Raw genomic sequence first — 72,089 nt, 5'->3', positions numbered from 1 at the left:
TGACCTGTGCCTGTCCCAACACCTAGAGCTAGTCTCTCACTGGTTCCCCCTCTTCCCGTTCATCCTCAGGACAAATTGCAACCTGTACGGAACAGGAGGTTAAAGGTGCTGATTCTCGAAGGAGGGAGATTGCTAGTAAAGCGGCTGTAATGGCCAACCCGAGCACAAGGAGATGAGAAAAGAGGTGCGTTTTAGAAACCTTTCCCGATCACACGGTGTACCATCTTCTGGGTTTCTCATGCATGTTTTCGATGTAGGAAGATGCCCTTGAACCTGGAGATTTTGGACCCATGGGATGGATACCACGCAGTATTACTTTAAAGGGTCTGCGTTTGCTCACCCAACCTCACCAAACCTCTCAGCCCCAAGAGTGTCCACCCTTATGTCTCAATCAGCTGTGGGTCTAGAGATGGTCAATCCAGGTGGCATCACAGCCCCTGAACGAATTTTGTAAGAATTTCTCTCTCTTTCACTGTCTTTGTTTCACGGGTTTTTAAAAGTAATTGATTTTTATAATGGGGTTTAGCTGCTTTTCACTGCTGTGTTTATGCCGCTTTACACCCACTTGACTCACTTACAGAGGGATATCAATACATTGGTTTTAAGATTCTTCCTAGTCCGATATATTCTTGGGCGGTGAACAGGGGGTGTTGAGTCCAGTTCACTGAGCAAGGAGTAGGTCTTGTCTATTACATATTGGGTTTATGGAACGGTATCTGAGCTAATTTGAAACCCTTGTTTTATGCATCACCCACCTCACCTTTCCCGTTAAGCAGCCATAGTGTGTCTTCTAAACGTGTGACGCTGTTCTGTTTTGTAATTCAGTTCAAGTGTAGCGGTTTTTACATTCCCTCTCTAAGTGATATCTTATGATAAGTGTCTTTTTCTGTGTGACTTATTTCACTTAGAATCGTCGTACCTAAATCCTCTCATCATGCTGCTACTAGCCTTATGACGTTAATTTCATGGCTGAGTGATATGCCATTGTACATAAGGACCACAACTTCCTTATCCATTTTTCTCTTTCCTGGGATATTTAAGGTGTAACGAAGTGGAGGTTCTTGTCAACAGAGCAGCCCTAAACTTTGGGGTGCCTGTGTCTTGCTGATTTTTAGTTTTCCCAATTTCTACGCCCATGAGTGGAAGTGCCTTATGCTCTCTATGCTGAGTTTTTTAGATGTTTCAGGAAACACCGTACACTTCTCCAGAGTGGCTGTTGGCAATTTACATCCCGCCCATCAGCGTAGTAAGGCTCCCGTTTCTCCATGGCCTGTCCTGCATTTCTGGTTTTGACACTTTATTCAGCATGGCCCTTTTGACCGATGGGAAGCGAGACTTCTTTGTAGCGCTGATTTGCCTTTCCAGGTTGCTTGCTTGGCCAAAAAGGGCGTATGCGTTTTTTCCTGAATATATTCAGGAAAAAACGCATACGCCCTTTTTGGCCAAGGGCATCGTTGTCGAGGTTTTGCCGCTTTTCCTGTGCTTTAAAGGCGATTCGACTCTACCTCCTGAAATCTGTTTCCTGCAATTCTGTCTTGCTTTCAAATCCTCCTCGTTGCCTTCCCTCAATATATTTGTGGACGAGAGTTATCATTTCTAACTCTGCAGGTTTGTGAATTGCAGTGCCCCTGAGCTCGATTTTTCAACTCGCTTTTTTGGGAGCTGGCCGCAAAAGCGCAGGATTGCTTCAGGCCCTGTTCTGCTTCCGGGCGGCAGGCTGAGCCTGTGGTTAATTCTTCTTCCTGATGGGAAAATAGAGTGACCTGTGCCTGTCCCAACACCTAGAGCTAGTCTCTCACTGGTTCCCCCTCTTCCCGTTCATCCTCAGGACAAATTGCAACCTGTACGGAACAGGAGGTTAAAGGTGCTGATTCTCCAAGGAGGGAGATTGCTAGTAAAGCGGCTGTAATGGCCAACCCGAGCACAAGGAGATGAGAAAAGAGGTGCGTTTTAGAAACCTTTCCCGATCACACGGTGTACCATCTTCTGGGTTTCTCATGCATGTTTTCGATGTAGGAAGATGCCCTTGAACCTGGAGATTTTGGACCCATGGGATGGATACCACGCAGTATTACTTTAAAGGGTCTGCGTTTGCTCACCCAACCTCACCAAACCTCTCAGCCCCAAGAGTGTCCACCCTTATGTCTCAATCAGCTGTGGGTCTAGAGATGGTCAATCCAGGTGGCATCACAGCCCCTGAACGAATTTTGTAAGAATTTCTCTCTCTTTCACTGTCTTTGTTTCACGGGTTTTTAAAAGTAATTGATTTTTATAATGGGGTTTAGCTGCTTTTCACTGCTGTGTTTATGCCGCTTTACACCCACTTGACTCACTTACAGAGGGATATCAATACATTGGTTTTAAGATTCTTCCTAGTCAGATATATTCTTGGGCGGTGAACAGGGGGTGTTGAGTCCAGTTCACTGAGCAAGGAGTAGGTCTTGTCTATTACATATTGGGTTTATGGAACGGTATCTGAGCTAATTTGAAACCCTTGTTTTATGCATCACCCACCTCACCTTTCCCGTTAAGCAGCCATAGTGTGTCTTCTAAACGTGTGACGCTGTTCTGTTTTGTAATTCAGTTCAAGTGTAGCGGTTTTTACATTCCCTCTCTAAGTGATATCTTATGATAAGTGTCTTTTTCTGTGTGACTTATTTCACTTAGAATCGTCGTACCTAAATCCTCTCATCATGCTGCTACTAGCCTTATGACGTTAATTTCATGGCTGAGTGATATGCCATTGTACATAAGGACCACAACTTCCTTATCCATTTTTCTCTTTCCTGGGATATTGAAGGTGTAACGAAGTGGAGGTTCTTGTCAACAGAGCAGCCCTAAACTTTGGGGTGCCTGTGTCTTGCTGATTTTTAGTTTTCCCAATTTCTACGCCCATGAGTGGAAGTGCCCTATGCTCTCTAAGCTGAGTTTTTTAGATGTTTCAGGACACACCGTACACTTCTCCAGAGTGGCTGTTGGCAATTTACATCCCGCCCATCATCGTAGCAAGGCTCCCGTTTCTCCATGGCCTGTCCTGCATTTCTGGTTTTGACACTTTATTCAGCATGGCCCTTTTGACCGATGGGAAGCGAGACTTCTTGGTAGCGCTGATTTGCCTTTCCAGGTTGCTTGCTTGGCCAAAAAGGGCGTATGCGTTTTTTCCTGAATATATTCAGGAAAAAACGCATACGCCCTTTTTGGCCAAGGGCATCGTTGTCGAGGTTTTGCCGCTTTTCCTGTGCTTTAAAGTCGATTCGACTCTACCTCCTGAAATCTGTTTCCTGCAATTCTGCCTTGCTTTCAAATCCTCCTCGTTGCCTTCCCTCAATATATTTGTGGACGAGAGTTATCATTTCTAACTCTGCAGGTTTGTGAATTGCAGTGCCCCTGAGCTCGATTTTTCAACTCGCTTTTTTGGGAGCTGGCCGCAAAAGCGCAGGATTGCTTCAGGCCCTGTTCTGCTTCCGGGCGGCAGGCTGAGCCTGTGGTTAATTCTTCTTCCTGATGGGAAAATAGAGTGACCTGTGCCTGTCCCAACACCTAGAGCTAGTCTCTCACTGGTTCCCCCTCTTCCCGTTCATCCTCAGGACAAATTGCAACCTGTACGGAACAGGAGGTTAAAGGTGCTGATTCTCGAAGGAGGGAGATTGCTAGTAAAGCGGCTGTAATGGCCAACCCGAGCACAAGGAGATGAGAAAAGAGGTGCGTTTTAGAAACCTTTCCCGATCACACGGTGTACCATCTTCTGGGTTTCTCATGCATGTTTTCGATGTAGGAAGATGCCCTTGAACCTGGAGATTTTGGACCCATGGGATGGATACCACGCAGTATTACTTTAAAGGGTCTGCGTTTGCTCACCCAACCTCACCAAACCCCTCAGCCCCAAGAGTGTCCACCCTTATGTCTCAATCAGCTGTGGGTCTAGAGATGGTCAATCCAGGTGGCATCACAGCCCCTGAACGAATTTTGTAAGAATTTCTCTCTCTTTCACTGTCTTTGTTTCACGGGTTTTTAAAAGTAATTGATTTTTATAATGGGGTTTAGCTGCTTTTCACTGCTGTGTTTATGCCGCTTTACACCCACTTGACTCACTTACAGAGGGATATCAATACATTGGTTTTAAGATTCTTCCTAGTCAGATATATTCTTGGGCGGTGAACAGGGGGTGTTGAGTCCAGTTCACTGAGCAAGGAGTAGGTCTTGTCTATTACATATTGGGTTTATGGAACGGTATCTGAGCTAATTTGAAACCCTTGTTTTATGCATCACCCACCTCACCTTTCCCGTTAAGCAGCCATAGTGTGTCTTCTAAACGTGTGACGCTGTTCTGTTTTGTAATTCAGTTCAAGTGTAGCGGTTTTTACATTCCCTCTCTAAGTGATATCTTATGATAAGTGTCTTTTTCTGTGTGACTTATTTCACTTAGAATCGTCGTACCTAAATCCTCTCATCATGCTGCTACTAGCCTTATGACGTTAATTTCATGGCTGAGTGATATGCCATTGTACATAAGGACCACAACTTCCTTATCCATTTTTCTCTTTCCTGGGATATTGAAGGTGTAACGAAGTGGAGGTTCTTGTCAACAGAGCAGCCCTAAACTTTGGGGTGCCTGTGTCTTGCTGATTTTTAGTTTTCCCAATTTCTACGCCCATGAGTGGAAGTGCCCTATGCTCTCTAAGCTGAGTTTTTTAGATGTTTCAGGACACACCGTACACTTCTCCAGAGTGGCTGTTGGCAATTTACATCCCGCCCATCAGCGTAGCAAAGCTCCCGTTTCTCCATGGCCTGTCCTGCATTTCTGGTTTTGACACTTTATTCAGCATGGCCCTTTTGACCGATGGGAAGCGAGACTTCTTTGTAGCGCTGATTTGCCTTTCCAGGTTGCTTGCTTGGCCAAAAAGGGCGTATGCGTTTTTTCCTGAATATATTCAGGAAAAAACGCATACGCCCTTTTTGGCCAAGGGCATCGTTGTCGAGGTTTTGCCGCTTTTCCTGTGCTTTAAAGGCGATTCGACTCTACCTCCTGAAATCTGTTTCCTGCAATTCTGCCTTGCTTTCAAATCCTCCTCGTTGCCTTCCCTCAATATATTTGTGGACGAGAGTTATCATTTATAACTCTGCAGGTCTGTGAATTGCAGTGCCCCTGAGCTCGATTTTTCAACTCGCTTTTTTGGGAGCTGGCCGCAAAAGCGCAGGATTGCTTCAGGCCCTGTTCTGCTTCCGGGTGGCAGGCTGAGCCTGTGGTTAATTCTTCTTCCTGATGGGAAAATAGAGTGACCTGTGCCTGTCCCAACACCTAGAGCTAGTCTCTCACTGGTTCCCCCTCTTCCCGTTCATCCTCAGGACAAATTGCAACCTGTACGGAACAGGAGGTTAAAGGTGCTGATTCTCCAAGGAGGAAGATTGCTAGTAAAGCGGCTGTAATGGCCAACCCGAGCACAAGGAGATGAGAAAAGAGGTGCGTTTTAGAAACCTTTCCCGATCACACGGTGTACCATCTTCTGGGTTTCTCATGCATGTTTTCGATGTAGGAAGATGCCCTTGAACCTGGAGATTTTGGACCCATGGGATGGATACCACGCAGTATTACTTTAAAGGGTCTGCGTTTGCTCACCCAACCTCACCAAACCTCTCAGCCCCAAGAGTGTCCACCCTTATGTCTCAATCAGCTGTGGGTCTAGAGATGGTCAATCCAGGTGGCATCACAGCCCCTGAACGAATTTTGTAAGAATTTCTCTCTCTTTCACTGTCTTTGTTTCACGGGTTTTTAAAAGTAATTGATTTTTATAATGGGGTTTAGCTGCTTTTCACTGCTGTGTTTATGCCGCTTTACACCCACTTGACTCACTTACAGAGGGATATCAATACATTGGTTTTAAGATTCTTCCTAGTCAGATATATTCTTGGGCGGTGAACAGGGGGTGTTGAGTCCAGTTCACTGAGCAAGGAGTAGGTCTTGTCTATTACATATTGGGTTTATGGAACGGTATCTGAGCTAATTTGAAACCCTTGTTTTATGCATCACCCACCTCACCTTTCCCGTTAAGCAGCCATAGTGTGTCTTCTAAACGTGTGACGCTGTTCTGTTTTGTAATTCAGTTCAAGTGTAGCGGTTTTTACATTCCCTCTCTAAGTGATATCTTATGATAAGTGTCTTTTTCTGTGTGACTTATTTCACTTAGAATCGTCGTACCTAAATCCTCTCATCATGCTGCTACTAGCCTTATGACGTTAATTTCATGGCTGAGTGATATGCCATTGTACATAAGGACCACAACTTCCTTATCCATTTTTCTCTTTCCTGGGATATTTAAGGTGTAACGAAGTGGAGGTTCTTGTCAACAGAGCAGCCCTAAACTTTGGGGTGCCTGTGTCTTGCTGATTTTTAGTTTTCCCAATTTATACGCCCATGAGTGGAAGTGCCTTATGCTCTCTATGCTGAGTTTTTTAGATGTTTCAGGAAACACCGTACACTTCTCCAGAGTGGCTGTTGGCAATTTACATCCCGCCCATCAGCGTAGTAAGGCTCCCGTTTCTCCATGGCCTGTCCTGCATTTCTGGTTTTGACACTTTATTCAGCATGGCCCTTTTGACCGATGGGAAGCGAGACTTCTTTGTAGCGCTGATTTGCCTTTCCAGGTTGCTTGCTTGGCCAAAAAGGGCGTATGCGTTTTTTCCTGAATATATTCAGGAAAAAACGCATACGCCCTTTTTGGCCAAGGGCATCGTTGTCGAGGTTTTGCCGCTTTTCCTGTGCTTTAAAGGCGATTCGACTCTACCTCCTGAAATCTGTTTCCTGCAATTCTGCCTTGCTTTCAAATCCTCCTCGTTGCCTTCCCTCAATATATTTGTGGACGAGATTTATCATTTCTAACTCTGCAGGTTTGTGAATTGCAGTGCCCCTGAGCTCGATTTTTCAACTCGCTTTTTTGGGAGCTGGCCGCAAAAGCGCAGGATTGCTTCAGGCCCTGTTCTGCTTCCGGGCGGCAGGCTGAGCCTGTGGTTAATTCTTCTTCCTGATGGGAAAATAGAGTGACCTGTGCCTGTCCCAACACCTAGAGCTAGTCTCTCACTGGTTCCCCCTCTTCCCGTTCATCCTCAGGACAAATTGCAACCTGTACGGAACAGGAGGTTAAAGGTGCTGATTCTCGAAGGAGGGAGATTGCTAGTAAAGCGGCTGTAATGGCCAACCCGAGCACAAGGAGATGAGAAAAGAGGTGCGTTTTAGAAACCTTTCCCGATCACACGGTGTACCATCTTCTTGGTTTCTCATGCATGTTTTCGATGTAGGAAGATGCCCTTGAACCTGGAGATTTTGGACCCATGGGATGGATACCACGCAGTATTACTTTAAAGGGTCTGCGTTTGCTCACCCAACCTCACCAAACTCCTCAGCCCCAAGAGTGTCCACCCTTATGTCTCAATCAGCTGTGGGTCTAGAGATGGTCAATCCAGGTGGCATCACAGCCCCTGAACGAATTTTGTAAGAATTTCTCTCTCTTTCACTGTCTTTGTTTCACGGGTTTTTAAAAGTAATTGATTTTTATAATGGGGTTTAGCTGCTTTTCACTGCTGTGTTTATGCCGCTTTAAACCCACTTGACTCACTTACAGAGGGATATCAATACATTGGTTTTAAGATTCTTACTAGTCAGATATATTCTTGGGCGGTGAACAGGGGGTGTTGAGTCCAGTTCACTGAGCAAGGAGTAGGTCTTGTCTATTACATATTGGGTTTATGGAACGGTATCTGAGCTAATTTGAAACCCTTGTTTTATGCATCACCCACCTCACCTTTCCCGTTAAGCAGCCATAGTGTGTCTTCTAAACGTGTGACGCTGTTCTGTTTTGTAATTCAGTTCAAGTGTAGCGGTTTTTACATTCCCTCTCTAAGTGATATCTTATGATAAGTGTCTTTTTCTGTGTGACTTATTTCACTTAGAATCGTCGTACCTAAATCCTCTCATCATGCTGCTACTAGCCTTATGACGTTAATTTCATGGCTGAGTGATATGCCATTGTACATAAGGACCACAACTTCCTTATCCATTTTTCTCTTTCCTGGGATATTTAAGGTGTAACGAAGTGGAGGTTCTTGTCAACAGAGCAGCCCTAAACTTTGGGGTGCCTGTGTCTTGCTGATTTTTAGTTTTCCCAATTTCTACGCCCATGAGTGGAAGTGCCCTATGCTCTCTAAGCTGAGTTTTTTAGATGTTTCAGGACACACCGTACACTTCTCCAGAGTGGCTGTTGGCAATTTACATCCCGCCCATCATCGTAGCAAGGCTCCCGTTTCTCCATGGCCTGTCCTGCATTTCTGGTTTTGACACTTTATTCAGCATGGCCCTTTTGACCGATGGGAAGCGAGACTTCTTTGTAGCGCTGATTTGCCTTTCCAGGTTGCTTGCTTGGCCAAAAAGGGCGTATGCGTTTTTTCCTGAATATATTCAGGAAAAAACGCATACGCCCTTTTTGGCCAAGGGCATCGTTGTCGAGGTTTTGCCGCTTTTCCTGTGCTTTAAAGTCGATTCGACTCTACCTCCTGAAATCTGTTTCCTGCAATTCTGCCTTGCTTTCAAATCCTCCTCGTTGCCTTCCCTCAATATATTTGTGGACGAGAGTTTTCATTTCTAACTCTGCAGGTTTGTGAATTGCAGTGCCCCTGAGCTCGATTTTTCAACTCGCTTTTTTGGGAGCTGGCCGCAAAAGCGCAGGATTGCTTCAGGCCCTGTTCTGCTTCCGGGCGGCAGGCTGAGCCTGTGGTTAATTCTTCTTCCTGATGGGAAAATAGAGTGACCTGTGCCTGTCCCAACACCTAGAGCTAGTCTCTCACTGGTTCCCCCTCTTCCCGTTCATCCTCAGGACAAATTGCAACCTGTACGGAACAGGAGGTTAAAGGTGCTGATTCTCGAAGGAGGGAGATTGCTAGTAAAGCGGCTGTAATGGCCAACCCGAGCACAAGGAGATGAGAAAACAGGTGCGTTTTAGAAACCTTTCCCGATCACACGGTGTACCATCTTCTGGGTTTCTCATGCATGTTTTCGATGTAGGAAGATGCCCTTGAACCTGGAGATTTTGGACCCATGGGATGGATACCACGCAGTATTACTTTAAAGGGTCTGCGTTTGCTCACCCAACCTCACCAAACCTCTCAGCCCCAAGAGTGTCCACCCTTATGTCTCAATCAGCTGTGGGTCTAGAGATGGTCAATCCAGGTGGCATCACAGCCCCTGAACGAATTTTGTAAGAATTTCTCTCTCTTTCACTGTCTTTGTTTCACGGGTTTTTAAAAGTAATTGATTTTTATAATGGGGTTTAGCTGCTTTTCACTGCTGTGTTTATGCCGCTTTACACCCACTTGACTCACTTACAGAGGGATATCAATACATTGGTTTTAAGATTCTTACTACTCAGATATATTCTTGGGCGGTGAACAGGGGGTGTTGAGTCCAGTTCACTGAGCAAGGAGTAGGTCTTGTCTATTACATATTGGGTTTATGGAACGGTATCTGAGCTAATTTGAAACCCTTGTTTTATGCATCACCCACCTCACCTTTCCCGTTAAGCAGCCATAGTGTGTCTTCTAAACGTGTGACGCTGTTCTGTTTTGTAATTCAGTTCAAGTGTAGCGGTTTTTACATTCCCTCTCTAAGTGATATCTTATGATAAGTGTCTTTTTCTGTGTGACTTATTTCACTTAGAATCGTCGTACCTAAATCCTCTCATCATGCTGCTACTAGCCTTATGACGTTAATTTCATGGCTGAGTGATATGCCATTGTACATAAGGACCACAACTTCCTTATCCATTTTTCTCTTTCCTGGGATATTTAAGGTGTAACGAAGTGGAGGTTCTTGTCAACAGAGCAGCCCTAAACTTTGGGGTGCCTGTGTCTTGCTGATTTTTAGTTTTCCCAATTTCTACGCCCATGAGTGGAAGTGCCCTATGCTCTCTAAGCTGAGTTTTTTAGATGTTTCAGGACACACCGTACACTTCTCCAGAGTGGCTGTTGGCAATTTACATCCCGCCCATCATCGTAGCAAGGCTCCCGTTTCTCCATGGCCTGTCCTGCATTTCTGGTTTTGACACTTTATTCAGCATGGCCCTTTTGACCGATGGGAAGCGAGACTTCTTGGTAGCGCTGATTTGCCTTTCCAGGTTGCTTGCTTGGCCAAAAAGGGCGTATGCGTTTTTTCCTGAATATATTCAGGAAAAAACGCATACGCCCTTTTTGGCCAAGGGCATCGTTGTCGAGGTTTTGCCGCTTTTCCTGTGCTTTAAAGTCGATTCGACTCTACCTCCTGAAATCTGTTTCCTGCAATTCTGCCTTGCTTTCAAATCCTCCTCGTTGCCTTCCCTCAATATATTTGTGGATGAGAGTTATCATTTATAACTCTGCAGGTTTGTGAATTGCAGTGCCCCTGAGCTCGATTTTTCAACTCGCTTTTTTGGGAGCTGGCCGCAAAAGCGCAGGATTGCTTCAGGCCCTGTTCTGCTTCCGGGCGGCAGGCTGAGCCTGTGGTTAATTCTTCTTCCTGATGGGAAAATAGAGTGACCTGTGCCTGTCCCAACACCTAGAGCTAGTCTCTCACTGGTTCCCCCTCTTCCCGTTCATCCTCAGGACAAATTGCAACCTGTACGGAACAGGAGGTTAAAGGTGCTGATTCTCGAAGGAGGGAGATTGCTAGTAAAGCGGCTGTAATGGCCAACCCGAGCACAAGGAGATGAGAAAAGAGGTGCGTTTTAGAAACCTTTCCCGATCACACGGTGTACCATCTACTGGGTTTCTCATGCATGTTTTCGATGTAGGAAGATGCCCTTGAACCTGGAGATTTTGGACCCATGGGATGGATACCACGCAGTATTACTTTAAAGGGTCTGAGTTTGCTCACCCAACCTCACCAAACCCCTCAGCCCCAAGAGTGTCCACCCTTATGTCTCAATCAGCTGTGGGTCTAGAGATGGTCAATCCAGGTGGCATCACAGCCCCTGAACGAATTTTGTAAGAATTTCTCTCTCTTTCACTGTCTTTGTTTCACGGGTTTTTAAAAGTAATTGATTTTTATAATGGGGTTTAGCTGCTTTTCACTGCTGTGTTTATGCCGCTTTACACCCACTTGACTCACTTACAGAGGGATATCAATACATTGGTTTTAAGATTCTTACTAGTCAGATATATTCTTGGGCGGTGAACAGGGGGTGTTGAGTCCAGTTCACTGAGCAAGGAGTAGGTCTTGTCTATTACATATTGGGTTTATGGAACGGTATCTGAGCTAATTTGAAACCCTTGTTTTATGCATCACCCACCTCACCTTTCCCGTTAAGCAGCCATAGTGTGTCTTCTAAACGTGTGACGCTGTTCTGTTTTGTAATTCAGTTCAAGTGTAGCGGTTTTTACATTCCCTCTCTAAGTGATATCTTATGATAAGTGTCTTTTTCTGTGTGACTTATTTCACTTAGAATCGTCGTACCTAAATCCTCTCATCATGCTGCTACTAGCCTTATGACGTTAATTTCATGGCTGAGTGATATGCCATTGTACATAAGGACCACAACTTCCTTATCCATTTTTCTCTTTCCTGGGATATTTAAGGTGTAACGAAGTGGAGGTTCTTGTCAACAGAGCAGCCCTAAACTTTGGGGTGCCTGTGTCTTGCTGATTTTTAGTTTTCCCAATTTCTACGCCCATGAGTGGAAGTGCCCTATGCTCTCTAAGCTGAGTTTTTTAGATGTTTCAGGACACACCGTACACTTCTCCAGAGTGGCTGTTGGCAATTTACATCCCGCCCATCATCGTAGCAAGGCTCCCGTTTCTCCATGGCCTGTCCTGCATTTCTGGTTTTGACACTTTATTCAGCATGGCCCTTTTGACCGATGGGAAGCGAGACTTCTTTGTAGCGCTGATTTGCCTTTCCAGGTTGCTTGCTTGGCCAAAAAGGGCGTATGCGTTTTTTCCTGAATATATTCAGGAAAAAACGCATACGCCCTTTTTGGCCAAGGGCATCGTTGTCGAGGTTTTGCCGCTTTTCCTGTGCTTTAAAGGCGATTCGACTCTACCTACTGAAATCTGTTTCCTGCAATTCTGCCTTGCTTTCAAATCCTCCTCGTTGCCTTCCCTCAATATATTTGTGGACGAGAGTTATCATTTCTAACTCTGCAGGTTTGTGAATTGCAGTGCCCCTGAGCTCGATTTTTCAACTCGCTTTTTTGGGAGCTGGCCGCAAAAGCACAGGATTGCTTCAGGCCCTGTTCTGCTTCCGGGCGGCAGGCTGAGCCTGTGGTTAATTCTTCTTCCTGATGGGAAAATAGAGTGACCTGTGCCTGTCCCAACACCTAGAGCTAGTCTCTCACTGGTTCCCCCTCTTCCCGTTCATCCTCAGGACAAATTGCAACCTGTACGGAACAGGAGGTTAAAGGTGCTGATTCTCGAAGGAGGGAGATTGCTAGTAAAGCGGCTGTAATGGCCAACCCGAGCACAAGGAGATGAGAAAAGAGGTGCGTTTTAGAAACCTTTCCCGATCACACGGTGTACCATCTTCTGGGTTTCTCATGCATGTTTTCGATGTAGGAAGATGCCCTTGAACCTGGAGATTTTGGACCCATGGGATGGATACCACGCAGTATTACTTTAAAGGGTCTGCGTTTGCTCACCCAACCTCACCAAACCCCTCAGCCCCAAGAGTGTCCACCCTTATGTCTCAATCAGCTGTGGGTCTAGAGATGGTCAATCCAGGTGGCATCACAGCCCCTGAACGAATTTTGTAAGAATTTCTCTCTCTTTCACTGTCTTTGTTTCACGGGTTTTTAAAAGTAATTGATTTTTATAATGGGGTTTAGCTGCTTTTCACTGCTGTGTTTATGCCGCTTTACACCCACTTGACTCACTTACAGAGGGATATCAATACATTGGTTTTAAGATTCTTACTAGTCAGATATATTCTTGGGCGGTGAACAGGGGGTGTTGAGTCCAGTTCACTGAGCAAGGAGTAGGTCTTGTCTATTACATATTGGGTTTATGGAACGGTATCTGAGCTAATTTGAAACCCTTGTTTTATGCATCACCCACCTCACCTTTCCCGTTAAGCAGCCATAGTGTGTCTTCTAAACGTGTGACGCTGTTCTGTTTTGTAATTCAGTTCAAGTGTAGCGGTTTTTACATTCCCTCTCTAAGTGATATCTTATGATAAGTGTCTTTTTCTGTGTGACTTATTTCACTTAGAATCGTCGTACCTAAATCCTCTCATCATGCTGCTACTAGCCTTATGACGTTAATTTCATGGCTGAGTGATATGCCATTGTACATAAGGACCACAACTTCCTTATCCATTTTTCTCTTTCCTGGGATATTGAAGGTGTAACGAAGTGGAGGTTCTTGTCAACAGAGCAGCCCTAAACTTTGGGGTGCCTGTGTCTTGCTGATTTTTAGTTTTCCCAATTTCTACGCCCATGAGTGGAAGTGCCCTATGCTCTCTAAGCTGAGTTTTTTAGATGTTTCAGGACACACCGTACACTTCTCCAGAGTGGCTGTTGGCAATTTACATCCCGCCCATCATCGTAGCAAGGCTCCCGTTTCTCCATGGCCTGTCCTGCATTTCTGGTTTTGACACTTTATTCAGCATGGCCCTTTTGACCGATGGGAAGCGAGACTTCTTTGTAGCGCTGATTTGCCTTTCCAGGTTGCTTGCTTGGCCAAAAAGGGCGTATGCGTTTTTTCCTGAATATATTCAGGAAAAAACGCATACGCCCTTTTTGGCCAAGGGCATCGTTGTCGAGGTTTTGCCGCTTTTCCTGTGCTTTAAAGTCGATTCGACTCTACCTCCTGAAATCTGTTTCCTGCAATTCTGCCTTGCTTTCAAATCCTCCTCGTTGCCTTCCCTCAATATATTTGTGGACGAGAGTTATCATTTCTAACTCTGCAGGTTTGTGAATTGCAGTGCCCCTGAGCTCGATTTTTCAACTCGCTTTTTTGGGAGCTGGCCGCAAAAGCGCAGGATTGCTTCAGGCCCTGTTCTGCTTCCGGGCGGCAGGCTGAGCCTGTGGTTAATTCTTCTTCCTGATGGGAAAATAGAGTGACCTGTGCCTGTCCCAACACCTAGAGCTAGTCTCTCACTGGTTCCCCCTCTTCCCGTTCATCCTCAGGACAAATTGCAACCTGTACGGAACAGGAGGTTAAAGGTGCTGATTCTCGAAGGAGGGAGATTGCTAGTAAAGCGGCTGTAATGGCCAACCCGAGCACAAGGAGATGAGAAAAGAGGTGCGTTTTAGAAACCTTTCCCGATCACACGGTGTACCATCTTCTGGGTTTCTCATGCATGTTTTCGATGTAGGAAGATGCCCTTGAACCTGGAGATTTTGGACCCATGGGATGGATACCACGCAGTATTACTTTAAAGGGTCTGCGTTTGCTCACCCAACCTCACCAAACCCCTCAGCCCCAAGAGTGTCCACCCTTATGTCTCAATCAGCTGTGGGTCTAGAGATGGTCAATCCAGGTGGCATCACAGCCCCTGAACGAATTTTGTAAGAATTTCTCTCTCTTTCACTGTCTTTGTTTCACGGGTTTTTAAAAGTAATTGATTTTTATAATGGGGTTTAGCTGCTTTTCACTGCTGTGTTTATGCCGCTTTACACCCACTTGACTCACTTACAGAGGGATATCAATACATTGGTTTTAAGATTCTTACTAGTCAGATATATTCTTGGGCGGTGAACAGGGGGTGTTGAGTCCAGTTCACTGAGCAAGGAGTAGGTCTTGTCTATTACATATTGGGTTTATGGAACGGTATCTGAGCTAATTTGAAACCCTTGTTTTATGCATCACCCACCTCACCTTTCCCGTTAAGCAGCCATAGTGTGTCTTCTAAACGTGTGACGCTGTTCTGTTTTGTAATTCAGTTCAAGTGTAGCGGTTTTTACATTCCCTCTCTAAGTGATATCTTATGATAAGTGTCTTTTTCTGTGTGACTTATTTCACTTAGAATCGTCGTACCTAAATCCTCTCATCATGCTGCTACTAGCCTTATGACGTTAATTTCATGGCTGAGTGATATGCCATTGTACATAAGGACCACAACTTCCTTATCCATTTTTCTCTTTCCTGGGATATTTAAGGTGTAACGAAGTGGAGGTTCTTGTCAACAGAGCAGCCCTAAACTTTGGGGTGCCTGTGTCTTGCTGATTTTTAGTTTTCCCAATTTCTACGCCCATGAGTGGAAGTGCCTTATGCTCTCTATGCTGAGTTTTTTAGATGTTTCAGGAAACACCGTACACTTCTCCAGAGTGGCTGTTGGCAATTTACATCCCGCCCATCAGCGTAGTAAGGCTCCCGTTTCTCCATGGCCTGTCCTGCATTTCTGGTTTTGACACTTTATTCAGCATGGCCCTTTTGACCGATGGGAAGCGAGACTTCTTTGTAGCGCTGATTTGCCTTTCCAGGTTGCTTGCTTGGCCAAAAAGGGCGTATGCGTTTTTTCCTGAATATATTCAGGAAAAAACGCATACGCCCTTTTTGGCCAAGGGCATCGTTGTCGAGGTTTTGCCGCTTTTCCTGTGCTTTAAAGGCGATTCGACTCTACCTCCTGAAATCTGTTTCCTGCAATTCTGCCTTGCTTTCAAATCCTCCTCGTTGCCTTCCCTCAATATATTTGTGGACGAGAGTTATCATTTCTAACTCTGCAGGTTTGTGAATTGCAGTGCCCCTGAGCTCGATTTTTCAACTCGCTTTTTTGGGAGCTGGCCGCAAAAGCGCAGGATTGCTTCAGGCCCTGTTCTGCTTCCGGGCGGCAGGCTGAGCCTGTGGTTAATTCTTCTTCCTGATGGGAAAATAGAGTGACCTGTGCCTGTCCCAACACCTAGAGCTAGTCTCTCACTGGTTCCCCCTCTTCCCGTTCATCCTCAGGACAAATTGCAACCTGTACGGAACAGGAGGTTAAAGGTGCTGATTCTCGAAGGAGGGAGATTGCTAGTAAAGCGGCTGTAATGGCCAACCCGAGCACAAGGAGATGAGAAAAGAGGTGCGTTTTAGAAACCTTTCCCGATCACACGGTGTACCATCTTCTGGGTTTCTCATGCATGTTTTCGATGTAGGAAGATGCCCTTGAACCTGGAGATTTTGGACCCATGGGATGGATACCACGCAGTATTACTTTAAAGGGTCTGCGTTTGCTCACCCAACCTCACCAAACCCCTCAGCCCCAAGAGTGTCCACCCTTATGTCTCAATCAGCTGTGGGTCTAGAGATGGTCAATCCAGGTGGCATCACAGCCCCTGAACGAATTTTGTAAGAATTTCTCTCTCTTTCACTGTCTTTGTTTCACGGGTTTTTAAAAGTAATTGATTTTTATAATGGGGTTTAGCTGCTTTTCACTGCTGTGTTTATGCCGCTTTACACCCACTTGACTCACTTACAGAGGGATATCAATACATTGGTTTTAAGATTCTTCCTAGTCAGATATATTCTTGGGCGGTGAACAGGGGGTGTTGAGTCCAGTTCACTGAGCAAGGAGTAGGTCTTGTCTATTACATATTGGGTTTATGGAACGGTATCTGAGCTAATTTGAAACCCTTGTTTTATGCATCACCCACCTCACCTTTCCCGTTAAGCAGCCATAGTGTGTCTTCTAAACGTGTGACGCTGTTCTGTTTTGTAATTCAGTTCAAGTGTAGCGGTTTTTACATTCCCTCTCTAAGTGATATCTTATGATAAGTGTCTTTTTCTGTGTGACTTATTTCACTTAGAATCGTCGTACCTAAATCCTCTCATCATGCTGCTACTAGCCTTATGACGTTAATTTCATGGCTGAGTGATATGCCATTGTACATAAGGACCACAACTTCCTTATCCATTTTTCTCTTTCCTGGGATATTGAAGGTGTAACGAAGTGGAGGTTCTTGTCAACAGAGCAGCCCTAAACTTTGGGGTGCCTGTGTCTTGCTGATTTTTAGTTTTCCCAATTTCTACGCCCATGAGTGGAAGTGCCCTATGCTCTCTAAGCTGAGTTTTTTAGATGTTTCAGGACACACCGTACACTTCTCCAGAGTGGCTGTTGGCAATTTACATCCCGCCCATCAGCGTAGCAAAGCTCCCGTTTCTCCATGGCCTGTCCTGCATTTCTGGTTTTGACACTTTATTCAGCATGGCCCTTTTGACCGATGGGAAGCGAGACTTCTTTGTAGCGCTGATTTGCCTTTCCAGGTTGCTTGCTTGGCCAAAAAGGGCGTATGCGTTTTTTCCTGAATATATTCAGGAAAAAACGCATACGCCCTTTTTGGCCAAGGGCATCGTTGTCGAGGTTTTGCCGCTTTTCCTGTGCTTTAAAGGCGATTCGACTCTACCTCCTGAAATCTGTTTCCTGCAATTCTGCCTTGCTTTCAAATCCTCCTCGTTGCCTTCCCTCAATATATTTGTGGACGAGAGTTATCATTTATAACTCTGCAGGTCTGTGAATTGCAGTGCCCCTGAGCTCGATTTTTCAACTCGCTTTTTTGGGAGCTGGCCGCAAAAGCGCAGGATTGCTTCAGGCCCTGTTCTGCTTCCGGGCGGCAGGCTGAGCCTGTGGTTAATTCTTCTTCCTGATGGGAAAATAGAGTGACCTGTGCCTGTCCCAACACCTAGAGCTAGTCTCTCACTGGTTCCCCCTCTTCCCGTTCATCCTCAGGACAAATTGCAACCTGTACGGAACAGGAGGTTAAAGGTGCTGATTCTCGAAGGAGGGAGATTGCTAGTAAAGCGGCTGTAATGGCCAACCCGAGCACAAGGAGATGAGAAAAGAGGTGCGTTTTAGAAACCTTTCCCGATCACACGGTGTACCATCTTCTGGGTTTCTCATGCATGTTTTCGATGTAGGAAGATGCCCTTGAACCTGGAGATTTTGGACCCATGGGATGGATACCACGCAGTATTACTTTAAAGGGTCTGCGTTTGCTCACCCAACCTCACCAAACCCCTCAGCCCCAAGAGTGTCCACCCTTATGTCTCAATCAGCTGTGGGTCTAGAGATGGTCAATCCAGGTGGCATCACAGCCCCTGAACGAATTTTGTAAGAATTTCTCTCTCTTTCACTGTCTTTGTTTCACGGGTTTTTAAAAGTAATTGATTTTTATAATGGGGTTTAGCTGCTTTTCACTGCTGTGTTTATGCCGCTTTACACCCACTTGACTCACTTACAGAGGGATATCAATACATTGGTTTTAAGATTCTTACTAGTCAGATATATTCTTGGGCGGTGAACAGGGGGTGTTGAGTCCAGTTCACTGAGCAAGGAGTAGGTCTTGTCTATTACATATTGGGTTTATGGAACGGTATCTGAGCTAATTTGAAACCCTTGTTTTATGCATCACCCACCTCACCTTTCCCGTTAAGCAGCCATAGTGTGTCTTCTAAACGTGTGACGCTGTTCTGTTTTGTAATTCAGTTCAAGTGTAGCGGTTTTTACATTCCCTCTCTAAGTGATATCTTATGATAAGTGTCTTTTTCTGTGTGACTTATTTCACTTAGAATCGTCGTACCTAAATCCTCTCATCATGCTGCTACTAGCCTTATGACGTTAATTTCATGGCTGAGTGATATGCCATTGTACATAAGGACCACAACTTCCTTATCCATTTTTCTCTTTCCTGGGATATTTAAGGTGTAACGAAGTGGAGGTTCTTGTCAACAGAGCAGCCCTAAACTTTGGGGTGCCTGTGTCTTGCTGATTTTTAGTTTTCCCAATTTATACGCCCATGAGTGGAAGTGCCTTATGCTCTCTATGCTGAGTTTTTTAGATGTTTCAGGAAACACCGTACACTTCTCCAGAGTGGCTGTTGGCAATTTACATCCCGCCCATCAGCGTAGTAAGGCTCCCGTTTCTCCATGGCCTGTCCTGCATTTCTGGTTTTGACACTTTATTCAGCATGGCCCTTTTGACCGATGGGAAGCGAGACTTCTTTGTAGCGCTGATTTGCCTTTCCAGGTTGCTTGCTTGGCCAAAAAGGGCGTATGCGTTTTTTCCTGAATATATTCAGGAAAAAACGCATACGCCCTTTTTGGCCAAGGGCATCGTTGTCGAGGTTTTGCCGCTTTTCCTGTGCTTTAAAGGCGATTCGACTCTACCTCCTGAAATCTGTTTCCTGCAATTCTGCCTTGCTTTCAAATCCTCCTCGTTGCCTTCCCTCAATATATTTGTGGACGAGATTTATCATTTCTAACTCTGCAGGTTTGTGAATTGCAGTGCCCCTGAGCTCGATTTTTCAACTCGCTTTTTTGGGAGCTGGCCGCAAAAGCGCAGGATTGCTTCAGGCCCTGTTCTGCTTCCGGGCGGCAGGCTGAGCCTGTGGTTAATTCTTCTTCCTGATGGGAAAATAGAGTGACCTGTGCCTGTCCCAACACCTAGAGCTAGTCTCTCACTGGTTCCCCCTCTTCCCGTTCATCCTCAGGACAAATTGCAACCTGTACGGAACAGGAGGTTAAAGGTGCTGATTCTCGAAGGAGGGAGATTGCTAGTAAAGCGGCTGTAATGGCCAACCCGAGCACAAGGAGATGAGAAAAGAGGTGCGTTTTAGAAACCTTTCCCGATCACACGGTGTACCATCTTCTTGGTTTCTCATGCATGTTTTCGATGTAGGAAGATGCCCTTGAACCTGGAGATTTTGGACCCATGAGATGGATACCACGCAGTATTACTTTAAAGGGTCTGCGTTTGCTCACCCAACCTCACCAAACCCCTCAGCCCCAAGAGTGTCCACCCTTATGTCTCAATCAGCTGTGGGTCTAGAGATGGTCAATCCAGGTGGCATCACAGCCCCTGAACGAATTTTGTAAGAATTTCTCTCTCTTTCACTGTCTTTGTTTCACGGGTTTTTAAAAGTAATTGATTTTTATAATGGGGTTTAGCTGCTTTTCACTGCTGTGTTTATGCCGCTTTACACCCACTTGACTCACTTACAGAGGGATATCAATACATTGGTTTTAAGATTCTTACTACTCAGATATATTCTTGGGCGGTGAACAGGGGGTGTTGAGTCCAGTTCACTGAGCAAGGAGTAGGTCTTGTCTATTACATATTGGGTTTATGGAACGGTATCTGAGCTAATTTGAAACCCTTGTTTTATGCATCACCCACCTCACCTTTCCCGTTAAGCAGCCATAGTGTGTCTTCTAAACGTGTGACGCTGTTCTGTTTTGTAATTCAGTTCAAGTGTAGCGGTTTTTACATTCCCTCTCTAAGTGATATCTTATGATAAGTGTCTTTTTCTGTGTGACTTATTTCACTTAGAATCGTCGTACCTAAATCCTCTCATCATGCTGCTACTAGCCTTATGACGTTAATTTCATGGCTGAGTGATATGCCATTGTACATAAGGACCACAACTTCCTTATCCATTTTTCTCTTTCCTGGGATATTTAAGGTGTAACGAAGTGGAGGTTCTTGTCAACAGAGCAGCCCTAAACTTTGGGGTGCCTGTGTCTTGCTGATTTTTAGTTTTCCCAATTTCTACGCCCATGAGTGGAAGTGCCCTATGCTCTCTAAGCTGAGTTTTTTAGATGTTTCAGGACACACCGTACACTTCTCCAGAGTGGCTGTTGGCAATTTACATCCCGCCCATCATCGTAGCAAGGCTCCCGTTTCTCCATGGCCTGTCCTGCATTTCTGGTTTTGACACATTATTCAGCATGGCCCTTTTGACCGATGGGAAGCGAGACTTCTTTGTAGCGCTGATTTGCCTTTCCAGGTTGCTTGCTTGGCCAAAAAGGGCGTATGCGTTTTTTCCTGAATATATTCAGGAAAAAACGCATACGCCCTTTTTGGCCAAGGGCATCGTTGTCGAGGTTTTGCCGCTTTTCCTGTGCTTTAAAGGCGATTCGACTCTACCTCCTGAAATCTGTTTCCTGCAATTCTGCCTTGCTTTCAAATCCTCCTCGTTGCCTTCCCTCAATATATTTGTGGACGAGAGTTATCATTTCTAACTCTGCAGGTTTGTGAATTGCAGTGCCCCTGAGCTCGATTTTTCAACTCGCTTTTTTGGGAGCTGGCCGCAAAAGCACAGGATTGCTTCAGGCCCTGTTCTGCTTCCGGGCGGCAGGCTGAGCCTGTGGTTAATTCTTCTTCCTGATGGGAAAATAGAGTGACCTGTGCCTGTCCCAACACCTAGAGCTAGTCTCTCACTGGTTCCCCCTCTTCCCGTTCATCCTCAGGACAAATTGCAACCTGTACGGAACAGGAGGTTAAAGGTGCTGATTCTCGAAGGAGGGAGATTGCTAGTAAAGCGGCTGTAATGGCCAACCCGAGCACAAGGTGATGAGAAATGAGGTGCGTTTTAGAAACCTTTCCCGATCACACGGTGTACCATCTTCTGGGTTTCTCATGCATGTTTTCGATGTAGGAAGATGCCCTTGAACCTGGAGATTTTGGACCCATGGGATGGATACCACGCAGTATTACTTTAAAGGGTCTGCGTTTGCTCACCCAACCTCACCAAACCCCTCAGCCCCAAGAGTGTCCACCCTTATGTCTCAATCAGCTGTGGGTCTAGAGATGGTCAATCCAGGTGGCATCACAGCCCCTGAACGAATTTTGTAAGAATTTCTCTCTCTTTCACTGTCTTTGTTTCACGGGTTTTTAAAAGTAATTGATTTTTATAATGGGGTTTAGCTGCTTTTCACTGCTGTGTTTATGCCGCTTTACACCCACTTGACTCACTTACAGAGGGATATCAATACATTGGTTTTAAGATTCTTCCTAGTCAGATATATTCTTGGGCGGTGAACAGGGGGTGTTGAGTCCAGTTCACTGAGCAAGGAGTAGGTCTTGTCTATTACATATTGGGTTTATGGAACGGTATCTGAGCTAATTTGAAACCCTTGTTTTATGCATCACCCACCTCACCTTTCCCGTTAAGCAGCCATAGTGTGTCTTCTAAACGTGTGACGCTGTTCTGTTTTGTAATTCAGTTCAAGTGTAGCGGTTTTTACATTCCCTCTCTAAGTGATATCTTATGATAAGTGTCTTTTTCTGTGTGACTTATTTCACTTAGAATCGTCGTACCTAAATCCTCTCATCATGCTGCTACTAGCCTTATGACGTTAATTTCATGGCTGAGTGATATGCCATTGTACATAAGGACCACAACTTCCTTATCCATTTTTCTCTTTCCTGGGATATTTAAGGTGTAACGAAGTGGAGGTTCTTGTCAACAGAGCAGCCCTAAACTTTGGGGTGCCTGTGTCTTGCTGATTTTTAGTTTTCCCAATTTATACGCCCATGAGTGGAAGTGCCCTATGCTCTCTAAGCTGAGTTTTTTAGATGTTTCAGGACACACCGTACACTTCTCCAGAGTGGCTGTTGGCAATTTACATCCCGCCCATCAGCGTAGCAAAGCTCCCGTTTCTCCATGGCCTGTCCTGCATTTCTGGTTTTGACACTTTATTCAGCATGGCCCTTTTGACCGATGGGAAGCGAGACTTCTTTGTAGCGCTGATTTGCCTTTCCAGGTTGCTTGCTTGGCCAAAAAGGGCGTATGCGTTTTTTCCTGAATATATTCAGGAAAAAACGCATACGCCCTTTTTGGCCAAGGGCATCGTTGTCGAGGTTTTGCCGCTTTTCCTGTGCTTTAAAGGCGATTCGACTCTACCTCCTGAAATCTGTTTCCTGCAATTCTGCCTTGCTTTCAAATCCTCCTCGTTGCCTTCCCTCAATATATTTGTGGACGAGAGTTATCATTTATAACTCTGCAGGTCTGTGAATTGCAGTGCCCCTGAGCTCGATTTTTCAACTCGCTTTTTTGGGAGCTGGCCGCAAAAGCGCAGGATTGCTTCAGGCCCTGTTCTGCTTCCGGGCGGCAGGCTGAGCCTGTGGTTAATTCTTCTTCCTGATGGGAAAATAGAGTGACCTGTGCCTGTCCCAACACCTAGAGCTAGTCTCTCACTGGTTCCCCCTCTTCCCGTTCATCCTCAGGACAAATTGCAACCTGTACGGAACAGGAGGTTAAAGGTGCTGATTCTCGAAGGAGGGAGATTGCTAGTAAAGCGGCTGTAATGGCCAACCCGAGCACAAGGAGATGAGAAAAGAGGTGCGTTTTAGAAACCTTTCCCGATCACACGGTGTACCATCTTCTGGGTTTCTCATGCATGTTTTCGATGTAGGAAGATGCCCTTGAACCTGGAGATTTTGGACCCATGGGATGGATACCACGCAGTATTACTTTAAAGGGTCTGCGTTTGCTCACCCAACCTCACCAAACCCCTCAGCCCCAAGAGTGTCCACCCTTATGTCTCAATCAGCTGTGGGTCTAGAGATGGTCAATCCAGGTGGCATCACAGCCCCTGAACGAATTTTGTAAGAATTTCTCTCTCTTTCACTGTCTTTGTTTCACGGGTTTTTAAAAGTAATTGATTTTTATAATGGGGTTTAGCTGCTTTTCACTGCTGTGTTTATGCCGCTTTACACCCACTTGACTCACTTACAGAGGGATATCAATACATTGGTTTTAAGATTCTTACTAGTCAGATATATTCTTGGGCGGTGAACAGGGGGTGTTGAGTCCAGTTCACTGAGCAAGGAGTAGGTCTTGTCTATTACATATTGGGTTTATGGAACGGTATCTGAGCTAATTTGAAACCCTTGTTTTATGCATCACCCACCTCACCTTTCCCGTTAAGCAGCCATAGTGTGTCTTCTAAACGTGTGACGCTGTTCTGTTTTGTAATTCAGTTCAAGTGTAGCGGTTTTTACATTCCCTCTCTAAGTGATATCTTATGATAAGTGTCTTTTTCTGTGTGACTTATTTCACTTAGAATCGTCGTACCTAAATCCTCTCATCATGCTGCTACTAGCCTTATGACGTTAATTTCATGGCTGAGTGATATGCCATTGTACATAAGGACCACAACTTCCTTATCCATTTTTCTCTTTCCTGGGATATTTAAGGTGTAACGAAGTGGAGGTTCTTGTCAACAGAGCAGCCCTAAACTTTGGGGTGCCTGTGTCTTGCTGATTTTTAGTTTTCCCAATTTATACGCCCATGAGTGGAAGTGCCTTATGCTCTCTATGCTGAGTTTTTTAGATGTTTCAGGAAACACCGTACACTTCTCCAGAGTGGCTGTTGGCAATTTACATCCCGCCCATCAGCGTAGTAAGGCTCCCGTTTCTCCATGGCCTGTCCTGCATTTCTGGTTTTGACACTTTATTCAGCATGGCCCTTTTGACCGATGGGAAGCGAGACTTCTTTGTAGCGCTGATTTGCCTTTCCAGGTTGCTTGCTTGGCCAAAAAGGGCGTATGCGTTTTTTCCTGAATATATTCAGGAAAAAACGCATACGCCCTTTTTGGCCAAGGGCATCGTTGTCGAGGTTTTGCCGCTTTTCCTGTGCTTTAAAGGCGATTCGACTCTACCTCCTGAAATCTGTTTCCTGCAATTCTGCCTTGCTTTCAAATCCTCCTCGTTGCCTTCCCTCAATATATTTGTGGACGAGATTTATCATTTCTAACTCTGCAGGTTTGTGAATTGCAGTGCCCCTGAGCTCGATTTTTCAACTCGCTTTTTTGGGAGCTGGCCGCAAAAGCGCAGGATTGCTTCAGGCCCTGTTCTGCTTCCGGGCGGCAGGCTGAGCCTGTGGTTAATTCTTCTTCCTGATGGGAAAATAGAGTGACCTGTGCCTGTCCCAACACCTAGAGCTAGTCTCTCACTGGTTCCCCCTCTTCCCGTTCATCCTCAGGACAAATTGCAACCTGTACGGAACAGGAGGTTAAAGGTGCTGATTCTCGAAGGAGGGAGATTGCTAGTAAAGCGGCTGTAATGGCCAACCCGAGCACAAGGAGATGAGAAAAGAGGTGCGTTTTAGAAACCTTTCCCGATCACACGGTGTACCATCTTCTGGGTTTCTCATGCATGTTTTCGATGTAGGAAGATGCCCTTGAACCTGGAGATTTTGGACCCATGGGATGGATACCACGCAGTATTACTTTAAAGGGTCTGCGTTTGCTCACCCAACCTCACCAAACCCCTCAGCCCCAAGAGTGTCCACCCTTATGTCTCAATCAGCTGTGGGTCTAGAGATGGTCAATCCAGGTGGCATCACAGCCCCTGAACGAATTTTGTAAGAATTTCTCTCTCTTTCACTGTCTTTGTTTCACGGGTTTTTAAAAGTAATTGATTTTTATAATGGGGTTTAGCTGCTTTTCACTGCTGTGTTTATGCCGCTTTACACCCACTTGACTCACTTACAGAGGGATATCAATACATTGGTTTTAAGATTCTTACTACTCAGATATATTCTTGGGCGGTGAACAGGGGGTGTTGAGTCCAGTTCACTGAGCAAGGAGTAGGTCTTGTCTATTACATATTGGGTTTATGGAACGGTATCTGAGCTAATTTGAAACCCTTGTTTTATGCATCACCCACCTCACCTTTCCCGTTAAGCAGCCATAGTGTGTCTTCTAAACGTGTGACGCTGTTCTGTTTTGTAATTCAGTTCAAGTGTAGCGGTTTTTACATTCCCTCTCTAAGTGATATCTTATGATAAGTGTCTTTTTCTGTGTGACTTATTTCACTTAGAATCGTCGTACCTAAATCCTCTCATCATGCTGCTACTAGCCTTATGACGTTAATTTCATGGCTGAGTGATATGCCATTGTACATAAGGACCACAACTTCCTTATCCATTTTTCTCTTTCCTGGGATATTTAAGGTGTAACGAAGTGGAGGTTCTTGTCAACAGAGCAGCCCTAAACTTTGGGGTGCCTGTGTCTTGCTGATTTTTAGTTTTCCCAATTTATACGCCCATGAGTGGAAGTGCCCTATGCTCTCTAAGCTGAGTTTTTTAGATGTTTCAGGACACACCGTACACTTCTCCAGAGTGGCTGTTGGCAATTTACATCCCGCCCATCATCGTAGCAAGGCTCCCGTTTCTCCATGGCCTGTCCTGCATTTCTGGTTTTGACACATTATTCAGCATGGCCCTTTTGACCGATGGGAAGCGAGACTTCTTTGTAGCGCTGATTTGCCTTTCCAGGTTGCTTGCTTGGCCAAAAAGGGCGTATGCGTTTTTTCCTGAATATATTCAGGAAAAAACGCATACGCCCTTTTTGGCCAAGGGCATCGTTGTCGAGGTTTTGCCGCTTTTCCTGTGCTTTAAAGGCGATTCGACTCTACCTCCTGAAATCTGTTTCCTGCAATTCTGCCTTGCTTTCAAATCCTCCTCGTTGCCTTCCCTCAATATATTTGTGGACGAGAGTTATCATTTCTAACTCTGCAGGTTTGTGAATTGCAGTGCCCCTGAGCTCGATTTTTCAACTCGCTTTTTTGGGAGCTGGCCGCAAAAGCACAGGATTGCTTCAGGCCCTGTTCTGCTTCCGGGCGGCAGGCTGAGCCTGTGGTTAATTCTTCTTCCTGATGGGAAAATAGAGTGACCTGTGCCTGTCCCAACACCTAGAGCTAGTCTCTCACTGGTTCCCCCTCTTCCCGTTCATCCTCAGGACAAATTGCAACCTGTACGGAACAGGAGGTTAAAGGTGCTGATTCTCGAAGGAGGGAGATTGCTAGTAAAGCGGCTGTAATGGCCAACCCGAGCACAAGGAGATGAGAAAAGAGGTGCGTTTTAGAAACCTTTCCCGATCACACGGTGTACCATCTTCTTGGTTTCTCATGCATGTTTTCGATGTAGGAAGATGCCCTTGAACCTGGAGATTTTGGACCCATGGGATGGATACCACGCAGTATTACTTTAAAGGGTCTGCGTTTGCTCACCCAACCTCACCAAACCCCTCAGCCCCAAGAGTGTCCACCCTTATGTCTCAATCAGCTGTGGGTCTAGAGATGGTCAATCCAGGTGGCATCACAGCCCCTGAACGAATTTTGTAAGAATTTCTCTCTCTTTCACTGTCTTTGTTTCACGGGTTTTTAAAAGTAATTGATTTTTATAATGGGGTTTAGCTGCTTTTCACTGCTGTGTTTATGCCGCTTTACACCCACTTGACTCACTTACAGAGGGATATCAATACATTGGTTTTAAGATTCTTACTACTCAGATATATTCTTGGGCGGTGAACAGGGGGTGTTGAGTCCAGTTCACTGAGCAAGGAGTAGGTCTTGTCTATTACATATTGGGTTTATGGAACGGTATCTGAGCTAATTTGAAACCCTTGTTTTATGCATCACCCACCTCACCTTTCCCGTTAAGCAGCCATAGTGTGTCTTCTAAACGTGTGACGCTGTTCTGTTTTGTAATTCAGTTCAAGTGTAGCGGTTTTTACATTCCCTCTCTAAGTGATATCTTATGATAAGTGTCTTTTTCTGTGTGACTTATTTCACTTAGAATCGTCGTACCTAAATCCTCTCATCATGCTGCTACTAGCCTTATGACGTTAATTTCATGGCTGAGTGATATGCCATTGTACATAAGGACCACAACTTCCTTATCCATTTTTCTCTTTCCTGGGATATTTAAGGTGTAACGAAGTGGAGGTTCTTGTCAACAGAGCAGCCCTAAACTTTGGGGTGCCTGTGTCTTGCTGATTTTTAGTTTTCCCAATTTCTACGCCCATGAGTGGAAGTGCCCTATGCTCTCTAAGCTGAGTTTTTTAGATGTTTCAGGACACACCGTACACTTCTCCAGAGTGGCTGTTGGCAATTTACATCCCGCCCATCATCGTAGCAAGGCTCCCGTTTCTCCATGGCCTGTCCTGCATTTCTGGTTTTGACACATTATTCAGCATGGCCCTTTTGACCGATGGGAAGCGAGACTTCTTTGTAGCGCTGATTTGCCTTTCCAGGTTGCTTGCTTGGCCAAAAAGGGCGTATGCGTTTTTTCCTGAATATATTCAGGAAAAAACGCATACGCCCTTTTTGGCCAAGGGCATCGTTGTCGAGGTTTTGCCGCTTTTCCTGTGCTTTAAAGGCGATTCGACTCTACCTCCTGAAATCTGTTTCCTGCAATTCTGCCTTGCTTTCAAATCCTCCTCGTTGCCTTCCCTCAATATATTTGTGGACGAGAGTTATCATTTCTAACTCTGCAGGTTTGTGAATTGCAGTGCCCCTGAGCTCGATTTTTCAACTCGCTTTTTTGGGAGCTGGCCGCAAAAGCACAGGATTGCTTCAGGCCCTGTTCTGCTTCCGGGCGGCAGGCTGAGCCTGTGGTTAATTCTTCTTCCTGATGGGAAAATAGAGTGACCTGTGCCTGTCCCAACACCTAGAGCTAGTCTCTCACTGGTTCCCCCTCTTCCCGTTCATCCTCAGGACAAATTGCAACCTGTACGGAACAGGAGGTTAAAGGTGCTGATTCTCGAAGGAGGGAGATTGCTAGTAAAGCGGCTGTAATGGCCAACCCGAGCACAAGGTGATGAGAAATGAGGTGCGTTTTAGAAACCTTTCCCGATCACACGGTGTACCATCTTCTGGGTTTCTCATGCATGTTTTCGATGTAGGAAGATGCCCTTGAACCTGGAGATTTTGGACCCATGGGATGGATACCACGCAGTATTACTTTAAAGGGTCTGCGTTTGCTCACCCAACCTCACCAAACCCCTCAGCCCCAAGAGTGTCCACCCTTATGTCTCAATCAGCTGTGGGTCTAGAGATGGTCAATCCAGGTGGCATCACAGCCCCTGAACGAATTTTGTAAGAATTTCTCTCTCTTTCACTGTCTTTGTTTCACGGGTTTTTAAAAGTAATTGATTTTTATAATGGGGTTTAGCTGCTTTTCACTGCTGTGTTTATGCCGCTTTACACCCACTTGACTCACTTACAGAGGGATATCAATACATTGGTTTTAAGATTCTTCCTAGTCAGATATATTCTTGGGCGGTGAACAGGGGGTGTTGAGTCCAGTTCACTGAGCAAGGAGTAGGTCTTGTCTATTACATATTGGGTTTATGGAACGGTATCTGAGCTAATTTGAAACCCTTGTTTTATGCATCACCCACCTCACCTTTCCCGTTAAGCAGCCATAGTGTGTCTTCTAAACGTGTGACGCTGTTCTGTTTTGTAATTCAGTTCAAGTGTAGCGGTTTTTACATTCCCTCTCTAAGTGATATCTTATGATAAGTGTCTTTTTCTGTGTGACTTATTTCACTTAGAATCGTCGTACCTAAATCCTCTCATCATGCTGCTACTAGCCTTATGACGTTAATTTCATGGCTGAGTGATATGCCATTGTACATAAGGACCACAACTTCCTTATCCATTTTTCTCTTTCCTGGGATATTTAAGGTGTAACGAAGTGGAGGTTCTTGTCAACAGAGCAGCCCTAAACTTTGGGGTGCCTGTGTCTTGCTGATTTTTAGTTTTCCCAATTTATACGCCCATGAGTGGAAGTGCCCTATGCTCTCTAAGCTGAGTTTTTTAGATGTTTCAGGACACACCGTACACTTCTCCAGAGTGGCTGTTGGCAATTTACATCCCGCCCATCAGCGTAGCAAAGCTCCCGTTTCTCCATGGCCTGTCCTGCATTTCTGGTTTTGACACTTTATTCAGCATGGCCCTTTTGACCGATGGGAAGCGAGACTTCTTTGTAGCGCTGATTTGCCTTTCCAGGTTGCTTGCTTGGCCAAAAAGGGCGTATGCGTTTTTTCCTGAATATATTCAGGAAAAAACGCATACGCCCTTTTTGGCCAAGGGCATCGTTGTCGAGGTTTTGCCGCTTTTCCTGTGCTTTAAAGGCGATTCGACTCTACCTCCTGAAATCTGTTTCCTGCAATTCTGCCTTGCTTTCAAATCCTCCTCGTTGCCTTCCCTCAATATATTTGTGGACGAGAGTTATCATTTATAACTCTGCAGGTCTGTGAATTGCAGTGCCCCTGAGCTCGATTTTTCAACTCGCTTTTTTGGGAGCTGGCCGCAAAAGCGCAGGATTGCTTCAGGCCCTGTTCTGCTTCCGGGCGGCAGGCTGAGCCTGTGGTTAATTCTTCTTCCTGATGGGAAAATAGAGTGACCTGTGCCTGTCCCAACACCTAGAGCTAGTCTCTCACTGGTTCCCCCTCTTCCCGTTCATCCTCAGGACAAATTGCAACCTGTACGGAACAGGAGGTTAAAGGTGCTGATTCTCGAAGGAGGGAGATTGCTAGTAAAGCGGCTGTAATGGCCAACCCGAGCACAAGGAGATGAGAAAAGAGGTGCGTTTTAGAAACCTTTCCCGATCACACGGTGTACCATCTTCTGGGTTTCTCATGCATGTTTTCGATGTAGGAAGATGCCCTTGAACCTGGAGATTTTGGACCCATGGGATGGATACCACGCAGTATTACTTTAAAGGGTCTGCGTTTGCTCACCCAACCTCACCAAACCCCTCAGCCCCAAGAGTGTCCACCCTTATGTCTCAATCAGCTGTGGGTCTAGAGATGGTCAATCCAGGTGGCATCACAGCCCCTGAACGAATTTTGTAAGAATTTCTCTCTCTTTCACTGTCTTTGTTTCACGGGTTTTTAAAAGTAATTGATTTTTATAATGGGGTTTAGCTGCTTTTCACTGCTGTGTTTATGCCGCTTTACACCCACTTGACTCACTTACAGAGGGATATCAATACATTGGTTTTAAGATTCTTACTAGTCAGATATATTCTTGGGCGGTGAACAGGGGGTGTTGAGTCCAGTTCACTGAGCAAGGAGTAGGTCTTGTCTATTACATATTGGGTTTATGGAACGGTATCTGAGCTAATTTGAAACCCTTGTTTTATGCATCACCCACCTCACCTTTCCCGTTAAGCAGCCATAGTGTGTCTTCTAAACGTGTGACGCTGTTCTGTTTTGTAATTCAGTTCAAGTGTAGCGGTTTTTACATTCCCTCTCTAAGTGATATCTTATGATAAGTGTCTTTTTCTGTGTGACTTATTTCACTTAGAATCGTCGTACCTAAATCCTCTCATCATGCTGCTACTAGCCTTATGACGTTAATTTCATGGCTGAGTGATATGCCATTGTACATAAGGACCACAACTTCCTTATCCATTTTTCTCTTTCCTGGGATATTTAAGGTGTAACGAAGTGGAGGTTCTTGTCAACAGAGCAGCCCTAAACTTTGGGGTGCCTGTGTCTTGCTGATTTTTAGTTTTCCCAATTTATACGCCCATGAGTGGAAGTGCCTTATGCTCTCTATGCTGAGTTTTTTAGATGTTTCAGGAAACACCGTACACTTCTCCAGAGTGGCTGTTGGCAATTTACATCCCGCCCATCAGCGTAGTAAGGCTCCCGTTTCTCCATGGCCTGTCCTGCATTTCTGGTTTTGACACTTTATTCAGCATGGCCCTTTTGACCGATGGGAAGCGAGACTTCTTTGTAGCGCTGATTTGCCTTTCCAGGTTGCTTGCTTGGCCAAAAAGGGCGTATGCGTTTTTTCCTGAATATATTCAGGAAAAAACGCATACGCCCTTTTTGGCCAAGGGCATCGTTGTCGAGGTTTTGCCGCTTTTCCTGTGCTTTAAAGGCGATTCGACTCTACCTCCTGAAATCTGTTTCCTGCAATTCTGCCTTGCTTTCAAATCCTCCTCGTTGCCTTCCCTCAATATATTTGTGGACGAGATTTATCATTTCTAACTCTGCAGGTTTGTGAATTGCAGTGCCCCTGAGCTCGATTTTTCAACTCGCTTTTTTGGGAGCTGGCCGCAAAAGCGCAGGATTGCTTCAGGCCCTGTTCTGCTTCCGGGCGGCAGGCTGAGCCTGTGGTTAATTCTTCTTCCTGATGGGAAAATAGAGTGACCTGTGCCTGTCCCAACACCTAGAGCTAGTCTCTCACTGGTTCCCCCTCTTCCCGTTCATCCTCAGGACAAATTGCAACCTGTACGGAACAGGAGGTTAAAGGTGCTGATTCTCGAAGGAGGGAGATTGCTAGTAAAGCGGCTGTAATGGCCAACCCGAGCACAAGGAGATGAGAAAAGAGGTGCGTTTTAGAAACCTTTCCCGATCACACGGTGTACCATCTTCTTGGTTTCTCATGCATGTTTTCGATGTAGGAAGATGCCCTTGAACCTGGAGATTTTGGACCCATGGGATGGATACCACGCAGTATTACTTTAAAGGGTCTGCGTTTGCTCACCCAACCTCACCAAACCCCTCAGCCCCAAGAGTGTCCACCCTTATGTCTCAATCAGCTGTGGGTCTAGAGATGGTCAATCCAGGTGGCATCACAGCCCCTGAACGAATTTTGTAAGAATTTCTCTCTCTTTCACTGTCTTTGTTTCACGGGTTTTTAAAAGTAATTGATTTTTATAATGGGGTTTAGCTGCTTTTCACTGCTGTGTTTATGCCGCTTTACACCCACTTGACTCACTTACAGAGGGATATCAATACATTGGTTTTAAGATTCTTACTACTCAGATATATTCTTGGGCGGTGAACAGGGGGTGTTGAGTCCAGTTCACTGAGCAAGGAGTAGGTCTTGTCTATTACATATTGGGTTTATGGAACGGTATCTGAGCTAATTTGAAACCCTTGTTTTATGCATCACCCACCTCACCTTTCCCGTTAAGCAGCCATAGTGTGTCTTCTAAACGTGTGACGCTGTTCTGTTTTGTAATTCAGTTCAAGTGTAGCGGTTTTTACATTCCCTCTCTAAGTGATATCTTATGATAAGTGTCTTTTTCTGTGTGACTTATTTCACTTAGAATCGTCGTACCTAAATCCTCTCATCATGCTGCTACTAGCCTTATGACGTTAATTTCATGGCTGAGTGATATGCCATTGTACATAAGGACCACAACTTCCTTATCCATTTTTCTCTTTCCTGGGATATTTAAGGTGTAACGAAGTGGAGGTTCTTGTCAACAGAGCAGCCCTAAACTTTGGGGTGCCTGTGTCTTGCTGATTTTTAGTTTTCCCAATTTCTACGCCCATGAGTGGAAGTGCCCTATGCTCTCTAAGCTGAGTTTTTTAGATGTTTCAGGACACACCGTACACTTCTCCAGAGTGGCTGTTGGCAATTTACATCCCGCCCATCATCGTAGCAAGGCTCCCGTTTCTCCATGGCCTGTCCTGCATTTCTGGTTTTGACACATTATTCAGCATGGCCCTTTTGACCGATGGGAAGCGAGACTTCTTTGTAGCGCTGATTTGCCTTTCCAGGTTGCTTGCTTGGCCAAAAAGGGCGTATGCGTTTTTTCCTGAATATATTCAGGAAAAAACGCATACGCCCTTTTTGGCCAAGGGCATCGTTGTCGAGGTTTTGCCGCTTTTCCTGTGCTTTAAAGGCGATTCGACTCTACCTCCTGAAATCTGTTTCCTGCAATTCTGCCTTGCTTTCAAATCCTCCTCGTTGCCTTCCCTCAATATATTTGTGGACGAGAGTTATCATTTCTAACTCTGCAGGTTTGTGAATTGCAGTGCCCCTGAGCTCGATTTTTCAACTCGCTTTTTTGGGAGCTGGCCGCAAAAGCACAGGATTGCTTCAGGCCCTGTTCTGCTTCCGGGCGGCAGGCTGAGCCTGTGGTTAATTCTTCTTCCTGATGGGAAAATAGAGTGACCTGTGCCTGTCCCAACACCTAGAGCTAGTCTCTCACTGGTTCCCCCTCTTCCCGTTCATCCTCAGGACAAATTGCAACCTGTACGGAACAGGAGGTTAAAGGTGCTGATTCTCGAAGGAGGGAGATTGCTAGTAAAGCGGCTGTAATGGCCAACCCGAGCACAAGGTGATGAGAAATGAGGTGCGTTTTAGAAACCTTTCCCGATCACACGGTGTACCATCTTCTGGGTTTCTCATGCATGTTTTCGATGTAGGAAGATGCCCTTGAACCTGGAGATTTTGGACCCATGGGATGGATACCACGCAGTATTACTTTAAAGGGTCTGCGTTTGCTCACCCAACCTCACCAAACCCCTCAGCCCCAAGAGTGTCCACCCTTATGTCTCAATCAGCTGTGGGTCTAGAGATGGTCAATCCAGGTGGCATCACAGCCCCTGAACGAATTTTGTAAGAATTTCTCTCTCTTTCACTGTCTTTGTTTCACGGGTTTTTAAAAGTAATTGATTTTTATAATGGGGTTTAGCTGCTTTTCACTGCTGTGTTTATGCCGCTTTACACCCACTTGACTCACTTACAGAGGGATATCAATACATTGGTTTTAAGATTCTTCCTAGTCAGATATATTCTTGGGCGGTGAACAGGGGGTGTTGAGTCCAGTTCACTGAGCAAGGAGTAGGTCTTGTCTATTACATATTGGGTTTATGGAACGGTATCTGAGCTAATTTGAAACCCTTGTTTTATGCATCACCCACCTCACCTTTCCCGTTAAGCAGCCATAGTGTGTCTTCTAAACGTGTGACGCTGTTCTGTTTTGTAATTCAGTTCAAGTGTAGCGGTTTTTACATTCCCTCTCTAAGTGATATCTTATGATAAGTGTCTTTTTCTGTGTGACTTATTTCACTTAGAATCGTCGTACCTAAATCCTCTCATCATGCTGCTACTAGCCTTATGACGTTAATTTCATGGCTAAGTGATATGCCATTGTACATAAGGACCACAACTTCCTTATCCATTTTTCTCTTTCCTGGGATATTGAAGGTGTAACGAAGTGGAGGTTCTTGTCAACAGAGCAGCCCTAAACTTTGGGGTGCCTGTGTCTTGCTGATTTTTAGTTTTCCCAATTTCTACGCCCATGAGTGGAAGTGCCCTATGCTCTCTAAGCTGAGTTTTTTAGATGTTTCAGGACACACCGTACAGTTCTCCAGAGTGGCTGTTGGCAATTTACATCCCGCCCATCAGCGTAGCAAAGCTCCCGTTTCTCCATGGCCTGTCCTGCATTTCTGGTTTTGACACTTTATTCAGCATGGCCCTTTTGACCGATGGGAAGCGAGACTTCTTTGTAGCGCTGATTTGCCTTTCCAGGTTGCTTGCTTGGCCAAAAAGGGCGTATGCGTTTTTTCCTGAATATATTCAGGAAAAAACGCATACGCCCTTTTTGGCCAAGGGCATCGTTGTCGAGGTTTTGCCGCTTTTCCTGTGCTTTAAAGGCGATTCGACTCTACCTCCTGAAATCTGTTTCCTGCAATTCTGCCTTGCTTTCAAATCCTCCTCGTTGCCTTCCCTCAATATATTTGTGGACGAGAGTTATCATTTATAACTCTGCAGGTCTGTGAATTGCAGTGCCCCTGAGCTCGATTTTTCAACTCGCTTTTTTGGGAGCTGGCCGCAAAAGCGCAGGATTGCTTCAGGCCCTGTTCTGCTTCCGGGCGGCAGGCTGAGCCTGTGGTTAATTCTTCTTCCTGATGGGAAAATAGAGTGACCTGTGCCTGTCCCAACACCTAGAGCTAGTCTCTCACTGGTTCCCCCTCTTCCCGTTCATCCTCAGGACAAATTGCAACCTGTACGGAACAGGAGGTTAAAGGTGCTGATTCTCGAAGGAGGGAGATTGCTAGTAAAGCGGCTGTAATGGCCAACCCGAGCACAAGGAGATGAGAAAAGAGGTGCGTTTTAGAAACCTTTCCCGATCACACGGTGTACCATCTTCTGGGTTTCTCATGCATGTTTTCGATGTAGGAAGATGCCCTTGAACCTGGAGATTTTGGACCCATGGGATGGATACCACGCAGTATTACTTTAAAGGGTCTGCGTTTGCTCACCCAACCTCACCAAACCCCACAGCCCCAAGAGTGTCCACCCTTATGTCTCAATCAGCTGTGGGTCTAGAGATGGTCAATCCAGGTGGCATCACAGCCCCTGAACGAATTTTGTAAGAATTTCTCTCTCTTTCACTGTCTTTGTTTCACGGGTTTTTAAAAGTAATTGATTTTTATAATGGGGTTTAGCTGCTTTTCACTGCTGTGTTTATGCCGCTTTACACCCACTTGACTCACTTACAGAGGGATATCAATACATTGGTTTTAAGATTCTTCCTAGTCAGATATATTCTTGGGCGGTGAACAGGGGGTGTTGAGTCCAGTTCACTGAGCAAGGAGTAGGTCTTGTCTATTACATATTGGGTTTATGGAACGGTATCTGAGCTAATTTGAAACCCTTGTTTTATGCATCACCCACCTCACCTTTCCCGTTAAGCAGCCATAGTGTGTCTTCTAAACGTGTGACGCTGTTCTGTTTTGTAATTCAGTTCAAGTGTAGCGGTTTTTACATTCCCTCTCTAAGTGATATCTTATGATAAGTGTCTTTTTCTGTGTGACTTATTTCACTTAGAATCGTCGTACCTAAATCCTCTCATCATGCTGCTACTAGCCTTATGACGTTAATTTCATGGCTGAGTGATATGCCATTGTACATAAGGACCACAACTTCCTTATCCATTTTTCTCTTTCCTGGGATATTGAAGGTGTAACGAAGTGGAGGTTCTTGTCAACAGAGCAGCCCTAAACTTTGGGGTGCCTGTGTCTTGCTGATTTTTAGTTTTCCCAATTTATACGCCCATGAGTGGAAGTGCCTTATGCTCTCTATGCTGAGTTTTTTAGATGTTTCAGGAAACACCGTACACTTCTCCAGAGTGGCTGTTGGCAATTTACATCCCGCCCATCAGCGTAGTAAGGCTCCCGTTTCTCCATGGCCTGTCCTGCATTTCTGGTTTTGACACTTTATTCAGCATGGCCCTTTTGACCGATGGGATGCGAGACTTCTTTGTAGCGCTGATTTGCCTTTCCAGGTTGCTTGCTTGGCCAAAAAGGGCGTATGCGTTTTTTCCTGAATATATTCAGGAAAAAACGCATACGCCCTTTTTGGCCAAGGGCATCGTTGTCGAGGTTTTGCCGCTTTTCCTGTGCTTTAAAGGCGATTCGACTCTACCTCCTGAAATCTGTTTCCTGCAATTCTGCCTTGCTTTCAAATCCTCCTCGTTGCCTTCCCTCAATATATTTGTGGACGAGAGTTATCATTTATAACTCTGCAGGTCTGTGAATTGCAGTGCCCCTGAGCTCGATTTTTCAACTCGCTTTTTTGGGAGCTGGCCGCAAAAGCGCAGGATTGCTTCAGGCCCTGTTCTGCTTCCGGGCGGCAGGCTGAGCCTGTGGTTAATTCTTCTTCCTGATGGGAAAATAGAGTGACCTGTGCCTGTCCCAACACCTAGAGCTAGTCTCTCACTGGTTCCCCCTCTTCCCGTTCATCCTCAGGACAAATTGCAACCTGTACGGAACAGGAGGTTAAAGGTGCTGATTCTCGAAGGAGGGAGATTGCTAGTAAAGCGGCTGTAATGGCCAACCCGAGCACAAGGAGATGAGAAATGAGGTGCGTTTTAGAAACCTTTCCCGATCACACGGTGTACCATCTTCTGGGTTTCTCATGCATGTTTTCGATGTAGGAAGATGCCCTTGAACCTGGAGATTTTGGACCCATGGGATGGATACCACGCAGTATTACTTTAAAGGGTCTGCGTTTGCTCACCCAACCTCACCAAACCCCTCAGCCCCAAGAGTGTCCACCCTTATGTCTCAATCAGCTGTGGGTCTAGAGATGGTCAATCCAGGTGGCATCACAGCCCCTGAACGAATTTTGTAAGAATTTCTCTCTCTTTCACTGTCTTTGTTTCACGGGTTTTTAAAAGTAATTGATTTTTATAATGGGGTTTAGCTGCTTTTCACTGCTGTGTTTATGCCGCTTTACACCCACTTGACTCACTTACAGAGGGATATCAATACATTGGTTTTAAGATTCTTCCTAGTCAGATATATTCTTGGGCGGTGAACAGGGGGTGTTGAGTCCAGTTCACTGAGCAAGGAGTAGGTCTTGTCTATTACATATTGGGTTTATGGAACGGTATCTGAGCTAATTTGAAACCCTTGTTTTATGCATCACCCACCTCACCTTTCCCGTTAAGCAGCCATAGTGTGTCTTCTAAACGTGTGACGCTGTTCTGTTTTGTAATTCAGTTCAAGTGTAGCGGTTTTTACATTCCCTCTCTAAGTGATATCTTATGATAAGTGTCTTTTTCTGTGTGACTTATTTCACTTAGAATCGTCGTACCTAAATCCTCTCATCATGCTGCTACTAGCCTTATGACGTTAATTTCATGGCTAAGTGATATGCCATTGTACATAAGGACCACAACTTCCTTATCCATTTTTCTCTTTCCTGGGATATTGAAGGTGTAACGAAGTGGAGGTTCTTGTCAACAGAGCAGCCCTAAACTTTGGGGTGCCTGTGTCTTGCTGATTTTTAGTTTTCCCAATTTCTACGCCCATGAGTGGAAGTGCCCTATGCTCTCTAAGCTGAGTTTTTTAGATGTTTCAGGACACACCGTACAGTTCTCCAGAGTGGCTGTTGGCAATTTACATCCCGCCCATCAGCGTAGCAAAGCTCCCGTTTCTCCATGGCCTGTCCTGCATTTCTGGTTTTGACACTTTATTCAGCATGGCCCTTTTGACCGATGGGAAGCGAGACTTCTTTGTAGCGCTGATTTGCCTTTCCAGGTTGCTTGCTTGGCCAAAAAGGGCGTATGCGTTTTTTCCTGAATATATTCAGGAAAAAACGCATACGCCCTTTTTGGCCAAGGGCATCGTTGTCGAGGTTTTGCCGCTTTTCCTGTGCTTTAAAGGCGATTCGACTCTACCTCCTGAAATCTGTTTCCTGCAATTCTGCCTTGCTTTCAAATCCTCCTCGTTGCCTTCCCTCAATATATTTGTGGACGAGAGTTATCATTTATAACTCTGCAGGTCTGTGAATTGCAGTGCCCCTGAGCTCGATTTTTCAACTCGCTTTTTTGGGAGCTGGCCGCAAAAGCGCAGGATTGCTTCAGGCCCTGTTCTGCTTCCGGGCGGCAGGCTGAGCCTGTGGTTAATTCTTCTTCCTGATGGGAAAATAGAGTGACCTGTGCCTGTCCCAACACCTAGAGCTAGTCTCTCACTGGTTCCCCCTCTTCCCGTTCATCCTCAGGACAAATTGCAACCTGTACGGAACAGGAGGTTAAAGGTGCTGATTCTCGAAGGAGGGAGATTGCTAGTAAAGCGGCTGTAATGGCCAACCCGAGCACAAGGAGATGAGAAAAGAGGTGCGTTTTAGAAACCTTTCCCGATCACACGGTGTACCATCTTCTGGGTTTCTCATGCATGTTTTCGATGTAGGAAGATGCCCTTGAACCTGGAGATTTTGGACCCATGGGATGGATACCACGCAGTATTACTTTAAAGGGTCTGCGTTTGCTCACCCAACCTCACCAAACCCCTCAGCCCCAAGAGTGTCCACCCTTATGTCTCAATCAGCTGTGGGTCTAGAGATGGTCAATCCAGGTGGCATCACAGCCCCTGAACGAATTTTGTAAGAATTTCTCTCTCTTTCACTGTCTTTGTTTCACGGGTTTTTAAAAGTAATTGATTTTTATAATGGGGTTTAGCTGCTTTTCACTGCTGTGTTTATGCCGCTTTACACCCACTTGACTCACTTACAGAGGGATATCAATACATTGGTTTTAAGATTCTTCCTAGTCAGATATATTCTTGGGCGGTGAACAGGGGGTGTTGAGTCCAGTTCACTGAGCAAGGAGTAGGTCTTGTCTATTACATATTGGGTTTATGGAACGGTATCTGAGCTAATTTGAAACCCTTGTTTTATGCATCACCCACCTCACCTTTCCCGTTAAGCAGCCATAGTGTGTCTTCTAAACGTGTGACGCTGTTCTGTTTTGTAATTCAGTTCAAGTGTAGCGGTTTTTACATTCCCTCTCTAAGTGATATCTTATGATAAGTGTCTTTTTCTGTGTGACTTATTTCACTTAGAATCGTCGTACCTAAATCCTCTCATCATGCTGCTACTAGCCTTATGACGTTAATTTCATGGCTGAGTGATATGCCATTGTACATAAGGACCACAACTTCCTTATCCATTTTTCTCTTTCCTGGGATATTTAAGGTGTAACGAAGTGGAGGTTCTTGTCAACAGAGCAGCCCTAAACTTTGGGGTGCCTGTGTCTTGCTGATTTTTAGTTTTCCCAATTTATACGCCCATGAGTGGAAGTGCCTTATGCTCTCTATGCTGAGTTTTTTAGATGTTTCAGGAAACACCGTACACTTCTCCAGAGTGGCTGTTGGCAATTTACATCCCGCCCATCAGCGTAGTAAGGCTCCCGTTTCTCCATGGCCTGTCCTGCATTTCTGGTTTTGACACTTTATTCAGCATGGCCCTTTTGACCGATGGGATGCGAGACTTCTTTGTAGCGCTGATTTGCCTTTCCAGGTTGCTTGCTTGGCCAAAAAGGGCGTATGCGTTTTTTCCTGAATATATTCAGGAAAAAACGCATACGCCCTTTTTGGCCAAGGGCATCGTTGTCGAGGTTTTGCCGCTTTTCCTGTGCTTTAAAGGCGATTCGACTCTACCTCCTGAAATCTGTTTCCTGCAATTCTGCCTTGCTTTCAAATCCTCCTCGTTGCCTTCCCTCAATATATTTGTGGACGAGAGTTATCATTTATAACTCTGCAGGTCTGTGAATTGCAGTGCCCCTGAGCTCGATTTTTCAACTCGCTTTTTTGGGAGCTGGCCGCAAAAGCGCAGGATTGCTTCAGGCCCTGTTCTGCTTCCGGGCGGCAGGCTGAGCCTGTGGTTAATTCTTCTTCCTGATGGGAAAATAGAGTGACCTGTGCCTGTCCCAACACCTAGAGCTAGTCTCTCACTGGTTCCCCCTCTTCCCGTTCATCCTCAGGACAAATTGCAACCTGTACGGAACAGGAGGTTAAAGGTGCTGATTCTCGAAGGAGGGAGATTGCTAGTAAAGCGGCTGTAATGGCCAACCCGAGCACAAGGAGATGAGAAATGAGGTGCGTTTTAGAAACCTTTCCCGATCACACGGTGTACCATCTTCTGGGTTTCTCATGCATGTTTTCGATGTAGGAAGATGCCCTTGAACCTGGAGATTTTGGACCCATGGGATGGATACCACGCAGTATTACTTTAAAGGGTCTGCGTTTGCTCACCCAACCTCACCAAACCCCTCAGCCCCAAGAGTGTCCACCCTTATGTCTCAATCAGCTGTGGGTCTAGAGATGGTCAATCCAGGTGGCATCACAGCCCCTGAACGAATTTTGTAAGAATTTCTCTCTCTTTCACTGTCTTTGTTTCACGGGTTTTTAAAAGTAATTGATTTTTATAATGGGGTTTAGCTGCTTTTCACTGCTGTGTTTATGCCGCTTTACACCCACTTGACTCACTTACAGAGGGATATCAATACATTGGTTTTAAGATTCTTCCTAGTCAGATATATTCTTGGGCGGTGAACAGGGGGTGTTGAGTCCAGTTCACTGAGCAAGGAGTAGGTCTTGTCTATTACATATTGGGTTTATGGAACGGTATCTGAGCTAATTTGAAACCCTTGTTTTATGCATCACCCACCTCACCTTTCCCGTTAAGCAGCCATAGTGTGTCTTCTAAACGTGTGACGCTGTTCTGTTTTGTAATTCAGTTCAAGTGTAGCGGTTTTTACATTCCCTCTCTAAGTGATATCTTATGATAAGTGTCTTTTTCTGTGTGACTTATTTCACTTAGAATCGTCGTACCTAAATCCTCTCATCATGCTGCTACTAGCCTTATGACGTTAATTTCATGGCTAAGTGATATGCCATTGTACATAAGGACCACAACTTCCTTATCCATTTTTCTCTTTCCTGGGATATTGAAGGTGTAACGAAGTGGAGGTTCTTGTCAACAGAGCAGCCCTAAACTTTGGGGTGCCTGTGTCTTGCTGATTTTTAGTTTTCCCAATTTCTACGCCCATGAGTGGAAGTGCCCTATGCTCTCTAAGCTGAGTTTTTTAGATGTTTCAGGACACACCGTACAGTTCTCCAGAGTGGCTGTTGGCAATTTACATCCCGCCCATCAGCGTAGCAAAGCTCCCGTTTCTCCATGGCCTGTCCTGCATTTCTGGTTTTGACACTTTATTCAGCATGGCCCTTTTGACCGATGGGAAGCGAGACTTCTTTGTAGCGCTGATTTGCCTTTCCAGGTTGCTTGCTTGGCCAAAAAGGGCGTATGCGTTTTTTCCTGAATATATTCAGGAAAAAACGCATACGCCCTTTTTGGCCAAGGGCATCGTTGTCGAGGTTTTGCCGCTTTTCCTGTGCTTTAAAGGCGATTCGACTCTACCTCCTGAAATCTGTTTCCTGCAATTCTGCCTTGCTTTCAAATCCTCCTCGTTGCCTTCCCTCAATATATTTGTGGACGAGAGTTATCATTTATAACTCTGCAGGTCTGTGAATTGCAGTGCCCCTGAGCTCGATTTTTCAACTCGCTTTTTTGGGAGCTGGCCGCAAAAGCGCAGGATTGCTTCAGGCCCTGTTCTGCTTCCGGGCGGCAGGCTGAGCCTGTGGTTAATTCTTCTTCCTGATGGGAAAATAGAGTGACCTGTGCCTGTCCCAACACCTAGAGCTAGTCTCTCACTGGTTCCCCCTCTTCCCGTTCATCCTCAGGACAAATTGCAACCTGTACGGAACAGGAGGTTAAAGGTGCTGATTCTCGAAGGAGGGAGATTGCTAGTAAAGCGGCTGTAATGGCCAACCCGAGCACAAGGAGATGAGAAAAGAGGTGCGTTTTAGAAACCTTTCCCGATCACACGGTGTACCATCTTCTGGGTTTCTCATGCATGTTTTCGATGTAGGAAGATGCCCTTGAACCTGGAGATTTTGGACCCATGGGATGGATACCACGCAGTATTACTTTAAAGGGTCTGCGTTTGCTCACCCAACCTCACCAAACCCCTCAGCCCCAAGAGTGTCCACCCTTATGTCTCAATCAGCTGTGGGTCTAGAGATGGTCAATCCAGGTGGCATCACAGCCCCTGAACGAATTTTGTAAGAATTTCTCTCTCTTTCACTGTCTTTGTTTCACGGGTTTTTAAAAGTAATTGATTTTTATAATGGGGTTTAGCTGCTTTTCACTGCTGTGTTTATGCCGCTTTACACCCACTTGACTCACTTACAGAGGGATATCAATACATTGGTTTTAAGATTCTTCCTAGTCAGATATATTCTTGGGCGGTGAACAGGGGGTGTTGAGTCCAGTTCACTGAGCAAGGAGTAGGTCTTGTCTATTACATATTGGGTTTATGGAACGGTATCTGAGCTAATTTGAAACCCTTGTTTTATGCATCACCCACCTCACCTTTCCCGTTAAGCAGCCATAGTGTGTCTTCTAAACGTGTGACGCTGTTCTGTTTTGTAATTCAGTTCAAGTGTAGCGGTTTTTACATTCCCTCTCTAAGTGATATCTTATGATAAGTGTCTTTTTCTGTGTGACTTATTTCACTTAGAATCGTCGTACCTAAATCCTCTCATCATGCTGCTACTAGCCTTATGACGTTAATTTCATGGCTGAGTGATATGCCATTGTACATAAGGACCACAACTTCCTTATCCATTTTTCTCTTTCCTGGGATATTGAAGGTGTAACGAAGTGGAGGTTCTTGTCAACAGAGCAGCCCTAAACTTTGGGGTGCCTGTGTCTTGCTGATTTTTAGTTTTCCCAATTTCTACGCCCATGAGTGGAAGTGCCCTATGCTCTCTAAGCTGAGTTTTTTAGATGTTTCAGGACACACCGTACACTTCTCCAGAGTGGCTGTTGGCAATTTACATCCCGCCCATCATCGTAGCAAGGCTCCCGTTTCTCCATGGCCTGTCCTGCATTTCTGGTTTTGACACTTTATTCAGCATGGCCCTTTTGACCGATGGGAAGCGAGACTTCTTTGTAGCGCTGATTTGCCTTTCCAGGTTGCTTGCTTGGCCAAAAAGGGCGTATGCGTTTTTTCCTGAATATATTCAGGAAAAAACGCATACGCCCTTTTTGGCCAAGGGCATCGTTGTCGAGGTTTTGCCGCTTTTCCTGTGCTTTAAAGTCGATTCGACTCTACCTCCTGAAATCTGTTTCCTGCAATTCTGCCTTGCTTTCAAATCCTCCTCGTTGCCTTCCCTCAATATATTTGTGGACGAGAGTTATCATTTCTAACTCTGCAGGTTTGTGAATTGCAGTGCCCCTGAGCTCGATTTTTCAACTCGCTTTTTTGGGAGCTGGCCGCAAAAGCGCAGGATTGCTTCAGGCCCTGTTCTGCTTCCGGGCGGCAGGCTGAGCCTGTGGTTAATTCTTCTTCCTGATGGGAAAATAGAGTGACCTGTGCCTGTCCCAACACCTAGAGCTAGTCTCTCACTGGTTCCCCCTCTTCCCGTTCATCCTCAGGACAAATTGCAACCTGTACGGAACAGGAGGTTAAAGGTGCTGATTCTCGAAGGAGGGAGATTGCTAGTAAAGCGGCTGTAATGGCCAACCCGAGCACAAGGAGATGAGAAAAGAGGTGCGTTTTAGAAACCTTTCCCGATCACACGGTGTACCATCTACTGGGTTTCTCATGCATGTTTTCGATGTAGGAAGATGCCCTTGAACCTGGAGATTTTGGACCCATGGGATGGATACCACGCAGTATTACTTTAAAGGGTCTGCGTTTGCTCACCCAACCTCACCAAACCCCTCAGCCCCAAGAGTGTCCACCCTTATGTCTCAATCAGCTGTGGGTCTAGAGATGGTCAATCCAGGTGGCATCACAGCCCCTGAACGAATTTTGTAAGAATTTCTCTCTCTTTCACTGTCTTTGTTTCACGGGTTTTTAAAAGTAATTGATTTTTATAATGGGGTTTAGCTGCTTTTCACTGCTGTGTTTATGCCGCTTTACACCCACTTGACTCACTTACAGAGGGATATCAATACATTGGTTTTAAGATTCTTACTAGTCAGATATATTCTTGGGCGGTGAACAGGGGGTGTTGAGTCCAGTTCACTGAGCAAGGAGTAGGTCTTGTCTATTACATATTGGGTTTATGGAACGGTATCTGAGCTAATTTGAAACCCTTGTTTTATGCATCACCCACCTCACCTTTCCCGTTAAGCAGCCATAGTGTGTCTTCTAAACGTGTGACGCTGTTCTGTTTTGTAATTCAGTTCAAGTGTAGCGGTTTTTACATTCCCTCTCTAAGTGATATCTTATGATAAGTGTCTTTTTCTGTGTGACTTATTTCACTTAGAATCGTCGTACCTAAATCCTCTCATCATGCTGCTACTAGCCTTATGACGTTAATTTCATGGCTGAGTGATATGCCATTGTACATAAGGACCACAACTTCCTTATTCATTTTTCTCTTTCCTGGGATATTTAAGGTGTAACGAAATGGAGGTTCTTGTCAACAGAGCAGCCCTAAACTTTGGGGTGCCTGTGTCTTGCTGATTTTTAGTTTTCCCAATTTATACGCCCATGAGTGGAAGTGCCCTATGCTCTCTAAGCTGAGTTTTTTAGATGTTTCAGGACACACCGTACACTTCTCCAGAGTGGCTGTTGGCAATTTACATCCCGCCCATCATCGTAGCAAGGCTCCCGTTTCTCCATGGCCTGTCCTGCATTTCTGGTTTTGACACTTTATTCAGCATGGCCCTTTTGACCGATGGGAAGCGAGACTTCTTTGTAGCGCTGATTTGCCTTTCCAGGTTGCTTGCTTGGCCAAAAAGGGCGTATGCGTTTTTTCCTGAATAAATTCAGGAAAAAACGCATACGCCCTTTTTGGCCAAGGGCATCGTTGTCGAGGTTTTGCCGCTTTTCCTGTGCTTTAAAGGCGATTCGACTCTACCTCCTGAAATCTGTTTCCTGCAATTCTGCCTTGCTTTCAAATCCTCCTCGTTGCCTTCCCTCAATATATTTGTGGACGAGAGTTATCATTTCTAACTCTGCAGGTTTGTGAATTGCAGTGCCCCTGAGCTCGATTTTTCAACTCGCTTTTTTGGGAGCTGGCCGCAAAAGCGCAGGATTGCTTCAGGCCCTGTTCTGCTTCCGTGCGGCAGGCTGAGCCTGTGGTTAATTCTTCTTCCTGATGGGAAAATAGAGTGACCTGTGCCTGTCCCAACACCTAGAGCTAGTCTCTCACTGGTTCCCCCTCTTCCCGTTCATCCTCAGGACAAATTGCAACCTGTACGGAACAGGAGGTTAAAGGTGCTGATTCTCGAAGGAGGGAGATTGCTAGTAAAGCGGCTGTAATGGCCAACCCGAGCACAAGGAGATGAGAAAAGAGGTGCGTTTTAGAAACCTTTCCCGATCACACGGTGTACCATCTTCTTAGTTTCTCATGTATGTTTTCGATGTAGGAAGATGCCCTTGAACCTGGAGATTTTGGACCCATGGGATGGATACCACGCAGTATTACTTTAAAGGGTCTGCGTTTGCTCACCCAACCTCACCAAACCCCTCAGCCCCAAGAGTGTCCACCCTTATGTCTCAATCAGCTGTGGGTCTAGAGATGGTCAATCCAGGTGGCATCACAGCCCCTGAACGAATTTTGTAAGAATTTCTCTCTCTTTCACTGTCTTTGTTTCACGGGTTTTTAAAAGTAATTGATTTTTATAATGGGGTTTAGCTGCTTTTCACTGCTGTGTTTATGCCGCTTTACACCCACTTGACTCACTTACAGAGGGATATCAATACATTGGTTTTAAGATTCTTACTAGTCAGATATATTCTTGGGTGGTGAACAGGGGGTGTTGAGTCCAGTTCACTGAGCAAGGAGTAGGTCTTGTCTATTACATATTGGGTTTATGGAACGGTATCTGAGCTAATTTGAAACCCTTGTTTTATGCATCACCCACCTCACCTTTCCCGTTAAGCAGCCATAGTGTGTCTTCTAAACGTGTGACGCTGTTCTGTTTTGTAATTCAGTTCAAGTGTAGCGGTTTTTACATTCCCTCTCTAAGTGATATCTTATGATAAGTGTCTTTTTCTGTGTGACTTATTTCACTTAGAATCGTCGTACCTAAATCCTCTCATCATGCTGCTACTAGCCTTATGACGTTAATTTCATGGCTGAGTGATATGCCATTGTACATAAGGACCACAACTTCCTTATCCATTTTTCTCTTTCCTGGGATATTTAAGGTGTAACGAAGTGGAGGTTCTTGTCAACAGAGCAGCCCTAAACTTTGGGGTGCCTGTGTCTTGCTGATTTTTAGTTTTCCCAATTTATACGCCCATGAGTGGAAGTGCCTTATGCTCTCTATGCTGAGTTTTTTAGATGTTTCAGGAAACACCGTACACTTCTCCAGAGTGGCTGTTGGCAATTTACATCCCGCCCATCAGCGTAGCAAGGCTCCCGTTTCTCCATGGCCTGTCCTGCATTTCTGGTTTTGACACTTTATTCAGCATGGCCCTTTTGACCGATGGGATGCGAGACTTCTTTGTAGCGCTGATTTGCCTTTCCAGGTTGCTTGCTTGGCCAAAAAGGGCGTATGCGTTTTTTCCTGAATATATTCAGGAAAAAACGCATACGCCCTTTTTGGCCAAGGGCATCGTTGTCGAGGTTTTGCCGCTTTTCCTGTGCTTTAAAGGCGATTCGACTCTACCTCCTGAAATCTGTTTCCTGCAATTCTGCCTTGCTTTCAAATCCTCCTCGTTGCCTTCCCTCAATATATTTGTGGACGAGAGTTATCATTTATAACTCTGCAGGTCTGTGAATTGCAGTGCCCCTGAGCTCGATTTTTCAACTCGCTTTTTTGGGAGCTGGCCGCAAAAGCGCAGGATTGCTTCAGGCCCTGTTCTGCTTCCGGGCGGCAGGCTGAGCCTGTGGTTAATTCTTCTTCCTGATGGGAAAATAGAGTGACCTGTGCCTGTCCCAACACCTAGAGCTAGTCTCTCACTGGTTCCCCCTCTTCCCGTTCATCCTCAGGACAAATTGCAACCTGTACGGAACAGGAGGTTAAAGGTGCTGATTCTCGAAGGAGGGAGATTGCTAGTAAAGCGGCTGTAATGGCCAACCCGAGCACAAGGAGATGAGAAAAGAGGTGCGTTTTAGAAACCTTTCCCGATCACACGGTGTACCATCTTCTGGGTTTCTCATGCATGTTTTCGATGTAGGAAGATGCCCTTGAACCTGGAGATTTTGGACCCATGGGATGGATACCACGCAGTATTACTTTAAAGGGTCTGCGTTTGCTCACCCAACCTCACCAAACCTCTCAGCCCCAAGAGTGTCCACCCTTATGTCTCAATCAGCTGTGGGTCTAGAGATGGTCAATCCAGGTGGCATCACAGCCCCTGAACGAATTTTGTAAGAATTTCTCTCTCTTTCACTGTCTTTGTTTCACGGGTTTTTAAAAGTAATTGATTTTTATAATGGGGTTTAGCTGCTTTTCACTGCTGTGTTTATGCCGCTTTACACCCACTTGACTCACTTACAGAGGGATATCAATACATTGGTTTTAAGATTCTTCCTAGTCAGATATATTCTTGGGCGGTGAACAGGGGGTGTTGAGTCCAGTTCACTGAGCAAGGAGTAGGTCTTGTCTATTACATATTGGGTTTATGGAACGGTATCTGAGCTAATTTGAAACCCTTGTTTTATGCATCACCCACCTCACCTTTCCCGTTAAGCAGCCATAGTGTGTCTTCTAAACGTGTGACGCTGTTCTGTTTTGTAATTCAGTTCAAGTGTAGCGGTTTTTACATTCCCTCTCTAAGTGATATCTTATGATAAGTGTCTTTTTCTGTGTGACTTATTTCACTTAGAATCGTCGTACCTAAATCCTCTCATCATGCTGCTACTAGCCTTATGACGTTAATTTCATGGCTGAGTGATATGCCATTGTACATAAGGACCACAACTTCCTTATCCATTTTTCTCTTTCCTGGGATATTTAAGGTGTAACGAAGTGGAGGTTCTTGTCAACAGAGCAGCCCTAAACTTTGGGGTGCCTGTGTCTTGCTGATTTTTAGTTTTCCCAATTTATACGCCCATGAGTGGAAGTGCCTTATGCTCTCTATGCTGAGTTTTTTAGATGTTTCAGGAAACACCGTACACTTCTCCAGAGTGGCTGTTGGCAATTTACATCCCGCCCATCAGCGTAGTAAGGCTCCCGTTTCTCCATGGCCTGTCCTGCATTTCTGGTTTTGACACTTTATTCAGCATGGCCCTTTTGACCGATGGGATGCGAGACTTCTTTGTAGCGCTGATTTGCCTTTCCAGGTTGCTTGCTTGGCCAAAAAGGGCGTATGCGTTTTTTCCTGAATATATTCAGGAAAAAACGCATACGCCCTTTTTGGCCAAGGGCATCGTTGTCGAGGTTTTGCCGCTTTTCCTGTGCTTTAAAGTCGATTCGACTCTACCTCCTGAAATCTGTTTCCTGCAATTCTGCCTTGCTTTCAAATCCTCCTCGTTGCCTTCCCTCAATATATTTGTGGACGAGATTTATCATTTCTAACTCTGCAGGTTTGTGAATTGCAGTGCCCCTGAGCTCGATTTTTCAACTCGCTTTTTTGGGAGCTGGCCGCAAAAGCGCAGGATTGCTTCAGGCCCTGTTCTGCTTCCGGGCGGCAGGCTGAGCCTGTGGTTAATTCTTCTTCCTGATGGGAAAATAGAGTGACCTGTGCCTGTCCCAACACCTAGAGCTAGTCTCTCACTGGTTCCCCCTCTTCCCGTTCATCCTCAGGACAAATTGCAACCTGTACGGAACAGGAGGTTAAAGGTGCTGATTCTCGAAGGAGGGAGATTGCTAGTAAAGCGGCTGTAATGGCCAACCCGAGCACAAGGAGATGAGAAAAGAGGTGCGTTTTAGAAACCTTTCCCGATCACACGGTGTACCATCTACTGGGTTTCTCATGCATGTTTTCGATGTAGGAAGATGCCCTTGAACCTGGAGATTTTGGACCCATGGGATGGATACCACGCAGTATTACTTTAAAGGGTCTGCGTTTGCTCACCCAACCTCACCAAACCCCTCAGCCCCAAGAGTGTCCACCCTTATGTCTCAATCAGCTGTGGGTCTAGAGATGGTCAATCCAGGTGGCATCACAGCCCCTGAACGAATTTTGTAAGAATTTCTCTCTCTTTCACTGTCTTTGTTTCACGGGTTTTTAAAAGTAATTGATTTTTATAATGGGGTTTAGCTGCTTTTCACTGCTGTGTTTATGCCGCTTTACACCCACTTGACTCACTTACAGAGGGATATCAATACATTGGTTTTAAGATTCTTACTAGTCAGATATATTCTTGGGCAGTGAACAGGGGGTGTTGAGTCCAGTTCACTGAGCAAGGAGTAGGTCTTGTCTATTACATATTGGGTTTATGGAACGGTATCTGAGCTAATTTGAAACCCTTGTTTTATGCATCACCCACCTCACCTTTCCCGTTAAGCAGCCATAGTGTGTCTTCTAAACGTGTGACGCTGTTCTGTTTTGTAATTCAGTTCAAGTGTAGCGGTTTTTACATTCCCTCTCTAAGTGATATCTTATGATAAGTGTCTTTTTCTGTGTGACTTATTTCACTTAGAATCGTCGTACCTAAATCCTCTCATCATGCTGCTACTAGCCTTATGACGTTAATTTCATGGCTGAGTGATATGCCATTGTACATAAGGACCACAACTTCCTTATCCATTTTTCTCTTTCCTGGGATATTTAAGGTGTAACGAAGTGGAGGTTCTTGTCAACAGAGCAGCCCTAAACTTTGGGGTGCCTGTGTCTTGCTGATTTTTAGTTTTCCCAATTTCTACGCCCATGAGTGGAAGTGCCCTATGCTCTCTAAGCTGAGTTTTTTAGATGTTTCAGGACACACCGTACACTTCTCCAGAGTGGCTGTTGGCAATTTACATCCCGCCCATCATCGTAGCAAGGCTCCCGTTTCTCCATGGCCTGTCCTGCATTTCTGGTTTTGACACTTTATTCAGCATGGCCCTTTTGACCGATAGGAAGCGAGACTTCTTTGTAGCGCTGATTTGCCTTTCCAGGTTGCTTGCTTGGCCAAAAAGGGCGTATGCGTTTTTTCCTGAATATATTCAGGAAAAAACGCATACGCCCTTTTTGGCCAAGGGCATCGTTGTCGAGGTTTTGCCGCTTTTCCTGTGCTTTAAAGTCGATTCGACTCTACCTCCTGAAATCTGTTTCCTGCAATTCTGCCTTGCTTTCAAATCCTCCTCGTTGCCTTCCCTCAATATATTTGTGGACGAGAGTTATCATTTCTAACTCTGCAGGTTTGTGAATTGCAGTGCCCCTGAGCTCGATTTTTCAACTCGCTTTTTTGGGAGCTGGCCGCAAAAGCGCAGGATTGCTTCAGGCCCTGTTCTGCTTCCGGGCGGCAGGCTGAGCCTGTGGTTAATTCTTCTTCCTGATGGGAAAATAGAGTGACCTGTGCCTGTCCCAACACCTAGAGCTAGTCTCTCACTGGTTCCCCCTCTTCCCGTTCATCCTCAGGACAAATTGCAACCTGTACGGAACAGGAGGTTAAAGGTGCTGATTCTCGAAGGAGGGAGATTGCTAGTAAAGCGGCTGTAATGGCCAACCCGAGCACAAGGAGATGAGAAAAGAGGTGCGTTTTAGAAACCTTTCCCGATCACACGGTGTACCATCTACTGGGTTTCTCATGCATGTTTTCGATGTAGGAAGATGCCCTTGAACCTGGAGATTTTGGACCCATGGGATGGATACCACGCAGTATTACTTTAAAGGGTCTGCGTTTGCTCACCCAACCTCACCAAACCCCTCAGCCCCAAGAGTGTCCACCCTTATGTCTCAATCAGCTGTGGGTCTAGAGATGGTCAATCCAGGTGGCATCACAGCCCCTGAACGAATTTTGTAAGAATTTCTCTCTCTTTCACTGTCTTTGTTTCACGGGTTTTTAAAAGTAATTGATTTTTATAATGGGGTTTAGCTGCTTTTCACTGCTGTGTTTATGCCGCTTTACACCCACTTGACTCACTTACAGAGGGATATCAATACATTGGTTTTAAGATTCTTACTAGTCAGATATATTCTTGGGCGGTGAACAGGGGGTGTTGAGTCCAGTTCACTGAGCAAGGAGTAGGTCTTGTCTATTACATATTGGGTTTATGGAACGGTATCTGAGCTAATTTGAAACCCTTGTTTTATGCATCACCCACCTCACCTTTCCCGTTAAGCAGCCATAGTGTGTCTTCTAAACGTGTGACGCTGTTCTGTTTTGTAATTCAGTTCAAGTGTAGCGGTTTTTACATTCCCTCTCTAAGTGATATCTTATGATAAGTGTCTTTTTCTGTGTGACTTATTTCACTTAGAATCGTCGTACCTAAATCCTCTCATCATGCTGCTACTAGCCTTATGACGTTAATTTCATGGCTGAGTGATATGCCATTGTACATAAGGACCACAACTTCCTTATCCATTTTTCTCTTTCCTGGGATATTTAAGGTGTAACGAAGTGGAGGTTCTTGTCAACAGAGCAGCCCTAAACTTTGGGGTGCCTGTGTCTTGCTGATTTTTAGTTTTCCCAATTTCTACGCCCATGAGTGGAAGTGCCCTATGCTCTCTAAGCTGAGTTTTTTAGATGTTTCAGGACACACCGTACACTTCTCCAGAGTGGCTGTTGGCAATTTACATCCCGCCCATCATCGTAGCAAGGCTCCCGTTTCTCCATGGCCTGTCCTGCATTTCTGGTTTTGACACTTTATTCAGCATGGCCCTTTTGACCGATGGGAAGCGAGACTTCTTTGTAGCGCTGATTTGCCTTTCCAGGTTGCTTGCTTGGCCAAAAAGGGCGTATGCGTTTTTTCCTGAATATATTCAGGAAAAAACGCATACGCCCTTTTTGGCCAAGGGCATCGTTGTCGAGGTTTTGCCGCTTTTCCTGGGCTTTAAAGGCGATTCGACTCTACCTCCTGAAATCTGTTTCCTGCAATTCTGCCTTGCTTTCAGATCCTCCTCGTTGCCTTCCCTCAATATATTTGTGGACGAGAGTTATCATTTCTAACTCTGCAGGTTTGTGAATTGCAGTGCCCCTGAGCTCGATTTTTCAACTCGCTTTTTTGGGAGCTGGCCGCAAAAGCACAGGATTGCTTCAGGCCCTGTTCTGCTTCCGGGCGGCAGGCTGAGCCTGTGGTTAATTCTTCTTCCTGATGGGAAAATAGAGTGACCTGTGCCTGTCCCAACACCTAGAGCTAGTCTCTCACTGGTTCCCCCTCTTCCCGTTCATCCTCAGGACAAATTGCAACCTGTACGGAACAGGAGGTTAAAGGTGCTGATTCTCGAAGGAGGGAGATTGCTAGTAAAGCGGCTGTAATGGCCAACCCGAGCACAAGGAGATGAGAAAAGAGGTGCGTTTTAGAAACCTTTCCCGATCACACGGTGTACCATCTACTGGGTTTCTCATGCATGTTTTCGATGTAGGAAGATGCCCTTGAACCTGGAGATTTTGGACCCATGGGATGGATACCACGCAGTATTACTTTAAAGGGTCTGCGTTTGCTCACCCAACCTCACCAAACCCCTCAGCCCCAAGAGTGTCCACCCTTATGTCTCAATCAGCTGTGGGTCTAGAGATGGTCAATCCAGGTGGCATCACAGCCCCTGAACGAATTTTGTAAGAATTTCTCTCTCTTTCACTGTCTTTGTTTCACGGGTTTTTAAAAGTAATTGATTTTTATAATGGGGTTTAGCTGCTTTTCACTGCTGTGTTTATGCCGCTTTACACCCACTTGACTCACTTACAGAGGGATATCAATACATTGGTTTTAAGATTCTTACTAGTCAGATATATTCTTGGGCGGTGAACAGGGGGTGTTGAGTCCAGTTCACTGAGCAAGGAGTAGGTCTTGTCTATTACATATTGGGTTTATGGAACGGTATCTGAGCTAATTTGAAACCCTTGTTTTATGCATCACCCACCTCACCTTTCCCGTTAAGCAGCCATAGTGTGTCTTCTAAACGTGTGACGCTGTTCTGTTTTGTAATTCAGTTCAAGTGTAGCGGTTTTTACATTCCCTCTCTAAGTGATATCTTATGATAAGTGTCTTTTTCTGTGTGACTTATTTCACTTAGAATCGTCGTACCTAAATCCTCTCATCATGCTGCTACTAGCCTTATGACGTTAATTTCATGGCTGAGTGATATGCCATTGTACATAAGGACCACAACTTCCTTATCCATTTTTCTCTTTCCTGGGATATTTAAGGTGTAACGAAATGGAGGTTCTTGTCAACAGAGCAGCCCTAAACTTTGGGGTGCCTGTGTCTTGCTGATTTTTAGTTTTCCCAATTTCTACGCCCATGAGTGGAAGTGCCCTATGCTCTCTAAGCTGAGTTTTTTAGATGTTTCAGGACACACCGTACAGTTCTCCAGAGTGGCTGTTGGCAATTTACATCCCGCCCATCATCGTAGCAAGGCTCCCGTTTCTCCATGGCCTGTCCTGCATTTCTGGTTTTGACACTTTATTCAGCATGGCCCTTTTGACCGATGGGAAGCGAGACTTCTTTGTAGCGCTGATTTGCCTTTCCAGGTTGCTTGCTTGGCCAAAAAGGGCGTATGCGTTTTTTCCTGAATATATTCAGGAAAAAACGCATACGCCCTTTTTGGCCAAGGGCATCGTTGTCGAGGTTTTGCCGCTTTTCCTGTGCTTTAAAGGCGATTCGACTCTACCTCCTGAAATCTGTTTCCTGCAATTATGCCTTGCTTTCAGATCCTCCTCGTTGCCTTCCCTCAATATATTTGTGGACGAGAGTTATCATTTCTAACTCTGCAGGTTTGTGAATTGCAGTGCCCCTGAGCTCGATTTTTCAACTCGCTTTTTTGGGAGCTGGCCGCAAAAGCGCAGGATTGCTTCAGGCCCTGTTCTGCTTCCGGGCGGCAGGCTGAGCCTGTGGTTAATTCTTCTTCCTGATGGGAAAATAGAGTGACCTGTGCCTGTCCCAACACCTAGAGCTAGTCTCTCACTGGTTCCCCCTCTTCCCGTTCATCCTCAGGACAAATTGCAACCTGTACGGAACAGGAGGTTAAAGGTGCTGATTCTCGAAGGAGGGAGATTGCTAGTAAAGCGGCTGTAATGGCCAACCCGAGCCCAAGGAGATGAGAAAAGAGGTGCGTTTTAGAAACCTTTCCCGATCACACGGTGTACCATCTACTGGGTTTCTCATGCATGTTTTCGATGTAGGAAGATGCCCTTGAACCTGGAGATTTTGGACCCATGGGATGGATACCACGCAGTATTACTTTAAAGGGTCTGCGTTTGCTCACCCAACCTCACCAAACCCCTCAGCCCCAAGAGTGTCCACCCTTATGTCTCAATCAGCTGTGGGTCTAGAGATGGTCAATCCAGGTGGCATCACAGCCCCTGAACGAATTTTGTAAGAATTTCTCTCTCTTTCACTGTCTTTGTTTCACGGGTTTTTAAAAGTAATTGATTTTTATAATGGGGTTTAGCTGCTTTTCACTGCTGTGTTTATGCCGCTTTACACCCACTTGACTCACTTACAGAGGGATATCAATACATTGGTTTTAAGATTCTTACTAGTCAGATATATTCTTGGGCGGTGAACAGGGGGTGTTGAGTCCAGTTCACTGAGCAAGGAGTAGGTCTTGTCTATTACATATTGGGTTTATGGAACGGTATCTGAGCTAATTTGAAACCCTTGTTTTATGCATCACCCACCTCACCTTTCCCGTTAAGCAGCCATAGTGTGTCTTCTAAACGTGTGACGCTGTTCTGTTTTGTAATTCAGTTCAAGTGTAGCGGTTTTTACATTCCCTCTCTAAGTGATATCTTATGATAAGTGTCTTTTTCTGTGTGACTTATTTCACTTAGAATCGTCGTACCTAAATCCTCTCATCATGCTGCTACTAGCCTTATGACGTTAATTTCATGGCTGAGTGATATGCCATTGTACATAAGGACCACAACTTCCTTATCCATTTTTCTCTTTCCTGGGATATTTAAGGTGTAACGAAGTGGAGGTTCTTGTCAACAGAGCAGCCCTAAACTTTGGGGTGCCTGTGTCTTGCTGATTTTTAGTTTTCCCAATTTCTACGCCCATGAGTGGAAGTGCCTTATGCTCTCTATGCTGAGTTTTTTAGATGTTTCAGGAAACACCGTACACTTCTCCAGAGTGGCTGTTGGCAATTTACATCCCGCCCATCAGCGTAGTAAGGCTCCCGTTTCTCCATGGCCTGTCCTGCATTTCTGGTTTTGACACTTTATTCAGCATGGCCCTTTTGACCGATGGGAAGCGAGACTTCTTTGTAGCGCTGATTTGCCTTTCCAGGTTGCTTGCTTGGCCAAAAAGGGCGTATGCGTTTTTTCCTGAATATATTCAGGAAAAAACGCATACGCCCTTTTTGGCCAAGGGCATCGTTGTCGAGGTTTTGCCGCTTTTCCTGTGCTTTAAAGGCGATTCGACTCTACCTCCTGAAATCTGTTTCCTGCAATTCTGCCTTGCTTTCAAATCCTCCTCGTTGCCTTCCCTCAATATATTTGTGGACGAGAGTTATCATTTCTAACTCTGCAGGTTTGTGAATTGCAGTGCCCCTGAGCTCGATTTTTCAACTCGCTTTTTTGGGAGCTGGCCGCAAAAGCGCAGGATTGCTTCAGGCCCTGTTCTGCTTCCGGGCGGCAGGCTGAGCCTGTGGTTAATTCTTCTTCCTGATGGGAAAATAGAGTGACCTGTGCCTGTCCCAACACCTAGAGCTAGTCTCTCACTGGTTCCCCCTCTTCCCGTTCATCCTCAGGACAAATTGCAACCTGTACGGAACAGGAGGTTAAAGGTGCTGATTCTCGAAGGAGGGAGATTGCTAGTAAAGCGGCTGTAATGGCCAACCCGAGCACAAGGAGATGAGAAAAGAGGTGCGTTTTAGAAACCTTTCCCGATCACACGGTGTACCATCTACTGGGTTTCTCATGCATGTTTTCGATGTAGGAAGATGCCCTTGAACCTGGAGATTTTGGACCCATGGGATGGATACCACGCAGTATTACTTTAAAGGGTCTGCGTTTGCTCACCCAACCTCACCAAACCCCTCAGCCCCAAGAGTGTCCACCCTTATGTCTCAATCAGCTGTGGGTCTAGAGATGGTCAATCCAGGTGGCATCACAGCCCCTGAACGAATTTTGTAAGAATTTCTCTCTCTTTCACTGTCTTTGTTTCACGGGTTTTTAAAAGTAATTGATTTTTATAATGGGGTTTAGCTGCTTTTCACTGCTGTGTTTATGCCGCTTTACACCCACTTGACTCACTTACAGAGGGATATCAATACATTGGTTTTAAGATTCTTACTAGTCAGATATATTCTTGGGCGGTGAACAGGGGTGTTGAGTCCAGTTCACTGAGCAAGGAGTAGGTCTTGTCTATTACATATTGGGTTTATGGAACGGTATCTGAGCTAATTTGAAACCCTTGTTTTATGCATCACCCACCTCACCTTTCCCGTTAAGCAGCCATAGTGTGTCTTCTAAACGTGTGACGCTGTTCTGTTTTGTAATTCAGTTCAAGTGTAGCGGTTTTTACATTCCCTCTCTAAGTGATATCTTATGATAAGTGTCTTTTTCTGTGTGACTTATTTCACTTAGAATCGTCGTACCTAAATCCTCTCATCATGCTGCTACTAGCCTTATGACGTTAATTTCATGGCTGAGTGATATGCCATTGTACATAAGGACCACAACTTCCTTATCCATTTTTCTCTTTCCTGGGATATTTAAGGTGTAACGAAATGGAGGTTCTTGTCAACAGAGCAGCCCTAAACTTTGGGGTGCCTGTGTCTTGCTGATTTTTAGTTTTCCCAATTTCTACGCCCATGAGTGGAAGTGCCCTATGCTCTCTAAGCTGAGGTTTTTAGATGTTTCAGGACACACCGTACAGTTCTCCAGAGTGGCTGTTGGCAATTTACATCCCGCCCATCATCGTAGCAAGGCTCCCGTTTCTCCATGGCCTGTCCTGCATTTCTGGTTTTGACACTTTATTCAGCATGGCCCTTTTGACCGATGGGAAGCGAGACTTCTTTGTAGCGCTGATTTGCCTTTCCAGGTTGCTTGCTTGGCCAAAAAGGGCGTATGCGTTTTTTCCTGAATATATTCAGGAAAAAACGCATACGCCCTTTTTGGCCAAGGGCATCGTTGTCGAGGTTTTGCCGCTTTTCCTGTGCTTTAAAGGCGATTCGACTCTACCTCCTGAAATCTGTTTCCTGCAATTATGCCTTGCTTTCAGATCCTCCTCGTTGCCTTCCCTCAATATATTTGTGGACGAGAGTTATCATTTCTAACTCTGCAGGTTTGTGAATTGCAGTGCCCCTGAGCTCGATTTTTCAACTCGCTTTTTTGGGAGCTGGCCGCAAAAGCGCAGGATTGCTTCAGGCCCTGTTCTGCTTCCGGGCGGCAGGCTGAGCCTGTGGTTAATTCTTCTTCCTGATGGGAAAATAGAGTGACCTGTGCCTGTCCCAACACCTAGAGCTAGTCTCTCACTGGTTCCCCCTCTTCCCGTCCATCCTCAGGACAAATTGCAACCTGTACGGAACAGGAGGTTAAAGGTGCTGATTCTCGAAGGAGGGAGATTGCTAGTAAAGCGGCTGTAATGGCCAACCCGAGCCCAAGGAGATGAGAAAAGAGGTGCGTTTTAGAAACCTTTCCCGATCACACGGTGTACCATCTACTGGGTTTCTCATGCATGTTTTCGATGTAGGAAGATGCCCTTGAACCTGGAGATTTTGGACCCATGGGATGGATACCACGCAGTATTACTTTAAAGGGTCTGCGTTTGCTCACCCAACCTCACCAAACCCCTCAGCCCCAAGAGTGTCCACCCTTATGTCTCAATCAGCTGTGGGTCTAGAGATGGTCAATCCAGGTGGCATCACAGCCCCTGAACGAATTTTGTAAGAATTTCTCTCTCTTTCACTGTCTTTGTTTCACGGGTTTTTAAAAGTAATTGATTTTTATAATGGGGTTTAGCTGCTTTTCACTGCTGTGTTTATGCCGCTTTACACCCACTTGACTCACTTACAGAGGGATATCAATACATTGGTTTTAAGATTCTTACTAGTCAGATATATTCTTGGGCGGTGAACAGGGGGTGTTGAGTCCAGTTCACTGAGCAAGGAGTAGGTCTTGTCTATTACATATTGGGTTTATGGAACGGTATCTGAGCTAATTTGAAACCCTTGTTTTATGCATCACCCACCTCACCTTTCCCGTTAAGCAGCCATAGTGTGTCTTCTAAACGTGTGACGCTGTTCTGTTTTGTAATTCAGTTCAAGTGTAGCGGTTTTTACATTCCCTCTCTAAGTGATATCTTATGATAAGTGTCTTTTTCTGTGTGACTTATTTCACTTAGAATCGTCGTACCTAAATCCTCTCATCATGCTGCTACTAGCCTTATGACGTTAATTTCATGGCTGAGTGATATGCCATTGTACATAAGGACCACAACTTCCTTATCCATTTTTCTCTTTCCTGGGATATTTAAGGTGTAACGAAGTGGAGGTTCTTGTCAACAGAGCAGCCCTAAACTTTGGGGTGCCTGTGTCTTGCTGATTTTTAGTTTTCCCAATTTCTACGCCCATGAGTGGAAGTGCCTTATGCTCTCTATGCTGAGTTTTTTAGATGTTTCAGGAAACACCGTACACTTCTCCAGAGTGGCTGTTGGCAATTTACATCCCGCCCATCAGCGTAGTAAGGCTCCCGTTTCTCCATGGCCTGTCCTGCATTTCTGGTTTTGACACTTTATTCAGCATGGCCCTTTTGACCGATGGGAAGCGAGACTTCTTTGTAGCGCTGATTTGCCTTTCCAGGTTGCTTGCTTGGCCAAAAAGGGCGTATGCGTTTTTTCCTGAATATATTCAGGAAAAAACGCATACGCCCTTTTTGGCCAAGGGCATCGTTGTCGAGGTTTTGCCGCTTTTCCTGTGCTTTAAAGGCGATTCGACTCTACCTCCTGAAATCTGTTTCCTGCAATTCTGCCTTGCTTTCAAATCCTCCTCGTTGCCTTCCCTCAATATATTTGTGGACGAGAGTTATCATTTCTAACTCTGCAGGTTTGTGAATTGCAGTGCCCCTGAGCTCGATTTTTCAACTCGCTTTTTTGGGAGCTGGCCGCAAAAGCGCAGGATTGCTTCAGGCCCTGTTCTGCTTCCGGGCGGCAGGCTGAGCCTGTGGTTAATTCTTCTTCCTGATGGGAAAATAGAGTGACCTGTGCCTGTCCCAACACCTAGAGCTAGTCTCTCACTGGTTCCCCCTCTTCCCGTTCATCCTCAGGACAAATTGCAACCTGTACGGAACAGGAGGTTAAAGGTGCTGATTCTCGAAGGAGGGAGATTGCTAGTAAAGCGGCTGTAATGGCCAACCCGAGCCCAAGGAGATGAGAAAAGAGGTGCGTTTTAGAAACCTTTCCCGATCACACGGTGTACCATCTACTGGGTTTCTCATGCATGTTTTCGATGTAGGAAGATGCCCTTGAACCTGGAGATTTTGGACCCATGGGATGGATACCACGCAGTATTACTTTAAAGGGTCTGCGTTTGCTCACCCAACCTCACCAAACCCCTCAGCCCCAAGAGTGTCCACCCTTATGTCTCAATCAGCTGTGGGTCTAGAGATGGTCAATCCAGGTGGCATCACAGCCCCTGAACGAATTTTGTAAGAATTTCTCTCTCTTTCACTGTCTTTGTTTCACGGGTTTTTAAAAGTAATTGATTTTTATAATGGGGTTTAGCTGCTTTTCACTGCTGTGTTTATGCCGCTTTACACCCACTTGACTCACTTACAGAGGGATATCAATACATTGGTTTTAAGATTCTTACTAGTCAGATATATTCTTGGGCGGTGAACAGGGGGTGTTGAGTCCAGTTCACTGAGCAAGGAGTAGGTCTTGTCTATTACATATTGGGTTTATGGAACGGTATCTGAGCTAATTTGAAACCCTTGTTTTATGCATCACCCACCTCACCTTTCCCGTTAAGCAGCCATAGTGTGTCTTCTAAACGTGTGACGCTGTTCTGTTTTGTAATTCAGTTCAAGTGTAGCGGTTTTTACATTCCCTCTCTAAGTGATATCTTATGATAAGTGTCTTTTTCTGTGTGACTTATTTCACTTAGAATCGTCGTACCTAAATCCTCTCATCATGCTGCTACTAGCCTTATGACGTTAATTTCATGGCTGAGTGATATGCCATTGTACATAAGGACCACAACTTCCTTATCCATTTTTCTCTTTCCTGGGATATTTAAGGTGTAACGAAATGGAGGTTCTTGTCAACAGAGCAGCCCTAAACTTTGGGGTGCCTGTGTCTTGCTGATTTTTAGTTTTCCCAATTTCTACGCCCATGAGTGGAAGTGCCCTATGCTCTCTAAGCTGAGTTTTTTAGATGTTTCAGGACACACCGTACAGTTCTCCAGAGTGGCTGTTGGCAATTTACATCCCGCCCATCATCGTAGCAAGGCTCCCGTTTCTCCATGGCCTGTCCTGCATTTCTGGTTTTGACACTTTATTCAGCATGGCCCTTTTGACCGATGGGAAGCGAGACTTCTTTGTAGCGCTGATTTGCCTTTCCAGGTTGCTTGCTTGGCCAAAAAGGGCGTATGCGTTTTTTCCTGAATATATTCAGGAAAAAACGCATACGCCCTTTTTGGCCAAGGGCATCGTTGTCGAGGTTTTGCCGCTTTTCCTGTGCTTTAAAGGCGATTCGACTCTACCTCCTGAAATCTGTTTCCTGCAATTCTGCCTTGCTTTCAGATCCTCCTCGTTGCCTTCCCTCAATATATTTGTGGACGAGAGTTATCATTTCTAACTCTGCAGGTTTGTGAATTGCAGTGCCCCTGAGCTCGATTTTTCAACTCGCTTTTTTGGGAGCTGGCCGCAAAAGCGCAGGATTGCTTCAGGCCCTGTTCTGCTTCCGGGCGGCAGGCTGAGCCTGTGGTTAATTCTTCTTCCTGATGGGAAAATAGAGTGACCTGTGCCTGTCCCAACACCTAGAGCTAGTCTCTCACTGGTTCCCCCTCTTCCCGTCCATCCTCAGGACAAATTGCAACCTGTACGGAACAGGAGGTTAAAGGTGCTGATTCTCGAAGGAGGGAGATTGCTAGTAAAGCGGCTGTAATGGCCAACCCGAGCCCAAGGAGATGAGAAAAGAGGTGCGTTTTAGAAACCTTTCCCGATCACACGGTGTACCATCTACTGGGTTTCTCATGCATGTTTTCGATGTAGGAAGATGCCCTTGAACCTGGAGATTTTGGACCCATGGGATGGATACCACGCAGTATTACTTTAAAGGGTCTGCGTTTGCTCACCCAACCTCACCAAACCCCTCAGCCCCAAGAGTGTCCACCCTTATGTCTCAATCAGCTGTGGGTCTAGAGATGGTCAATCCAGGTGGCATCACAGCCCCTGAACGAATTTTGTAAGAATTTCTCTCTCTTTCACTGTCTTTGTTTCACGGGTTTTTAAAAGTAATTGATTTTTATAATGGGGTTTAGCTGCTTTTCACTGCTGTGTTTATGCCGCTTTACACCCACTTGACTCACTTACAGAGGGATATCAATACATTGGTTTTAAGATTCTTACTAGTCAGATATATTCTTGGGCGGTGAACAGGGGGTGTTGAGTCCAGTTCACTGAGCAAGGAGTAGGTCTTGTCTATTACATATTGGGTTTATGGAACGGTATCTGAGCTAATTTGAAACCCTTGTTTTATGCATCACCCACCTCACCTTTCCCGTTAAGCAGCCATAGTGTGTCTTCTAAACGTGTGACGCTGTTCTGTTTTGTAATTCAGTTCAAGTGTAGCGGTTTTTACATTCCCTCTCTAAGTGATATCTTATGATAAGTGTCTTTTTCTGTGTGACTTATTTCACTTAGAATCGTCGTACCTAAATCCTCTCATCATGCTGCTACTAGCCTTATGACGTTAATTTCATGGCTGAGTGATATGCCATTGTACATAAGGACCACAACTTCCTTATCCATTTTTCTCTTTCCTGGGATATTTAAGGTGTAACGAAGTGGAGGTTCTTGTCAACAGAGCAGCCCTAAACTTTGGGGTGCCTGTGTCTTGCTGATTTTTAGTTTTCCCAATTTCTACGCCCATGAGTGGAAGTGCCTTATGCTCTCTATGCTGAGTTTTTTAGATGTTTCAGGAAACACCGTACACTTCTCCAGAGTGGCTGTTGGCAATTTACATCCCGCCCATCAGCGTAGTAAGGCTCCCGTTTCTCCATGGCCTGTCCTGCATTTCTGGTTTTGACACTTTATTCAGCATGGCCCTTTTGACCGATGGGAAGCGAGACTTCTTTGTAGCGCTGATTTGCCTTTCCAGGTTGCTTGCTTGGCCAAAAAGGGCGTATGCGTTTTTTCCTGAATATATTCAGGAAAAAACGCATACGCCCTTTTTGGCCAAGGGCATCGTTGTCGAGGTTTTGCCGCTTTTCCTGTGCTTTAAAGGCGATTCGACTCTACCTCCTGAAATCTGTTTCCTGCAATTCTGCCTTGCTTTCAAATCCTCCTCGTTGCCTTCCCTCAATATATTTGTGGACGAGAGTTATCATTTCTAACTCTGCAGGTTTGTGAATTGCAGTGCCCCTGAGCTCGATTTTTCAACTCGCTTTTTTGGGAGCTGACCGCAAAAGCACAGGATTGCTTCAGGCCCTGTTCTGCTTCCGGGCGGCAGGCTGAGCCTGTGGTTAATTCTTCTTCCTGATGGGAAAATAGAGTGACCTGTGCCTGTCCCAACACCTAGAGCTAGTCTCTCACTGGTTCCCCCTCTTCCCGTTCATCCTCAGGACAAATTGCAACCTGTACGGAACAGGAGGTTAAAGGTGCTGATTCTCGAAGGAGGGAGATTGCTAGTAAAGCGGCTGTAATGGCCAACCCGAGCACAAGGAGATGAGAAATGAGGTGCGTTTTAGAAACCTTTCCCGATCACACGGTGTACCATCTACTGGGTTTCTCATGCATGTTTTCGATGTAGGAAGATGCCCTTGAACCTGGAGATTTTGGACCCATGGGATGGATACCACGCAGTATTACTTTAAAGGGTCTGCGTTTGCTCACCCAACCTCACCAAACCCCTCAGCCCCAAGAGTGTCCACCCTTATGTCTCAATCAGCTGTGGGTCTAGAGATGGTCAATCCAGGTGGCATCACAGCCCCTGAACGAATTTTGTAAGAATTTCTCTCTCTTTCACTGTCTTTGTTTCACGGGTTTTTAAAAGTAATTGATTTTTATAATGGGGTTTAGCTGCTTTTCACTGCTGTGTTTATGCCGCTTTACACCCACTTGACTCACTTACAGAGGGATATCAATACATTGGTTTTAAGATTCTTCCTAGTCAGATATATTCTTGGGCGGTGAACAGGGGGTGTTGAGTCCAGTTCACTGAGCAAGGAGTAGGTCTTGTCTATTACATATTGGGTTTATGGAACGGTATCTGAGCTAATTTGAAACCCTTGTTTTATGCATCACCCACCTCACCTTTCCCGTTAAGCAGCCATAGTGTGTCTTCTAAACGTGTGACGCTGTTCTGTTTTGTAATTCAGTTCAAGTGTAGCGGTTTTTACATTCCCTCTCTAAGTGATATCTTATGATAAGTGTCTTTTTCTGTGTGACTTATTTCACTTAGAATCGTCGTACCTAAATCCTCTCATCATGCTGCTACTAGCCTTATGACGTTAATTTCATGGCTGAGTGATATGCCATTGTACATAAGGACCACAACTTCCTTATCCATTTTTCTCTTTCCTGGGATATTTAAGGTGTAACGAAGTGGAGGTTCTTGTCAACAGAGCAGCCCTAAACTTTGGGGTGCCTGTGTCTTGCTGATTTTTAGTTTTCCCAATTTATACGCCCATGAGTGGAAGTGCCCTATGCTCTCTAAGCTGAGTTTTTTAGATGTTTCAGGACACACCGTACACTTCTCCAGAGTGGCTGTTGGCAATTTACATCCCGCCCATCATCATAGCAAGGCTCCCGTTTCTCCATGGCCTGTCCTGCATTTCTGGTTTTGACACTTTATTCAGCATGGCCCTTTTGACCGATGGGAAGCGAGACTTCTTTGTAGCGCTGATTTGCCTTTCCAGGTTGCTTGCTTGGCCAAAAAGGGCGTATGCGTTTTTTCCTGAATATATTCAGGAAAAAACGCATACGCCCTTTTTGGCCAAGGGCATCGTTGTCGAGGTTTTGCCGCTTTTCCTGTGCTTTAAAGTCGATTCGACTCTACCTCCTGAAATCTGTTTCCTGCAATTCTGCCTTGCTTTCAAATCCTCCTCGTTGCCTTCCCTCAATATATTTGTGGACGAGAGTTATCATTTCTAACTCTGCAGGTTTGTGAATTGCAGTGCCCCTGAGCTCGATTTTTCAACTCGCTTTTTTGGGAGCTGGCCGCAAAAGCGCAGGATTGCTTCAGGCCCTGTTCTGCTTCCGGGCGGCAGGCTGAGCCTGTGGTTAATTCTTCTTCCTGATGGGAAAATAGAGTGACCTGTGCCTGTCCCAACACCTAGAGCTAGTCTCTCACTGGTTCCCCCTCTTCCCGTTCATCCTCAGGACAAATTGCAACCTGTACGGAACAGGAGGTTAAAGGTGCTGATTCTCGAAGGAGGGAGATTGCTAGTAAAGCGGCTGTAATGGCCAACCCGAGCACAAGGAGATGAGAAAAGAGGTGCGTTTTAGAAACCTTTCCCGATCACACGGTGTACCATCTACTGGGTTTCTCATGCATGTTTTCGATGTAGGAAGATGCCCTTGAACCTGGAGATTTTGGACCCATGGGATGGATACCACGCAGTATTACTTTAAAGGGTCTGCGTTTGCTCACCCAACCTCACCAAACCCCTCAGCCCCAAGAGTGTCCACCCTTATGTCTCAATCAGCTGTGGGTCTAGAGATGGTCAATCCAGGTGGCATCACAGCCCCTGAACGAATTTTGTAAGAATTTCTCTCTCTTTCACTGTCTTTGTTTCACGGGTTTTTAAAAGTAATTGATTTTTATAATGGGGTTTAGCTGCTTTTCACTGCTGTGTTTATGCCGCTTTACACCCACTTGACTCACTTACAGAGGGATATCAATACATTGGTTTTAAGATTCTTACTAGTCAGATATATTCTTGGGCGGTGAACAGGGGGTGTTGAGTCCAGTTCACTGAGCAAGGAGTAGGTCTTGTCTATTACATATTGGGTTTATGGAACGGTATCTGAGCTAATTTGAAACCCTTGTTTTATGCATCACCCACCTCACCTTTCCCGTTAAGCAGCCATAGTGTGTCTTCTAAACGTGTGACGCTGTTCTGTTTTGTAATTCAGTTCAAGTGTAGCGGTTTTTACATTCCCTCTCTAAGTGATATCTTATGATAAGTGTCTTTTTCTGTGTGACTTATTTCACTTAGAATCGTCGTACCTAAATCCTCTCATCATGCTGCTACTAGCCTTATGATGTTAATTTCATGGCTGAGTGATATGCCATTGTACATAAGGACCACAACTTCCTTATCCATTTTTCTCTTTCCTGGGATATTTAAGGTGTAACGAAATGGAGGTTCTTGTCAACAGAGCAGCCCTAAACTTTGGGGTGCCTGTGTCTTGCTGATTTTTAGTTTTCCCAATTTCTACGCCCATGAGTGGAAGTGCCCTATGCTCTCTAAGCTGAGTTTTTTAGATGTTTCAGGACACACCGTACAGTTCTCCAGAGTGGCTGTTGGCAATTTACATCCCGCCCATCATCGTAGCAAGGCTCCCGTTTCTCCATGGCCTGTCCTGCATTTCTGGTTTTGACACTTTATTCAGCATGGCCCTTTTGACCGATGGGAAGCGAGACTTCTTTGTAGCGCTGATTTGCCTTTCCAGGTTGCTTGCTTGGCCAAAAAGGGCGTATGCGTTTTTTCCTGAATATATTCAGGAAAAAACGCATACGCCCTTTTTGGCCAAGGGCATCGTTGTCGAGGTTTTGCCGCTTTTCCTGTGCTTTAAAGGCGATTCGACTCTACCTCCTGAAATCTGTTTCCTGCAATTCTGCCTTGCTTTCAAATCCTCCTCGTTGCCTTCCCTCAATATATTTGTGGACGAGAGTTATCATTTCTAACTCTGCAGGTTTGTGAATTGCAGTGCCCCTGAGCTCGATTTTTCAACTCGCTTTTTTGGGAGCTGGCCGCAAAAGCACAGGATTGCTTCAGGCCCTGTTCTGCTTCCGGGCGGCAGGCTGAGCCTGTGGTTAATTCTTCTTCCTGATGGGAAAATAGAGTGACCTGTGCCTGTCCCAACACCTAGAGCTAGTCTCTCACTGGTTCCCCCTCTTCCCGTTCATCCTCAGGACAAATTGCAACCTGTACGGAACAGGAGGTTAAAGGTGCTGATTCTCGAAGGAGGGAGATTGCTAGTAAAGCGGCTGTAATGGCCAACCCGAGCACAAGGAGATGAGAAAAGAGGTGCGTTTTAGAAACCTTTCCCGATCACACGGTGTACCATCTACTGGGTTTCTCATGCATGTTTTCGATGTAGGAAGATGCCCTTGAACCTGGAGATTTTGGACCCATGGGATGGATACCACGCAGTATTACTTTAAAGGGTCTGCGTTTGCTCACCCAACCTCACCAAACCCCTCAGCCCCAAGAGTGTCCACCCTTATGTCTCAATCAGCTGTGGGTCTAGAGATGGTCAATCCAGGTGGCATCACAGCCCCTGAACGAATTTTGTAAGAATTTCTCTCTCTTTCACTGTCTTTGTTTCATGGGTTTTTAAAAGTAATTGATTTTTATAATGGGGTTTAGCTGCTTTTCACTGCTGTGTTTATGCCGCTTTACACCCACTTGACTCACTTACAGAGGGATATCAATACATTGGTTTTAAGATTCTTACTAGTCAGATATATTCTTGGGCGGTGAACAGGGGGTGTTGAGTCCAGTTCACTGAGCAAGGAGTAGGTCTTGTCTATTACATATTGGGTTTATGGAACGGTATCTGAGCTAATTTGAAACCCTTGTTTTATGCATCACCCACCTCACCTTTCCCGTTAAGCAGCCATAGTGTGTCTTCTAAACGTGTGACGCTGTTCTGTTTTGTAATTCAGTTCAAGTGTAGCGGTTTTTACATTCCCTCTCTAAGTGATATCTTATGATAAGTGTCTTTTTCTGTGTGACTTATTTCACTTAGAATCGTCGTACCTAAATCCTCTCATCATGCTGCTACTAGCCTTATGACGTTAATTTCATGGCTGAGTGATATGCCATTGTACATAAGGACCACAACTTCCTTATCCATTTTTCTCTTTCCTGGGATATTTAAGGTGTAACGAAGTGGAGGTTCTTGTCAACAGAGCAGCCCTAAACTTTGGGGTGCCTGTGTCTTGCTGATTTTTAGTTTTCCCAATTTCTACGCCCATGAGTGGAAGTGCCTTATGCTCTCTATGCTGAGTTTTTTAGATGTTTCAGGAAACACCGTACACTTCTCCAGAGTGGCTGTTGGCAATTTACATCCCGCCCATCAGCGTAGTAAGGCTCCCGTTTCTCCATGGCCTGTCCTGCATTTCTGGTTTTGACACTTTATTCAGCATGGCCCTTTTGACCGATGGGAAGCGAGACTTCTTTGTAGCGCTGATTTGCCTTTCCAGGTTGCTTGCTTGGCCAAAAAGGGCGTATGCGTTTTTTCCTGAATATATTCAGGAAAAAACGCATACGCCCTTTTTGGCCAAGGGCATCGTTGTCGAGGTTTTGCCGCTTTTCCTGTGCTTTAAAGGCGATTTGACTCTACCTCCTGAAATCTGTTTCCTGCAATTCTGCCTTGCTTTCAAATCCTCCTCGTTGCCTTCCCTCAATATATTTGTGGACGAGAGTTATCATTTCTAACTCTGCAGGTTTGTGAATTGCAGTGCCCCTGAGCTCGATTTTTCAACTCGCTTTTTTGGGAGCTGGCCGCAAAAGCACAGGATTGCTTCAGGCCCTGTTCTGCTTCCGGGCGGCAGGCTGAGCCTGTGGTTAATTCTTCTTCCTGATGGGAAAATAGAGTGACCTGTGCCTGTCCCAACACCTAGAGCTAGTCTCTCACTGGTTCCCCCTCTTCCCGTTCATCCTCAGGACAAATTGCAACCTGTACGGAACAGGAGGTTAAAGGTGCTGATTCTCGAAGGAGGGAGATTGCTAGTAAAGCGGCTGTAATGGCCAACCCGAGCACAAGGAGATGAGAAAAGAGGTGCGTTTTAGAAACCTTTCCCGATCACACGGTGTACCATCTTCTGGGTTTCTCATGCATGTTTTCGATGTAGGAAGATGCCCTTGAACCTGGAGATTTTGGACCCATGGGATGGATACCACGCAGTATTACTTTAAAGGGTCTGCGTTTGCTCACCCAACCTCACCAAACCCCTCAGCCCCAAGAGTGTCCACCCTTATGTCTCAATCAGCTGTGGGTCTAGAGATGGTCAATCCAGGTGGCATCACAGCCCCTGAACGAATTTTGTAAGAATTTCTCTCTCTTTCACTGTCTTTGTTTCACGGGTTTTTAAAAGTAATTGATTTTTATAATGGGGTTTAGCTGCTTTTCACTGCTGTGTTTATGCCGCTTTACACCCACTTGACTCACTTACAGAGGGATATCAATACATTGGTTTTAAGATTCTTCCTAGTCAGATATATTCTTGGGCGGTGAACAGGGGGTGTTGAGTCCAGTTCACTGAGCAAGGAGTAGGTCTTGCCTATTACATATTGGGTTTATGGAACGGTATCTGAGCTAATTTGAAACCCTTGTTTTTTTTTTTTTTTTTTTTTTCACACACACACTGTATTTTATTTTTACAAGAGATAAATCGACTGACACCAAGCATTGTACATGGATGACCACAACAAAAGCAACAATGATTGCAATTACCAAACATGAAACACACTCATACTATGTCATAGTATTGACATTCAGTCCAGTAATCCTCCACTGTAACAGCTCCTTTACTTTGCAGTGAAAATTGATTTGTATATTCTTTGCCTCTGAGTCCGTGTGGAATTTTTTTTTTTTTTTTTTTAAATTCAGAGAGAAAGTCACAAAAATTATACTCATCCTCATCAGTTCACTCAATCCCATGTAATTAATTTTTTTTTTCGTCTTGATCTTTTGTTAGCACTTTTATGAGTTCATCAGTTTTTCATTAGAGTTCTGAAAATGCTTATTCATTCAGTTCAGCAGTACAGTCCGTTACCAGAAACCTGTACTTGTCAGAGTCTTTTCCATGTATTTCTTGAAGATGAAACCCTTTTATAGGAACATATTTGCAAAATCATCAGAGTACACCCAGAACTGTCTGTAAATGACAAAAGACTTAAAAATGACCACGGTTAAAGATTTGATGACAGTTCATAATAATGCAGTTGACAAGAAAATTAGTTATTTCTGAGATATACATTTTAAAGTAATAACTAGGATTATTACTTATAACATTATACCAGAACATATAAGATTTTTAGAACTTTCATGTAATGTCTGAAACATTTATATTAACATATTTCCATACATATTTCCATACAAGTACAAATATAAGATTTTTAGTAATTTCATGTAATGTCTGAAACATTTATATTAACATATTTCCATACATATTTCCATACAAATACAAATATAAGATTTTTAGAAATTTCATGTAATGTCTGAAACATTTATATTAACATATTTCCATACAAAAAACCCAATGAAAGTTTAGTATTAGTTGTTTTGTTTGTTTTTTTATACTGCAGGTTCTTATTAGGCATCAGTTTTATACACATCAGTGTATACATGTCAATCCCATTCGCCCAATTCAGCACACCACCATCCCCACCCCACCGCAGTTTTCCCCCCTTGGTGTCCATATGTCCATTCTCTACATCTGTGTCTCAACTTCTGCCCTGCAAACTGGCTCATCTGTACCATTTTTCTAGGTTCCGCATACATGCATTAATATACGATATTTGTTTTTCTCTTTCTGACTTACTTCACTCTGTATGACAGTCTCTAGATCCATCCACGTCTCAACAAATGACTCAATTTCGTTCCTTTTTATGGCTGAGTAATATTCCATTGTATATATTTACCACCTCTTCTTTATCCATTCGTCTGTTGATGGGCATTTAGGTTGCTTCCATGACCTGGCTATTGTAAATAGTGCTGCAATGAACATTCGGGTGCATGTGTCTTTTTGAATTACGGTTTTCTCTGGGTATATGCCCAGTAGTGGGATTGCTGGGTCATATGGTAATTCTATTTTTAGTTTTTTAAGGAACCTCCATATTGTTCTCCATAGTGGCTGTATCAATTTACATTCCCACCAACAGTGCAAGAGGGTTCCCTTTTCACCACACCCTCTCCAGCATTTGTTGTTTGTAGATTTTCTGATGATGCCCATTCTAACAGGAGTGAGGTGATACCTCATTGTAGTTTTGATTTGCATTTCTCTAATAATTAGTGATGTTGAGCATCTTTTCATGTGCTTCGTGGCCATCTGTATGTCTTCTTTGGAGAAATGTCTATTTAGGTCTTCTGCCCATTTTTGGATTGGGGTGTTTGTTTCTTTGATATTGAGCTGAATGAGCTGTTTATATATTTTGGAGATTAATCCTTTGTCCGTTGATTCATTTGCAAATATTTTCTCCCATTCTGAGGGTTGTCTTTTCGTCTTGTTTATGGTTTCCTTTGCTGTGCAAAAGCTTTGAAGTTTCATTAGGTCCCACTTGTTTATTTTTGTTTTTATTTCCATTACTCTAGGAGGTGGATCAAAAAAGATCTTGCTGTGATTTATGTCAAAGAGTGTTCTTCCTATGTTTTCCTCTAAGAGTTTTATAGTGTCCAGTCTTATATTTAGGTCTCTAATCCATTTTGAGTTTATTTTTGTGTATGGTGTTAGGGAGTATTCTAATTTCATTCTTTTACATGTAGCTGTCCAGTTTTCCCAGCACCACTTATTGAAGAGACTGTCTTTTCTCCATTGTATATCTTTGCCTCCTTTGTCATAGATTAGTTGACCATAGGTGCGTGGGTTAATGTCTGGGCTTTCTATCTTGTTCCATTGATCTATGTTTCTGTTTTTGTGCCAGTACCATATTGTCTTGATTACTGTAGCTTTGTAGTATAGTCTGAAGTCAGGGAGTCTGATTCCTCCAGCTCCATTTTTTTGCCTCAAGACTGCTTTGCCTATTCGGGGTCTTTTGTGTCTCCATACAAATTTTAAGATGATTTGTTCTAGCTCAGTAAAAAATGCCATTGGTAATTTGATAGGGATTGCATTGAATCTGTAGATTGCTTTGGGTAGTATACTCATTTTCACAATGTTGATTCTTCCAATCCAAGAACATGGTATATCTCTCCATCTGTTGGTATCATCTTTAATTTCTTTCATCAGTGTCTTATAGTTTTCTGCATACAGGTCTTTTGTCTCCCTAGGTAGGTTTATTCCTAGGTATTTTATTCTTTTTGTTGCAATGGTAAATGGGAGTGTTTCCATAATTTCTCTTTCAGATTTTTCATCATTAGTGTAT

Source organism: Balaenoptera ricei, chromosome 7 (assembly GCF_028023285.1).
Source record: "Balaenoptera ricei isolate mBalRic1 chromosome 7, mBalRic1.hap2, whole genome shotgun sequence".
NCBI lineage: Eukaryota > Metazoa > Chordata > Mammalia > Artiodactyla > Balaenopteridae > Balaenoptera > Balaenoptera ricei.
Note: the sequence above shows the minus strand (reverse complement) of the source record.